At 31.2% G+C, this 72,089-nt stretch overlaps 1 protein-coding gene across 3 annotated transcripts; it reads right to left on the bottom strand.

Moving 5' to 3' along the window:
* Window positions 1–1,070: 1,070 nt before the first annotated feature.
* On the bottom strand, window positions 1,071–46,408 carry LOC139501284 (G-protein coupled receptor dmsr-1-like). 3 transcript variants are annotated; one of them, XM_071290319.1, is made up of 3 exons: window positions 46,287–46,408; window positions 3,648–5,031; window positions 1,071–1,902 (listed from the first exon to the last, which is right to left on the bottom strand). In XM_071290319.1, the coding sequence occupies exon 2, from the start codon at window positions 4,969–4,971 to the stop codon at window positions 3,886–3,888; it is 1,086 nt and encodes a 361-aa protein (XP_071146420.1). In that variant the 5' UTR covers window positions 4,972–5,031; window positions 46,287–46,408; the 3' UTR covers window positions 1,071–1,902; window positions 3,648–3,885. The 3 variants fall into 3 exon arrangements, with proteins under 3 accessions (XP_071146420.1, XP_071146421.1, XP_071146422.1); XM_071290320.1 differs by lacking the exon at window positions 46,287–46,408 and adding an exon at window positions 11,526–11,664; XM_071290321.1 differs by lacking the exon at window positions 46,287–46,408 and adding an exon at window positions 9,923–10,139.
* Between the last annotated feature and the right edge of the window lie 25,681 nt (window positions 46,409–72,089).

Below are 72,089 nucleotides of genomic sequence, written 5' to 3' on the forward strand. Positions count from 1 at the left end.
CCAGATACTGTACATGTGATCATTTGAATCACAATGGAGTTGCGTTGCATTTTCCATTTTATGAATTTGATAATGTATCATGCTGCTATTGCATGAAATATTTGCAACTGGACGTTAAGTTACAAACAATCAATCAATTGTAATGGTTGATTTATTGCAAACTTGTATTTTGATAACTCGGTCGAATAAGAGAGAACTTGTTAGTTTTCTCGTTTTCTCAGATATAAGTTAATAACCGAAAAATTGTATACATTTTTTGAGTAGGTTGGGTATAATTGCTCAATTATTGCATGTCTGTTTTTTTCAATAGCTTTATTATGTTCCTTTCTATTCATTGTCATTATTGTCACTTTACATACTGTGTTGTTTTTCTGTAAGAGGGATTAATATCATTCTACATGACTTTCATACAAATTGACTGTTTCTATCACTGATACAAGTGTGTATTACAAATCAGAACAATGGCAGTTATTGTTCAATCTTGTCTAGTTATTTTATCTCATATTTTAGCATATATTGATATTGATGTTAATGAATACGTTTAATTCAATTGTTCTACATATAGATTAATTCGATTATTATTACCCTTTTTAATACATGTATGTCTTGCTTTTTTCCCACAGTTTTCTGGATTAGTTTTCGACGAGTTTTGTTTTTATTATATGTTAAAACGTTAAATCCCGCTGCAAATGTTTGCACCTGTCTTAAGTCAGGAATCTGATGTACAGTAGTTGTCGTTTGTTTATGTAATTTATACGTGTTTCTCGTTTTCCGTTTTTTTATTTTATATATATAAGACCGTTGGTTTTCGCGTTTGAATGGTTTAACACTAGTAATTTTGGGGCCCTTTATAGCTTGTTGTTCGTTGTGAGCCAAGGCTCCGTGTTGAAGGCCGTAAATTGACCTATAATGGTTTACTTTTTATCAATTGTTATTTGGATGGAGAGTTGTCTCATTGGTACTCACACCACATCTTCCTATATCTAGTATATATCATGAACTTGAATCTGACAAGGAACTGTAGCTATGTGAAAATGAAAAAAATCAATAATGATGAATAATTCGTAAAATGTCTTATAAATTCATTTATTTTTGTACAAATCAAAGTGATTATTTATACAAAAAAATAACAATTTCCGGCATATGCAGTTCAGTAAAACAAAATAGTAACAAGAATTATTGATTCGTTATTTTCAGCAAATATTCTATTGAAAAAATATTAGATTTCTACTTCACATTTTAAGACAATTATGAAGCAACATATACTGACTCTGAATCTCTTTTATAGATCAACATTGCATTTAACATTTTAACAGGTACATAACATTTTATGAAACCTTGATAAAATATATATCTTTGAAAAATTATTAACGCATAACAGCAACAATAAAAAAACGGAAAAGTCTTTAGTACAATGAAAATTTGCACATATATAAATTGATAATAGACTGAATATTACATTTTCATCTGACCCCTCCCCTTTCAACAAAAAAAATAGATAAATACTGAAGTCTGATATCTTTCTGTTACAGTTTTGTTTTGAATATGTATTCGAACACAACACAAATATAATCACTGAAGTACATGATTCTTTAAACAGACTGAAAAAAAAAGAAAATTGGAATAAAAAAATATATAAAGCGCATTAAAAAGACAAAATGATATGATCGTACCAAATCGCCTTAAATTCATATTAATTACAGAATAGTTATGATCTTAAAAATGTAAACCCAAGGACATGTTTTCTGGGTTTGAATGTTTTATCACAATAGCAAAAATTGTCTTCTTGGGCTACGTATATCTCTGACCGGGATCGGAATGGTCATTATTCAATGAACCTGTGTTTCATGTGCAATGTACCAAATGTATTGTCTCTCACTCACTAGTTATTCTTCTTTGCTCCTAAACAAAAATAAAATAAAATAAATAAACAATCAATAATAAAAACAAGCATTTAATTTAACATACAACAGTTGGAAAAACAAACTATAGAGGCTCTAAAGAGCCTGTGTCGCTCACCTTGGTCTATGTGAATACTTAACAAAGGACACAGATGGATTCATAACAAAATTGTGTTTTTGTGATGGTGATATGTTTGTAGATCTTACTTTACTGAACATTCTTGCTGCTTGCAATTATCTCTATAATGAACTTGGCCCAGTAGTTACAGTAGATAATGTTAGTGAAAATTTACAAATTTTAAATTGTTAAAAATTGACTATAAAGGGCAATAACTCCTTAAGGGGTCAATTGACTTTTTTGGTCATGATGACTTATTTAGGTTTTACTTTGCTGTACATTATTACTGTTTATAGTTTATCTCTATCTATAATAATATTCAAGATAATAACCAAAAACAGCGAAATTTCCTTAATATTACCAATTCAGGGGCAGCAACCCAACAATGGGTTGTCCGATTCATTTGAAAATTTTAAGGAAGATAGATTTTGACCTAATAAACCATTTAAACTCGGTCAGATTTGCTCTAAATGCTTTGGTTTTTTGAGTTATAAGCTAAAAACTGCGTTTTACCCCTATGTTCTATTTTTAGCCATGGCGGCCATCTTGGTTAGTTGGTCGGATCACCGGACACAATTTTTAGACTAGATACCCTAATAATGATTTTGGCCATGTTTGGTTAAATTTGGCCCAGTAGTTTCAGAGGAGAAGATTTTTGTAAAAGTTTACAGACGCCGGACGACGGACGACGGACGACGGACGCCAAGTGATGAGAAAAGCTCACTTGGCCTTTAGGGCCATGTGAGCTAAACATGTAAAACCTTTTGATCTTTCAAGCATCTTAAAACAGTGTTTTGCTACAATTCATCATGTTAAAGTTTGCGTGTAACATAGCATTAGAATAACGATATAATCACTGGGTAAACATTGCACTTTTATTCTTTTGAAATTTTTGCCATTCACTAAAAAAAATTATTGTATGGATAATTGTTGAATATTATCTCTCGTAGAATATAAATTAAACACGCAAACTTGTGTAATAGAATTTTCCACTTGAGACATAACTGTGATTTATTTTAATGCTATTATTCAACAATAGTCATGAAATACATTTTATATGAATTTGAAGTTAAAGTACAAATTTCTCATTCAAAATTTAGTTCTGATTCACGACATAAATCATGATAGTTAACTGATTTTTCGTATATTTAATAACATTTGTACTTATATAAAGAGTTAGACGTATGATGTAGTTTCCTTAGACAAAGACAGTACATGCGTTTTTGTTCTATTATTGTGGTTCAAATTGTGCACGTGTTTGCATTAGAGTTAAATGTTACCACGTTTTCATTGCATGATGGTCTGCAACAACGTTATTTCACGTTCCAGATTCTAACCTATAGTACCACATCTCCCTTTAATATAGATGTACATGTGCTATATAAATTGTTAATTGTTAACTTTTGATACATTATTACTTGGATGGAGAATTGTCTCATTGGCACTCATATTACATCTTCCAATTTATAGAAATTATGCAAGTATTAAACAAGTTTGATCCTTGTGAGAAAAAATATACCCGGAACATTGTATTAATCATTTGTGTTTTTTCTGGTAGTTAAAATAAATAAAAACTCGAATTAAATATTCATAATCTAAATTAAATTAAATTAAGATAATAAACATACCGGATATGACGTTTTAATTCCATGTGGTCTGACGACTGCGTATGTTCATGAGGTGAGGATGGTATGGGGTATCCTTGTAGCTAGTTTTAATTACATATCTCGATGGTATATTTCAACTAAAATAACAATAATATTTTTCAGTCATCACAAATAACACCGGTTAAGTTTTATTATTGTTTTACTATATTGTAAAAAATCTAATTAATTGTTTTATGGATAGCTTTCACAATGACTTTTTTCACGAATGTACATCAGTAAATAAAGTTTTCGTAAACGAGTGTGTAAAACTCAATTTTTCAATTTTCTTAAATTTTGACGTACGTCTGAGATACATTTCGAGGAATTTCGATCGAAACTGCTGGCTCATGGAACAATACAGCACAAAATTTATTGCATTGTTCACTAAAGCAATGAAATCCATAAGATCACCAAGAGGCACGTAAACGTTATGGTAAAAATCCTTCATTACAGCACTCATAAATATAAGAACTCCTTGTGGAAATTCTGTAACTAAGAATAATATCATAACAACGAGTAGCATTCTTGTTGTTTTTGTTTGTCGCGTCTCGCGCTTTTGTCCCATTCCATTGGTTGACAATCTTCGCCGTCGACTTTTCCCTTTGATGGCTAAACTATACAAGAGAGAGCCACCAAATACGACCATTAAAGCACAGGGAATCAGTTTGGCCACTATAGAATACACAAGAACATTTACAAGGACGATTGTATCAGTTTGATTGGACGCAAGTTTTAAATCCTTTAGGACATACATTGTTTTATTGTTCATTGTAACCTCCTCAATTTCATTTGTAACATAATTCGGAATAAGGATCAGAGTTGATACTATATAAACAACAACTATCACAGTTTTGGCTTGCTTCATGCTTCGTTTTCTGGCTAAAGGTCCAGTGGCCGTCGTTCTCATTTGGACGAATCTAAAAACAGCTAGTGCCACTCCGAGCCATATAGATATAGTATGCGTTGTAGCTGCTAAGTTTACAAGTATCTGCATGTACGTTGTCCATTGTTTGGTAAACTTTTCTGGAGAAACATCCATAGGATCGTAGACACAATAGAAATGAATAGCAAAAGGTATATACGGTATCATAGTAAGAATATCTGACACAGCAAGCCAGGTCAACATGACATTTGTCGGACTCCTCATGTCCGAACGTGACAATATCGTTATATTGAAAATATTTGTGCATACTCCAAACGTGCAAATAATCAAGCTTACGTATCCATGGACCCCTGTAAACCACGAGGCGAACTGGAACAATGCATTATCCGGGTACGAACTCGGAAAGTCTTCTGATGAATTCATACTGACTGGAATTTTCTCAATCTACCAGCATCTTAACATAGTAATGATCGATGCAATATTCTGCAAAGGCAAAACAGTACATTAATTATGAATTACATAATCACTTCAGTTAATAGAAATAAGTATAAATGTACCCACTTGCAAATCATACAATTGCTTTATTTAAGATATCCATTGGAAAACTTAAATCGACACTCAGAACCTCTGACATTACACTGTGCAAAAGTGGTGCCAGTAAAGTCCTCCAACTCATTGTTAGTAGTAAACCCGTCTTTTATATAATAAATCATTACATAGGAAATTATCGCTCTCATGACATTAGATAATCAACAGATACACAATAAGTCATTAGCAGTTGATAATAATTATCATTAGGTTACAATAGCAATCTTAACGACTTGGCAATGAGTGTCATAGATTTCCGAACAACTGTCAACCTTCATGTTCACTATGACATTGCAAAGTTCCGTAGGTATAGAATATTATTAAGATTGCGAATGAATCATAGAGATAATTGTTTCTGCAATCCTTTTCATATATACTTCCTCACTATGAGAGACGAGTTCCTTTACTTTAACATTGTTAAATTCCAATAAATCTTGAGTTCAAATAGACAGTAATATTGATCGCTATAAGAAAGTTTCATTAAGAAAAATGTCTACCTTATTCATTTCCGCTTCAGTTTTTTCAAGTAACGAGAAAAACAGAATATCGCTGACACTTGTATACTGATAGCTTTTCTCTGCGAATTTTATAAAAATATATTAAGCAGATCAATCATATTTAGTTTCGGATTGGAGAATATAGACAAGTTTCATATTAATTTCATTATTATCAAGTTTAAAGGTATCCGACCTTTTGATTATGTCATCAATATGATGTAGGAAAGAAATGAAAAATGGCTGCAGGAAAATTTAATCGTTTCAATTGACAAAATGATGCATCTTCTGATCTAATTGTGACGTAGAACGCTGACTATTATTGAAAGTTCTGAGATCATTGATTGAATAGACTCCAATTAAACGATAAGATATTTTAGGTCATTTTAGATATAATTTGTATCTGAAGAGTGCACGTGCATCAAAATCAATTGCATCCTGACCTGCACGGTATTAATGTTAATTTGGAATACTTTAAAGCTACTATTGATAACCCTTAAATGAAAACAATGTGCATTAAGCTCTGAAATTATTTGCTATACCTATCCATCCTTTATCATGATTATAAGCAATTGATTAGATTCAGAGTATTTTGTGTTGAATATTTTTCCTATTCTACATTGCAAAAGATTATCAATTACACGGTATTGAGTGACAATTTCCATTCAGACTAAAATTCTTTGGAATAGAATTACTGCGATTGTTCAAAGCATGGAACAATAGACATGTTTCAGGCTCGAACAAGTTCATCATCATTCTATGGAACAATCTGACGGGAGATGTATGTTTTCTGGAGAATAAGAATAAGAAAATCTGGTATGATTTCCAATGAGACATCTATCCATGCAAGTTCAAATGAAGTGGGTGTAAGCAATTATAAGCAACTGTACGACCTTCAACCAAGAGAATAACCCATACCGTATAGTCGGATATAGATAGCATTACATGGGACAGCTAGGCACATACAAATATGATAAAGAATGTGGGGGGTAAAATATGTGAGCGTTTAACCCTCCACCTATCGTTGGACAGTAGTGAAAAGGCACAACGTAAGAACCAACTATAAATTTCAGATGAAAAATGCTTAACTCGTCAGATCGACACAAAGCAGAAAAACACCCAATTAACACACAAACCGGACGTGGCAGGGTAATATAAATCCCTCATCCCTAACAACAAAAAAAGACACTAAGTAAAGATCGGCGAGTAGTCGCATTTACTGACAGCCATTTCAAAGCCAATAACAAATAGTAAAAAAAAATCATGTATCAAAGACTAAAACTATCAATCAGTACACACCAAGCATTTAATTAAAGACGTCATTAAAAACCACAAAAATATGACATTGTCCAACTCCAACATATATAGGTATCGACAGACTGAAGTACCTACTGTGAAAGTGCATATGTGTATAAAAAATATGTGTATGGTTTTAATTTAATAACAAAATCAATATCCAACTTCAATTAAAACAATATTCATAGATTTAATTACAGGGATGATTGTATAATCTTTAGGAATGAGTTTATTTAAAGAATTGATAAGTTTAACCAAATCGTAGCTAAATTTACGGGCTCAGTTAACAACATGACCGTACAATTTTAAAAAAGGTTATTCAGTTTGATATATTTCATGCATATTTAGAATGACATTCAATTTGGAGCTCGTATCAATTTGATTGTTTCAATCTTTCAAATTTGGTGTTATAAAAATGTTTCTATAAGACATTAATTGAACTCCGGTAGTATATATATAACCTTTAGATTTTAAGTTTTCGGCAATGGACAGCAACAGTATGACACTATCATAAAACAAATGACATGAGTTAAACTCTGTTAACACTGTACTTAGAGATATTTCCCGGCGGTTATAATCGGTCATTTAGTCAGAAATAAGCAACGACGTTGTTAGATACGCATGAAACTGAGTTACTGCAAATGTTTTAAAGGTTAAACATATTTTTGAAAATGGTCCTTGTGTGAAAAATTTCTAGGGAAAAAAATCTACTACTTTTTTTCCATTGCATGACGATTTGATGAAACACATTTTATATGTTGATTGCTTAATTAATACGAATGTGTCGATAACAGGTTATATGTATGGCACGCCGTTTTTATATTTATTCAAATTTGAAGATATCTTATTTATTTAACAAGATATCTTATTAAGTATTAAGATATCTTTAATTTTTATAAGATATCTTATTTAATTTGAAAGTAAATAAGATATCTCTATTAGTTTATAAGATATCTCTATTAGTTTATAAGATATCTCTATAAGTTAATAAGATATCTCTATTAATTAATAAGATATCTTACTTTTTTTATAAAGATATCTTTTAAATACATGCTTTATAAGATATCTTATTAATTAATAGAGATATCTTATAAACTAATATAGATATCTTATTAACTTATGGAGATATCTTATTTTCCGGATCAAGTTAGTTAGTCGGATAAAACAACCGTACGATTGACATCGACACGCAATTACGACTACATCGGTTACTGTAGTTTTGTTCCTTTGTGGTTTATAGACATATCGTTGTTATTAATCGGGAAAGAAGACAAAATGGCCGAACGCAGAGAATTGATACTCTAAATTTAAAATCGATGGTGATCGTTTATCTAGCGGAATAAAACTTTAATATCTATGAATTTGAGCATTTTTATACAGAATGAACATAATATCAATTTTTGATTTTTTTGCGAAGTTTCCCTTTAATATATAAGATATCTTATTTAATAAATCAGATATCTCAATTAATATATAAGATATCTCATTTTGTTATTAAGATATCTCAATTAATATATAAGATATCTCATTTTGTAATTAAGATATCTCAATTAGTTTATAAGATATCTTATTTAACTATATATATGTTTCGATTATTAGCAAAATTTTATTCATAACACTTTCTAAGTGTTTGCCAAGTTTGCAAGAACGGTGCTTATCATACCAAAAATCTTCTCCACTCGTTGTATTTCTTGTTTTGAACATGACTGCATAATCTACCACTCATGTCGATACACGATTAGATGTTCCAATATGATACGATTTGGTTAAATATGACTGCCTGTATGATGGCACGATGTGCCTTTCTTAACTGATTACTTTATACCCCTGAGGTGTTGATATTGACAAATGAATACTTTATCGCTGCCGTAATAATCACTCTCCTATGAAGAGGTTGGAAAGTTGACAAATAAATTGTTAAGGTTCATGCTTATTATTGGTATTGAGATTTGTTAAATATCATTGGGGATCACGTTATCATATAACAGAACTGCAATTCAATATATTCATCAATTACTTTGTTTGAAATCTTTAAGAACTATTAATGTATTGTGACTCCAAATGAATTAGTTTGAGGCTATATATTAAAATAAACGCTATATATAAAAAAAATAATTTAATGGTTTGCAATAAAATTATACGCCCACTGAAGACACTGTTCAGTTTTGTCCCAGGAGAGACTAAATTAAAAACTTAAAACGGGGAAAATTACGTGAATGCATTTTCAATAAAAACATAGACGTGCTATTCAAAGTATGACCTAACACCTTGATTTCCAGTCCATAAAAAATTATAGAAAAACACACACAGAATAAACTTAAAAGTTGAAAAAAGAGAAACAAAGTAACTATGCGTATGTTTATTGCAAATCAAATATTGTTAAACGTACAAGTTTTTAAGCAGAGCGAAATTTTGATTTAATAAAATATTTGATCACTTCTATTGATGATGCAAAATGACATTTTATTTAAATGCTTCATAAAAAATGCATACTCACTGTTCCTTTACAGCTATTTCCTATTATATATGTATTGCTAGATGTTTACTTATGACCCATTTTAAATTTTTATTCTTATATCTCATAACGTTTAATATCAGAATATATTCGCGTTCAGTGAACTGTTTTTCCTGTCATTAATCATCATATATGTTTAAAGTCGAATTTAACAGTTATTCAATATTCTTTCATGTTGAAATATAACCTTGAAAATTTATGTATATAAGGCAAAAATATTTTTATGATGGTCAAATCACACAAGTCGATAAAGAAGACTAATTTTTTAAAGGTACATAAAAGGAGTGTCGACAGGGTAAGCGTCTCATGCTATGCATGCATCCCCTGTCATGCGTATTTACACCTTGTTAAAATGTCTCCGTTGGTAATAGGGGACAATTGGTTGAATAACAGATAATACGTCAATTTTGGTAAATAAAGATCAAAGACTGCAAAAATCACCAATTTGTTACAATCAAACTAACAATTCAAATTATTTTACCTTTTGTTTGGTCCTCTTCTTTTAAAAATAAACTTTAGTATTCCAAAGTTTTATGTTTTAAAGTGCAGTTGTCCTTCTGCGCAATAATTTTACCATTCACATATTTGTATTCCATCATGTCCATAGAAACAGAATTATCAAAATATTAAGATACTTACTATGATTTACATATATATTGCACATTATTTTTTAACGTTCATTGTGATCAACACTTTATATTATTTACACTAGGATGAATGAAATTAATAAGCAAACTGTCATTCATAATACAGCATCTCAAATTTCCGGATGAAAAATCAAAACATCCGCATATTAATAATCTCATTAAATTGATACATGTAAACGTCATCGAATGACGATATATCGTAGAAAATAAAACTATTAGTTATGTCATTTTCAAAGTAAAGGAATAGTCAGACTAATGCTAAATCAGCAATAGTATTGAATGATGATGCTGAGCTGTTGATTATAATACTTTTAAAGTTATAGATACTAATTAGCAACCAATCAAGTATACATTGATTAAAACAACAATTAAATAGCCGAGGAACATGTACTTTTGATTAAAATGTAGGGTTTTTATTTATATCAATAAAACCGCGACACCATCAAAGATAATACAAAAAAAGAAATAGACAACCAAAAGACCACCAATCAAGGTCAACAGTTATCGTAGAATGGTACCTTAGATTTGAATTAGGAATATGGATGATCATAAAATGGAATAAAAATAACATCGGTAAGCATCTCTTGCGATCTAGACAGCACTCGTAAAGAGTTTATGGGTCCAATTAAGGTGGTATGGGTGTCTTCCGCCATCTTGGATTGTAAAAAAAACAGAGAACCGAAGGTCCAGATTTTCTATAAAGTTAGCAAAATTTGACACAGGAATGCAGATACTTATTGTGAATTTTCATTTAAAAGAACCAATTTATAAGAATATAACTTATAAATATTAATATTTTTACAAGTGTAGATTATTTTTGGTTGTTTTTAAATTTGGCATTTTAAGGGGAGGTAACTCTAAAACGGTGCATTTTCTGAAGGAAACTCCATGGAACTTTCCTATTTTGTATTTTCGCCGGAAAAAAACGTACGGTGACCTTATCTTTTCTTTTGATATTCTCAAAGCATTGTCTGAAAGCTATCTTTTTCTAATTTATTTTACAATTCTATCATTTTGGTTAGTTTCGAATCACAAAATGGTGTTTTTCCCGTATAATCCATACAATATGTGTCATTTTGTCACAACTTGTAGCTTGGGAAAATGCGCGGTGACCTATCATTTTTATTATACTTTTGAACATACATCAATAGATACTACGTTTTGGCAAAGTATGAACATATTCTATTATTTTTATTTTAGACTCCCATACCACCTTTAATCAAGAATTACGGAAAAAAGTTTTGAGATTACATTTAATAAAGTACGTCGAATGATAACTTTAATTTCTTAAAATATTTTGTTATCTTGTTCTTTACATAAATTGGTGAATACCGGGTGTAATAGTATTGATAAACCTAATATTCAAAGTGTACAGATTAAAATATTTATTAAAAAACACATTATCATGCGTTGTTTATTTAGACTAGTATGACTTACTTTAGTTTAATGTATACGGCTTTTGTATGTATCCATTATTAATCCGTAAGAATGATCAAAAACAGTCATTTATGATATATCCTATTAGTTTCATGATCCAACCTCTGAATATCGCTTCGATCATCTTTTACATTCAAGTTACAATATGCCTTATGATAACACTCATTAAAAATAAACGACACAAAAAACCAAGTTGTTTATATTCATGCTATTGATTTGGTGATAATCCAATCAAACGCAGTAACACAGTATAGCCAACCTATGCTGTAACGTCGAAAGACCAATATTCGCATGACCTTCGCAGATTACAGATGGTATTGCTTATTTAACTTGAGTATTTTGTTTAATTATTTGCCGATTTTACTTTTCTTTTCGTATTTTATTGCTTAAACTCTAAGCAACAAAGTCTGGTATTATCCATTCAATACTATTCATAAACAATCACCAGTACTTTAGTAGCCTACAATTACAGGTAGCTGATAATTAGACGAGAAAGGTTAGCTAATATTGATGCCATAATTCAAAAATATTAATATATGAAACGTTCAATTTCATTTACATCTTCAAAATTCAAAGATTCCTATGACCTCACAATTATCAGATTGTATTGCTCAATTACCTATAAATTTACCTAAACGTATGCAACACTATGAGGTTAAGTGTATATGTATTCAACTGAGAAGGCTTCATAAGTCTGTTATAAAGTTTGCGTTAATGTAAATAAAATATGTTTCCCTAAATTTAAATATATTTTAGAAAGTCCGCGATTCTTGTGAACTCATAAAGGACAGATGGTATTGCTTAATTACCTAACATATTTGCCAGACTGAATTAAGTCTGATGTTTTTACGTCTTCTAAAGTCTGAGATTTCTATAACCCTACTAGTGACAGAGTGTATTGCTATATATACATATAAATGTGCTCGACTGAATGCAATTAATACTAAGAAGTGTTCAGTATTTTTATCTTCAAAAGTCTGATATTCCTTTGACCCTACTAGAGAGACATTTTATTGCTTTAGTAATATACATATTTTCCCGACTGAATGCCATATTTACAACTTCAAAGGCCCGAGATTCCAATGACCCCATGACTATTTACCTGACTGTTTACCGTACTATGGAACTTAGCGTATTGGCCTGTAAACAATGATGTTGTACAATAAATGACAATAACATTCTTCAATCGTTTGATGATTATAAGGGCATATTGACTAAACAGTTTATTTCACAACTTACAGGCTTATACAACTTTGTTTTGTATTGAATACATTGTCATTTATGTACATAATCATGAAAACGGAATTAATATTAAATGATACCAAATATCGCATTTTTGTGTTGTTGTGGACTTTCAACATGGAACAGTGACCTTTTTTGTTTATGTTTCCAGATATATTTTACTGAATACAACACAAGTGTGTTCCTATTACAAAAATTGAAAACAACACGTTTAATAATTTCTTGCGTCCGAAGTTACCTTCATTACGAACGCTCAAATCCAAACATTTGAAATCCAAAGATGTAAAAGTATATTAAACTGTACGTTGTTTTTGTTTCATTGTTTTTTAGAAGGCTTGGTTGGATGTCCCTCATTTCTATATTCTTTAATATGTTAGGCGTATTCTATAAACTTTTGAATATTTTTTTCTATTTTATAAACGCCATTCACACCCTCTTCTATAAGAACTAGGGGTAAAGTTTAAACTATAAATATAAAAATGTATATTCAACTACACTCTTCCGTTGATTAAGATATGTATCCATTCGAGATAGTAAAATTTTTAAACTTAAAAATGCAAGGACTGAACCATCGAGACTGTCTTAAGATTACTATCAACGAGATAAACTGGTCAATAAAATGTAACTCTATGCAACTGTCACAAAAGTGAGAGGTCTGCAGTATTCTTATGGCCCCTACAGATATAATATCTTAGGCGTATTCTAACAATTTAGATTACGACAGTTGTTTTCTTTTCGTTTGTTGTGTTTGCGCTTTTGTTTTTACCATTTGATAAGGGACTTTAATTTTTAATTTTTCTTGGGGTTCAGTAATTTTGTTGTTTTACTTTTTGCTCAAAAAGATGTTATGGAAAATGATGAATTCAATGTTCAGAATACTTTTGGTTGGGAATAAAATAATAAAACGTAAACAATTTGACAAAAAGATCATCAACTAGTCATAACATTTTGAATGCATTTAAAAAAAAACCAACACTTTATATATGAATAATGATCACAACATGTTTTAGTTCATTAAAAAATGTATTAAAAAGATATTAAATAAAGTATATTGTGAATAAATATTTGAAATCCATGAACATTAGAGCGTAGCTCCTTACTTCAATGTGATATTTTATGCAATATCTGACCATTGCAGTAAAACTTCCATGCCATGACTCAGTTACCATCCACAAAAACAACATACGGTCAATTCCTCACCAAATACTGGATATATCAATCATCTTTTGTTCAGACTATGTTCAGTCACATTTAGTAATTACCCTTATTTAGCATTTTGTGACTTACTTTATCAACTTAAATAAAGATAAAAATTGATGGATACTGTATAAACTTATATTCCATACTAGTATTACAACATTAACGGTACTAACGTGGAACATTTCGACATTTAATGTCTCTTCATTGATGCTTCAGGCCAAAATATTTGCAAATCACTTAGAAAACATGTGGTTGAATACAGTATCAGCTTTCATTTAGCCAATATACGGTCTATTCATTACGACAGATGTGATTGTTAAGAATGTCAAATGCAAATAACTGTTTGTTCCAGACCATATGAGTATTTGGACCGTACGCGTACGGTCCGGACCGTATACGTATACTCGTACGGTCCGACCATATGCGTACAGTCGGACCGTATGAGTATACGCGTATGGTCCAGTACGAGCTGACCATACATGTTATAAGATCATATGGGTCAAATTTAAACAAATAAACATTAATCACAATCTTTTCTTTTAGTTTTACCAATTACTATTATTACAATTACACGGATCAAATGAACAAATGAACAATTGAAATTAAATATTTGTTTAATTGTATATCTTAATCCTGATTTTGGTACTCTCAACTAATGTTACACTTGCTACCACAACTAACGTACTACTATTTTTTACATTTACATTTTTGCAGTTCGTGTGTGTTCCTTAGCATTTACATTTTTTTGTAAAGTTGCTAAATATTGTAAAACAATTGTCCTCCCACATTATATTTACTTTCGATATTTTCAATTTTAGTGATCATGATAGTTCAATTATTTTACTGCGTGATCGACATGCTAAATACAAGAGATTAACAGATTCAATTAGCGTGAATTTTTTAAATCATTAAAATATATAGTTGTTTTTTTCAATTACAATTAAACTTTTTTATATCAATTTGAGAGTTAAGTTATATTGATCTGTTATATGCACTTATTAACTTTGCCAACTTCTTAATATTAGTCAGACCGTACGCGTACGGTCCGACCGTATGAGTATTTTGAAAAAGTACGCATACGGTCCAGACCGTACGCGTACGGTTCAAATACTCATACGGTCTGGAACACTGTTTATACATTTTGCTCGTCCGATGTGAATTGATAAATTTTCCTTCATTAGCTCATTAATTTAAAAGTCAAGGATGTATAAACAGCATAACAAGAACAGTCAAAATAAATTTAATGTCATTTAAACGGTCATTTATCAGAACAATTATTATGTCTCTATGCAAGTATATAGTATGCAATCATTATGAGAGCATTCACTCATTATTATGTCATTTTATATTTAGATATAATGCAGTTACTTCTTTTGTCACATTCAATTTGGGCAGCATGCGTTCGTTCATATGCTGTCATAACCAATTTAGACAGCGTTTAAAAGTAACTGCATGACCTCCAGTAACTATTAGGGCGTGATACGGCAACGTGCTCTGACGACGTTCATTTCCACAGCATGCAGTTACTAATTTTGTCACCATCTTATTTGAAGCAGCTTACTATACTGCCGTACATTTTAAAGCCATCATGCAATTACTTTTAACAATTATTGTTTCACCATTTGTGTTTAAACCATATCCATATACTGATTCATTATCTTCGCAAGCTTGTAAACGTTTCTCAAGTTCTTAATCCAGTTCGACCGCATTTTATTATTGAAAATCGGTGCAGGTGCGTTTATTTTTGAAGTTTTATAATATTAAGAGTGTGAAGTTATTAACTGTTTATATTTATCTGTCAATGGTTTGAATTACATATCTATAAAATCATCTATCATTTGATATATGAACTGATACGCAAAGCTCAGACACTTACATAGCAAGCAAGATAAGATAAAAATTAAATTTGAGGTGCAGAAACCACTTTCATTAAAGATTTTCTCCATTACAATTTTCAAAATTTTCAAGTGCAATACAAATTTTCCGATTAAGCTACACAGCAAAATAATTGAGATTGCGCTTAAATGATTTCATGGTAATATGAGATATGTGTCTAGATGCAAAAAATAAATGTGTAAATCATAGAAATAGGAGAGAGAAACTTCCGTTTATTTTACTCGTTAAAATGTCTGATGTAATTTAATTCAGTAAATTATATGTTCTCGTTATACTCTGTATATCTGGTCTTAATCGAAATGTACATAAAAGGGTAATATCATGGTTGCCCTTAATTAGAACGGTACTATCATGGTTGTCCTTAATTAGAAGTTCTACATTGGATTATTAATGACCCACGATAGATAGTTAATTTAAAATAATCCATGATAGTGTTGCTATATTTGGTTTTTGTATATTGAGAGTCTGTGAGATAATGATGTCAAAGCTATGTCAGGACACAGTTATGTGATTATATTACATATGGTGTAGAATTCTGCTCTTTTAATTGGATATTACGATCACGTGATTCAACACAGTTATATGATATTATCGACTTTGACATATAAAATAATGAATTGTCAATTCCGTCGGTGGTACTTTTAATGCCACCTGAAGATATTCAATCAATAATTTAAAATTAGCATTAATCCTACTGACAAGGTTTATCACTGTAATTGAAGGCTGAAGCGAGATAAAATTACAAAACATATAAAATAGCTTTTTTAAATTAACTGTTCGCATTAGTCTGTCTGATCTGATATTGACTCAACAAAATAGAAAATATTTTGACTAAAAGGTTAATGCATTTAGTTAAAAAAAAATCTGAGATTATTTTTCAATCATGACAGATTTTATTTTTCAATGGTCGTTTATTCGTAGTTCAAACTTGATAAAGTCCACTGTTGCTGGTGGATTGTTGTCATAAAGGGTCTATATAAAACAGGACGTTGTTTGAGTGTCAACAAGAAAAATTTCCAATAAAAAAATGCAAGTCACAATGCATAAAAAGTTAGTAGTAATAGGTCGACTATAGCGTTGTCAGTTTATTTGAGACTATTGAGTTTGAATCATCCTTTTGCCTTTCTTTTATCAACCTATGTGAATATGTTACAACTATCAATCCGTGAGAATATGATGTGATTATCAACCTTTATTAATATGACGTAATTAAAAAATCGTTTTTATTTTATTTCGAAGTGCATCTGCTAGAAATAATCTTGTAAATAAATTGCATTTAACCGTCATTGTGAATATGTGGTTTTGTCATGAAGCTCTTATAAATCATTGGCCTTCAAATATTTGGCTTTGAGCGTTCCTGGCGAAGTGCTGATAAATGAAGAAAAAACGCTTCGTTTGCATGAGCGTTATATAACGAGTTGTTTTAATTTTTTATAACTCTGCAAATTCAAAGAAAAATTGTTATGGACAACGTTAATGACAACTTGACTAACAATTATTTTGGTTACTTTAGATTCCCATCGATTTTTACTTTTCTGAAGACGATACATCCAGAAAATAGATTCGGGAGCATGGAATATAAAGTTTTATTTTCATTATATATATATTGGTTATGAAATTACTAGTAGTGAAATCAAAAGTAAAAACACAAAAATACTGAACTCCGAGGAAAATTCAAAAAGGAAAGTCCAAAAGCAAAAGGCAAAATCAAAAGTCCAAACTCATCAAACGAATGGATAACAACTGTCATATTCCTGACTTGGTACAGGCGTTTTCTAATGTAGAAAACAGTGGATTGAACCTGGTTTTAAAGCTAGCCAAACCTCTCACTTCTATGACAGTCGCATCAAATTTTTCTTGTTTTTCGATCCTACCAAAAGATTTGTAGTCTCATTTATTACGGATTCAAACGCTAATTTCAGAATACAGCTTAGCAGCCCACAAGAGACACATGTCATTACACACAACTGACAGAAATATAATCGATTGAACCAAAGATTCTCATTCTTTATACGTTATAACAGCATCACAAAGAATCGTAGGCTAAAAACGTTAGATGTAAGTATTTAGAGAAGAGCACAAGTCTCATGTGACGGAAGGAGAATTGATGTTCACGCACACCACTTTCATTTGGTAGACAAATTATGGACGAACTAATATAGCACCCCTCTCACATTAATGATAAAATAAAAGTGAATTGTTTGTTTATAAGTGGAAAATAAGGCTTAGTAAAAATCAAGTTTTTGTCCTTCTTATTTCAAAAAATCTATTTTCATTCCATGTTCTTTGTTTTCGATGCATCAGTTATAAGAAAATGATCACTGTAGACATGCAAAATAACCCTGTCTTTCCTACCAAAAAAGATTCAATGAAAATCAGCAAACTTCAGCCCGGGACTGGCTTTAGGATACAGGACACGGACTGAAGGTAGCAGAATTGTATCAAGAAATAACTGTTTATAACTATCGCTGGCCATTGATACAGTTAGTAACAAAAATGTGTACATAATTATTGACCGAAAATATTTTGGAAGACTCGAAATTGTTCTGTGTCGGGTGTGGACATTATATTTATCATTATGAAGATTTTTATAATTTGTATTTTAAAACGAGTGACGTTTTTAACTTTATTCGTTCTCTTATTTAGTCAAAGGTCGATATCATGTCGAATTATTCTGCTGTCTCTTATGTAGTGATTCGACTTCGAAGTGATTTTATTCCGCGTTATTACGTAAACAGTCGATCACATTTCGACCTACTTTGTGTTAAACTTAGTTTACATCTCAAATTATTCTGACTCTAATATAGAACCACTGTGTTGATGCTTCTGCTGGTGCAGTTTTTATTCCCCGAGTTTATCACCAGCCTAGTAGAAGGCACTTATGTGTTGACATGAATTATCATTGATATGGTCATAATTACAAGTCAACTGTTTACAAAACTTTGAATTTGGAAATACTAAGTCCCTTCTTCCTCAGGAATAGATTACCTTAGCTGTGTTTTGGTACTAATTTTAGAAATTTTAGGTCTTTAACTTCATACTTTATTTCGCCTTTTTAACTTCTTGTTATCGAGCATCACTGATGACAAAACGCGCGTTTTGTGCAAACAATCTCATTCCTTGTATCTATGATGCCATTGAGTTTAGTTACACAATAAATAGCAGATTACATTTCACTCAATCTGTGTCTTACTGTGCAAACGGTTGGTTACATTCAAATAGCTCAGTCTTTTGTATTGTAAACAGTCGATTACATTTCGAGTTAATCCTCCTCCTATATTGCACACTCGACCTTCCCCATCTCTTACATCATAAACAGTCGATTTTATTTTACTCACCCTGTCTCTGACTGTTAACAATCGATTATATTTCGATTTACTCTATACTTAATATAGTAAAATAAACAGTCGATAACATTTTAACTTATTGATTTTTATGTAGCAAACAGTTGATCTTATTTCGACAAACTTTGTCTTAAACGGAATTATCAATGGATTATATTTCGACATACATACTCTCTCCCGTATACAGTAAATAGCGGATTATACTTAGAACTATTCTGAGTTTTATGTAGTAAATAGTTGATTACATTTTGGCTTACTATAGGACTGTCTTAAACGTACTAAACAAAATATCATATAAACCGAGTTTTTATACATTTAAATGGACATCTCTTAAGTTTTCTACATGCAAGACATGAAATGACCGATCTGAAATATAGATTAGTACAATTAGTCTAAAATCTAGCAATGATTATATGGAAATGAGACAAAAAGTCATATCGCAATGAAGATTCATCATAAGTATATTCAGATTATTCTCAACGTTGTCTCTAAACTAAATATCAGTCTACAACATACGGTTTATTGATGTTTCTGAGCGTTTTATCATCTGATTTATACTGTCTGAAGATATAGGGTTTAGCATTATTGTCATATAAATCGACGCAATGTATGCAAGGAAATTGTATTTGCAATTTCAATTGAAAACTGATCCTTGTCACCTAGATCTTAAACTTGTACTGTAAATGGATTTAATTTGAATTTACAATATAAAGGAATATTCCCAAGACAAATCAGAGTTATAACCAGACAATATTAACAAACAGTGTAGAATTTTAGAAATTATGCAAGACCGTTTTATTTCTTCTTGTTTCCAATTCTATTTGCTGCTTAAGAAAAGATTGTACGAAATAAGGAATATCGGGTAGAGTTGCTAGGAAGTTTAAACGCAAGTTTGCTGTGTTTAATTTCTTCAGAGTTCGGTATTTTTGTTGTTTTACTTCTTGGTATATTTTCGGAATATATTTGCATTGCCATATAAGTTAAAAGATTTATTTTTGTGATTATGTATTAGAAATATCGAAGAAAAATTTGATTACAATTTGAATTTATCCATAAACAGTTCTCATGTTGGAACATCTAAGAATAATTGTAAAATTTCAACCCAATTAAGAACTATGATAATCACTGATCGGTAACAATACTTTTAAATCTTGGAATCAAAAGCTTTAAGTTGAAGTGAAAATTAAAAAGGAAAGCCACCAATTCCACCTTCACTCACCTTAAAAAATACCGAGGAACAACGCATCTACAAATATAACTCAAAACCCAGATGTTTCGGCAGTCCAAGCTATTCATAAACAACAAGATATACATCTACCAATCGTGTTGTTTATGACAAATAAACCCCAAATTCTAAGTCGAAATAAAAAAAAAATAAAGAACACTAACTCCAAACCCTGTCACAGGGCAAATCAAACGGTACTTAATATTTGCTACAATGAAATCGATTGACTTATCAGATGCGAGTTACCTTATTTATTGCAAGTCGTATGGTTATTCAGGTATAAGTTCCACTATATGTAGAAAGATAAGAAGATACAAATTATTCGACCCAATTGAATCAATAAGCCGAGGAACAGACAGCATATAATCTAAGACAAAAAGAGAAAAACAGACAATTAAAACGTATACAATTTCGTTAAAAAACACACAATAGGAGTCAATCACATGCATCTTTAGGTGTACATACGCATTTTACGATACAAATGAAAAAAGTATAACTAACAAAACCAATCAGAATCAACCGAACTGCAAAACATGTCTGATGTAAGCAATGTCATTGGGAGTTATTAAACAAGTAACCATGTATCATTCAAATTATGCCACTACAACACTAGTTACTTAGCTCAATAGTCTCTTGCATTCTAAAAGCTTATCAACAAGGGTACCTATCTCATGCAGTGGTATAAAAAGAAAAAGAAAGTGAATGTCTTTGAGCATTGTATAGGTATAACATAGGTATGCTCGTATGTATGGTTTTCTATAGGTAAAACCACGCACAACCGCTATCTGTTCATTTTTTTTCAATAATTATATCTTTGTTATTTGTATCTACGTCATATGAAGACTTATCAAAATGTAACAATTTACTGCATAACGCACCCAACATGAGGCGTGCTATATGTAAAGTTACAAGATAAATTTCGGAATTATCAAACTAATAATACACATAGTCAAAAATACTTATAACAGTAATTATCTGTCATGCTATTATATACATGTATTATATAATCATCAATTAAATACTTTGGATGAGAATTTGTCTTTTCTTTGATGAAAACTTATGTTTATTGATATGCACTAATTACCATCATGTGAAAATATTCATATTAATTATATAACATGCACGAAATGTAAACAAATATTCCTCAGCAATGACAAAAACTACGTTAGGATTTCTTTACATGCTACATACTTCAAGAAACCTTACTTAAAACGAATTTTTAAGGATATACCAAGTGTGTATATTTTACAGACATGTTTTCTTTATACACAATGAAATGACTATTTTCATTTGATGTCTAAGGTATCTGTTCTAGTAGATTCCTGATCAGGTTCGTTATAAATAAAGGCAACAATAGTATACCGCTGTTCGAAATTCATAAAATAGTTTACTTAATCTTCATAGTATAATCATATTAGAAAATTCATCTTTAGTATCATCATTCATTATTAACAAAATATGTTTTGTTATATGTCATTGAAATCATGCATATATTAACTATTTATAATGATGAACTCGATCAGATAATAAACAAGGAAATAGTTAACCTGCCATTTTTTTTACAATGCAAGTACGTTAATGTTACTACTGCATAATTTGAAATTTTTTAGTAGTCATTTTAATCAGGTTTAAAACTGAACACTGCTTTCTATAGTGACGATTGACTTTAGTACATACTGCATCGGCTGGGACTAACAAAGTTGACTATGACTATTCGTAACTAAAATAAATTATCTATAATTTTAGGTCGAGATGGGATAACTGACAAAAGTTTAGTTATTTATGAGTTAAAAGATGAACATCAATTTCAGCACACATTATACGGAATAGTTCAAATAAGTAATAAAATAGGCGAGAACAGATAATCAAAAAATGTTTTGTCATTTATGAGTAAAAAGATAAACATTATTTGTATTATATGGCATAGTTTTAACAAACTTGTAATAACTGATTATTGATGATTAATGATGATATGCTCGAAAAGATCAAATTAATATTTGAATGTGCAGTTCGTGTAGTTTAGTCGTAGTATTCATTATTGCGAAAGGATTATTAAAGTTTACCTGATTGATTTTTGTGTAAAACCACCCTTGGCCTAATATCAATCTATTGATGACTTCTACATATTATCAAAATCAAAACAACGAACATGATCTCTACAACCATATCATTCAATTGAAATGGAGTGAAATAAAGAATTATGTTTAGATTTGGCAACCTCCTACGTATGAAATATTAAACGACTGTTTTGAAAAGATATAATATTATTTGTAAGGTGAGCCCTCTTGGTGCATAACCAGAGATGCGCATCCTGTCGTCACACCCTGTAACGCCCCCTTTAAGAGATCATATGATTCGTACAGTACTAGATGTCCACATTTGTATAACTGCATTTATGAGATTTGATCATCGATTTAAGAATGTTTCATTTTTTAACACAATTTTATCGTATCATAAAATGCTGTGGATTCATTTATTTTCGTTGCATTCCAATTTTCGTGGATTTCGTTGTTACAGGTTAACCACGAAATTTAAATGCTGAACTAATATCATATTTTCCATTGGCTTGTTTGCAGTCTATGGCAAAACCACGAAATTAAATATCCATCTAAGTGTAAATTTTCCTCAATGCACAAAAATAAACAAATCTACCGTAATTAAAACACGACACGATGACGACAAACTATAAAATACACTTACAGCTGCAATAAACGGGGAATATCTATCGTCAGGAACGCTTAAATAGATTGGATATAATTGCAAGGAATTAAAATCGAAAGACTGTTCCTTTGAACCATTCATTTTGTCATTCCATTCGAGACTTTCCTTTTTGAATTTTCCTCGGAGTTCAGTATGTTTTGTGATTTTATTTTTTGAAAGGTGCGAAAAAAAGTTGTTGACGAAACGAGTACTTATCATACACGTAAAAGGACAAAAATGATAAGTTAAAGTATGGAAGTTGGAAAACATGTGAAGTAAAGTTCAATCCAGTGATATTTGGTTAAACACACCACCGAAAAAATACATAAGACATCTGCCACCAGATTTTTAGAATCCGAAAGTATATGAACCGCTACATGAACACTATATAGATGTAGTAGGTAGAACAGATGTCAGCAGCAAAATTACTTCGTTAAATCTGTCTGTGAAACGGTACATTTTATACGCGTTAATTATGCATATGTCTTGTGCTTGCAATCATATCACATAAAATAAGCACTGCTAAAGACGGCAACCCGCAATTATCACAACTTTAAGTGTCAGTCTTAGATTGTCTTTTTTACGTGCCGTCGTAAAGATCTCGGATTGCTAAGCCTTTAACAACAAACTCTGTTTAGCAGACCTCACCTTATTTGAATATAGCTATAATTACAAGGAAGAGACTCAGTGCAAATGAAACTTGCACGGTAGTTAGGTATATGAAATGTTTCTTCGGCTATGATTAAATTTCGTAATATACAAGTAAATAAAAATCATCGAATATAATAGGCTCGTTGCTTTTATACATATGAAAACTTATCCATCGCACTGGAATGAAAACAGCGGGACTCAAATCAATTAAAAAGATGACGAACATTGAGTCAACAAATTTCAAAAAGTTTTGGCAAGTCTGGCTATTGCCACTAACATTTATAAATACCAGGGATAAGAGTTATCTTAGTATGCACATATTTTACATGTTTATATGAACAATAAATGTACAGAAAGTATTGCATCATTAATATTTCGCGTTATCACAAGAGTACAGAAAACTGAACTGGTAATAAATCAGGGGTCAAACTTCTACCAGCAGGATCATGCGTGCATGCCCCAGTAATGACGAAGTTTAAGCCCATTGAATACAATGAATTCCAAAAATAGTTGTGTAACAAATACTATTATGAGGCAAGTCGCGTATGCTTCGAGAAGAAACTCGTAGTTCCGTATGTGTAAATAAGAACTATTTAATGCTACGTTCCCTTCAAATGAGTGATAAAATATCTTTTATTTCACAATTTTCACCTTATTTATAACCCAATATTTTTCAATCGAACACCATGGTGTGGGTTATATTACGTCTTAGGTTAGAATTCAATGTATTTGTGGTAATTTTTACTGTGTACCGCAAACCTTCGTTTATAACTCAATATTTTTCAATCGTACACCATGGTGTGGGCAATGTTACGTCTTAGGTTAGAATTCAATGTATTTGTGGTAACTTTTACTGTGTACCGCAAACCTTCGTTTATAACTCAATATTTTGCAATCGTACACCATGGTGTGGGCAATATTACGTCTTAGGTTAGCATTCAATGTATTTGTGGTAATTTTTACTGTGTACCGCAAGCTTCGTTTATAACTCAATATTTTTCAATCGTACACAATGGTGTGGGCAATATTACGTCTTAGGTTAGAATTGAATGCCCGATTTTGTATTTGTGGTAATTTTTACTGAGTACCGCAAACCTTCGTTTACAGAAATCTGTATCGAAGTGTACGAGAAAACTAACACTTTGCTTGTGACTTAAAGAAATAAGATGAACACTGTCATAGGGTTAAATTCTGTGTACAACAGTTGATGATAGGATAACACTGCGTTTAATAGAAAAAATAAAAAAATAACTATAAAAAAAGTTTTTGTGTGGCCTTTTTTGTTTTATTTATATGTCATTGCATTGGCGATATCCCCAGTTTTCTTAAAGTGTGGCTATACAATACATTAATAATTAAGCATACCTATCGGCAGAGTATATAAAGGCACCAGTAGTATATCGCTGTTCGAAATTCATTAATCGTTTGAGAAATAAACAAATCCGGGTTACAAACTAAAACGGAGGGAAACACATCAAATATAAGACGAGAACTATGACACAACAGAAACACAACATTATAATGTTACACACACAGAAACGAACTATAATATAACAATGGCTGTTTTCTTGACTTGGTACAGGACATTTTAATGGGAAAAAATGGTGGTTTGAATCTGGTTTTGTGGCATGCCAAACCTTCTGCTTTTATGGCAATGTTAAATATAATATTAAAATGACAACATTACGTGGTAGGATTACAATAAAAATAGATAGAACATATAGGACAGAGAAACACACGTATAATAGCTAGCAAAAAGTGTCGGGTTTAAAATTTAATACACCAGACGCGTGTTTCGTCCACATAATAACCTAAACCAGCATATAAAAATCCACAGCCGCGTTACCCAAATCGATAAACGCACGAATTAAAGTGACGTCGCATTTGAATTTCAAAAAAATAGGATAGCATTAGTATAGAATTCAAGATTAGGTTTGAAATGTTCATATAACATTTATTAATAACAATGAAAATAACAATACTAATTTGAGACTAGCTCTAAAATAACAACATCATAATTTTTTTTTAACAAATTATGTTTACACGGAATGAGCTTTTATGAATTTCTTGCCATATGATCGCAATAAAGACCATGCACGATATAAGTCCATCGGTGAGGTTCGACAATTTTCGCAAACTTCGGATCTACGTTGTATGTAAATAACTTTGGATTCTTTAAAATTAAATAATACAATGATAGTTTTAGAATAATGTTTCATATGTCATAGAGATTTACAAATTATTGCATTTAGCTGCAAAGAGCGTCACAATAAAGTCAACAGCAAAGTTACAAGGGGGAGAAATACAATGGGGTCTTAGGTTATAATTGCATTTAACATAAATCACTAACATATCACTTTAACTATGGGCATTATAGGCTATTGGTATTGTCACCGCTTATACATGAACAAGAAGTTGTTGTGGTATATACATCATAGAGAAAGCAAACCATCGACAGCAGGCAAAAAAAAATCTATCTAGAGATCATCGTAATTTGTTTAGTCAAAGACAGTTCATTGACCTCTAAACATGCATTTGTATCTTTTTAAAGATAACATGCTTTAAATTGATTGTTTTCCTACACATGGGACATTTTACTAATTTATTATGTCTACTCTAATCTTCTGTATTAGAATCAAACAGCGAAATTATATGAAATGCATGTAACTACTGATAGACGAGACTACAAAATTAATATCGATGCATGATATTGCTTAAACCAGACCATATAAATCACTTTCTTGGAAGGTTCTACTAATATCATTAGAAACGACAAACAATTATGTAATGTTAGTCTTCGATGCAATTAGTTTAGAACAGCTTGGCATGATATTTATAGAATAATTGTCAAATTGAAGAGCGTCTTACGTGGTTTTCGGCTTCCTTGAAATTTAATATCCTTAGATGTAAAACTTATTTTCAAGATTCTCTTTCAAGTTTCCGGATACATATAAACGTTTCATTCAGCCAGGAAAATAATTTCAAGGCTTCAAAATCTAATTTTAGCTGCAAAACAGAAGGACAAATAGTCACTAATGATCTATACTTCGAGGACATTGTCTTCGCTAGAGAAAAAAACATCTATTTTGTTGCTTTTAGCTGGATCTAGACATTGCATGGATCTATGACCTTGGCTTGGAAAAAACATTCATCCTTTAATAGGATTGTCAGTTCTATTAATGTTTTAGAATAACAAATTTGTGGTTCATAACTTAGTTGTTTATCCTTTTTATGTCTTTTTGTATTCATAAATATGGGTGATGATAGCATGAATACATAATGTTTTGTCATGTCTGCCCTTCGTTTTTTTAGCGTGCTATACGGTTTGGGTTTTGTTTATTGTTGAAGGTCGTATGGTGACCTATAGTTGCCTTGACCTGTTATGTCTGTTTGGGTTGTTCTATCAATTATTTTTAATTAACAGAGCTGTCATACAAGTGGGATGTTTAGCTAGCTATAAAACCAGGTTAAACCGAACTATATTCCTCGTTCGGAAAATGGCTGCAAAAAGTCAGGACTAACATTTATTTCACACTCGCTCCGTTGGTTGATAGCGTACATTGTATGAATGTGTCAGTGTTTTTTTTTGTATACCTCTCCTTTTTTAATTTACCTTGAAGTTCGGTATTATTGTTATATTTTTTCATGTTAGTATCTGGTTTGATTTTCGAGTTTTCATTCAGCAGGTTTAAGTACAGCTCTTTATAATATAAGAACCAGGTAGAGTGTCATATACATGTGATATATGGGGGGTTCCAGATTTTATCTATAATTGGACTTATAGAAGCAATAAATGAATAAAGCTCAAAAAATAATTTTCCCGTCAACAACTTCTAGAAAATTTATCATGCTATAGTAATAGGAGTAATAGGAGAGGATAATTAGTGGAAAAAAACCCAACAACAATAAGAAGAAAGACATTAATTTTTTTGTTTCAAAAGAATGGCAATCGCTGTAACAGTTAAAGGACAACCGGAAGTATTGTTCGATGTACAGCTGGACTCTCTTAGAATAAATCATTATCTATATAATTAATTATGAGAATAATCACTAAATTTTGTACTATCATAAACAGCACGACAGGTAGGACCATAGGAGCAGGATGTATGTATCTTCCGAAGCACCCGAGATCAGCCCTATAATTTGACTAGGTTCGTGTTGTTCAGATGTGGATGAGTTTGTCCTTTTGTAGACTTTTGTACTTTGATATTGACTTATTTATTTGTCTCGACTGATTAGTTTCAAATGTCCCCTTGTTATCTTCCGACAATCTTAAATAACAATAAATTTCGATGGTCTTCTAATAACATTGATTCATTCAAAGTTAAGCCTAATATTTCAATGTGATAACGTAACCCGTATCTAACCAACAGGACGAAAGTAAATATCATTTTGTCTAGATAAAAAAAATAGCTTAACAATATTAAATTGCTTTGGACAAGTAATAATGAGTGTAGCATAGAAATCGATTGGTACCCATTTTAGTACACATGCGACACTAATAATTTGTAACACTTAATCACAGCATTACAGATTATCAGATAATCTAATATGCCCCCATAACCAAACAGCAGAGATTTTCTGCTAGTGGTTTATGAATCAATTTAACATACCATTGCTAATTAATTTTGTTCAAGGTTTTTGTCGATGAAAACTAGTTTAACGTGTGAGATTAACATGACATAAATATAACCCGCTTCAAGGGAAAAAGTTCATCAAACGTATGTTTAATGTTAAATTTTAATGGTAATTAAACCTTGAAACATGGTAACTGTCTCAAAATGTAATAAATAATTTAGAAAATTCTAGTCTACATCCTGGTTTAGATAGTGAGATGCATACAAATTGTAAAAATGCATCCGACACTGTATCCGTGCACATGACACGTAATTACGTCATAATCCATATTAGGTTGACTAGAGATCCAACAGTTTAGAGCCAATAAATATGTCTGATGGTTTAAAACAAAAAGTGCATAACTAAAACCACCAAAATCGTCTTAATTTAACTTTGCATTTCATTTGGTCTTTTAACTCTTTTGATTTGAGTGTCATTTATGGGTTTTTGTGAGAAGAAACACGCACCTGACATACATATTTCTAAGCGTGGTATATTTGGTGAGTTTATTTGCAAACTTATTTTAAACTAAGCTTAAAGAATATAAAAAATGTTACAATTGAAACAAACAGCACCTACATTTATACATGTATATGCATTTAGGTGCTTATAAAAAGATATAAGGTAAAATGTCTATAAAAACGAACATATCTCCCTCAAAAAAATGAATTATAAAAAAAAAAAAAAAAAAAAAAAAAAAAAAAATAACAAAAAACAAAACAAATATACACATAAAAAAACAAACAAATAAAAAACAAAAGTAAATATGTTAACATAATATATGTTATACGTTACAAATCAACAAAAGACTACCTTGGTCTTAAAATTAATATAAAAACCAATTTTGATGATTAAAAAATAAGAATCCCTAGGCTTATAAAATCTAATGGCATGCGTGAAGAATCGTTGTGAAGTTTTATATTCATTTTATATATTTGCACCAAAAACAATCAAGTTATGTCATATGATGATGCTATCAAGCCTACACTATTAATCATTTTAAAATTATAATTTCGGTATGAATAAAAAAAAAGTACCATTTATTTGACCTAAGGACAGAAAGTTGAACTGTTCAATCGAATCTGAACGGCTAACACTATATAACTATCATCGTTTTATATAAATTAAAAATCTATTTCCGTGTTTTTATATCTTGTTCAAAATCTCAGGGGTAGTATAAATGAATTATTCAGAAGTATCATGCACTTAAAAATTTCTGCTAATGTGCAAATTATATATATGAACAGTATTTTTCCCCATTTCACACCATTTGACGAGGCAGTTTGTAAATCATGAAAAAGAAATAACAACAAGAAATGAAATTGTATTGTCACATTTTTATAGAAATATTTAAAATATTGATTACATTTAATAAAGTGCATGAAATGCCCATCTCTTTCACAAAGCATACAGTTCCTCCAAGTCATATCAAAAATTAATCTAAAGAGAAGCTAAAAGGAGCTTATTTTAATAGATAAGAACAATTAATCAAAGCATTTTTTAGTTATTATCCGACATGTTGACGACAAACGGAATGAAACGGTTTACCACAACTACGTCCCATAAACGTACGTATAAAAAGAGAAGTTAATCGTTAGCCTTAAACTTGTTCTTTTGTTGACACTTAGAATGTGTTTATTATGGAAGAAAAATTATGAAGACTTTGATTTATTTACAGATATGTATTTAGTTTAGACATTGGAACCTTAAAAAGGTTTTCTGGTTATTTTTTAGCACTAAGTTGCTGTCTCATTGACATACAATGTTCAATAACGTGTTCTTCTTTTAAAACACGAATGTCAAAATCCTATTATATGTAGAAATTCTTGGCATATGCAAAATAAGAATACTTCAAGAGTTGATGTCTTAATCTCCAGTCCTTTATCTCATTTTACCCATTTATATTTTTGCTGAATCGATCTAATGTACTATTTTTTTTACTTGTTTTCGACCGGAAATGCATGAACTGTATGCCACTTGAATTTAAATATTCATCAACCAATCAATTAATGGATCAGATTCCGCCTGAAGTTCACATATCGATACATTCATGTCGTCTGCCTTTAAGAAATAATTACGTCTGATTTACGACACGATGACATTAACCTCAATAGCTCAATTTAAGGTATATAATTTGCTCATTGTCGAAGACAGTACGATGACCTAAGGTTGTTTACATCTTAGACCATTGGTCTCGTGATGGATAGTGGTCACATTGACAATCCTATCACATCTCCTTAATTTATATTATGAAAAGAACTGCAATTATGAAACAATGCGTGAATATGTTTGAAGAATATTAAACACATTATATTAACGATTTGAATTGGGGTGATGATTTGTAATAGACATTTTGTCATTGTTCTAGCTGCTGTCAATTCTAAAATTATGCAAGAATGCGTAGAATATATTCCTATGCTAAAATGAAACGTTGCTTCGAGATCTGTGGTAACTTTCCCAAAACGTCACAATAACATAATTTCGATGCTTATTTATTGTGCCAAATTCAACGACCAGTTAGCGCATCCATTTCCTCAAAAGGGTAAACGGAATAAAGTCACAGGAAAAGAAGTCACAGAAAAAAAAAGGTTGTGACCTTCTGCTGTTGTCTGCTCTAAGGTCGGGTTGTTGTCTCTTTGACACATTCTCCATTTCCATTCTCAATTTTAATTCCTTTCATAAATGTTTTCGAATTTTAAAGGCTTTCAAATTTGAATTATCTTATCATAGAGAAAATCGAAAAAGTTCATTTTATTTCTTGTAGCTTCATATTGAGACGCGTATTTCAAGGGACCTAGGGATAAGTTACCTTTTTGTGTATTGATGGACTAAAAGTACATCATGTACCCGAGTAAAGTAACAAAACAAGTGCGTTTTAAGAAAAGAAATATATTGTTAAATTACAACTTTCCCTACGGACAGAATTACATCCGTTTTAAGCCGTTAACTAGACTTTAAATGTCACTTGCATGTCTAGGGAAATTAAAAAAGCATTTTGGATTATTTTATGAAAACGAAATTGTGTGTTAAATTTGGAATTGAACTATTTCAAGACACTGCGTGGTTTCATAAAGTGGTAAAACGCGTAGATATTATAATAGTCTTTGTTGACAGGATACAAATAATTCTTCAAGTAAACACAATAATTTTTACGTGTTATTTACATTTCCAGGAGAATATAAAAACTTACGTAAAAACTATATGTTTACTCGTTTTATGGATGTGAAATGTAGGTAAACTATAATTAAGTATTGAGGAGACAGCTGTGGATTTGAATAAAGACCCATTAATGTCTTCGTGTTTACATCTTGTTTCTGTTTAACATCATTACTATCTAAAACAAAATGTCTATCTAATATGGTTAAAATTATCTTTTAGAAATATCGAATTCATAAAGATTGGAAATTAAGATTGTAACAAGATGACACCATCACTATAAATATTAAGGATCCCATTATCTTTATGTTTGCGTGAAATGGATATACAATGTACAAGAAATAAAAAAGAAGCCGGCTTCTTTATGTTAGTCGTAAATGTTTTCCGCCTATATATTATTTCCCTTTACGGGCTGTCGATTGCATGCGTTGTCTGTTATAAAAGCGCTGATTAATTATGTCTCGGTAAAATTAGTATTGGAAAACAAAAGTTTTATATAATATTGGATACAATTTGGCACAAAGTTAAAGCGTTGTAATAGAGGTTTATTTTGAAGTATCATACTACCTTTACCTTACATTTAACATGTTGGATCATACCCAGCCCCAACCACACCCCCGCCAAATATGACCAAAGACGTCTGTGATTTTCCAATGAGGAAATCCTTTGGTAATTTCAATAGAGATACATGGCGTATAAATATAAACAAACATTAATAACTTCGTGACATTACTGACGAAGGTCTAGTGACTTGGGACCAACATGTACCGAGAAATAAACTAATTTTTTTTTCAATCTTAACCGTTGGAAGTATAAAAGTTACATAAAAGAACGTTTGCAGTAAGACCAAGTTCACACTATTAAAACAGTAATATAGTCAAACTTTAAGCACTACACTATTATAATCAAAACAATACTAACATAGAAACTAATTATGCTCGCAGTTACTTAGAGCAAGCTCAATACTCTGAGTGTATATAGTTCATTTAAGGTAGCACAATACAAAGATTTTTCATCCCCAATCGGACATCTTTAAACTGATGTAATTCCACTCATCTTTCTTTAAATTTTATAAATGAGGTACCAAAAGAAAGAAGAAGGATTAATCTTTCAAATTGTGATAATTTCATTATGACATAATTATTACATAATAAATTGTTATGTAATTAGTTGCCATATTGTGATGTCCATACTTGAATGAATTTAGCTTCTATGTTCTTCTTAGCATCCTAAAAAAATTTATAGATTCTTGCACAACACAGTTTGACCTCCAAAACTGTGTCTCAGATTTTTCCTATTGTATTTCATTCTCTCATAAATCTTCAATGAAGTTTGCAACATCAATTCATTAGAGACCACTAAGTTCAATTGGGTATAAAATTTGTTCTATTGATGTTTTTGGAAATCTGAGACACAGTTTTGGAGGTCAAGCTGTGTTGTACAAGAATCTATAAAATATTTTGGGATGCTATGAAAAACAAAGACGCTAAATTCATTCAAGTGTGGACATCACAATATAGCGACTAATAACATGATAATTAATTATGTAATAATTATGTCATAATGAAATTATCACAATTTGAAAGATTAATCTTTCTTCTTTCTTTTGGTACCTCATTTATAAAATATAAAGAAGGATGAAATGAATTACATCAGTTTAAAGTTGTCTGATTGGGAGTGAAAAAATCTTTGTATTGTGCTACCTTAAAGTTAACACATGTATTATATAGCCTTGGTTCGGTCTATGACCACAGTTGTAAACCACGAGTCTAAACTCGGCTTGTCTCACAAGACATTGTCCTGAATATGCATGAACTATTTTTCAGGGTTTCAGTGTTTCGTGATTTAAGTTGTTTTTAAGGATGTGTACTGTTGGATAGTTAGAAAGGGAATACAATTAAATACCGTATCATTTTATTTTTCCTATAGTAAATCATTGGACATCTTCCGTTGTATCTGTCTAGCAAATAAACATTATTTTTACTATTTAATTAAGAGTAATTATAAAATCGTGACCAAAACAATAACACATTTAATTGTCTGTTGAAGTCTAACCGTTCTTTATAGATAAGATGCCCAACAAATTGTTTCACAAATTTTTATTACGCTATGAAACTTGCAATTATTCTTAACATCCTACAATGAAGCAGTATTAGCCTTGATTTCTTTTTAATGGCTGATATTTATTAATTGGTTGACTGTGCATTGAGATAGGAACACACAGTAAAGTATAATATCCATAAAATTGAGAATGGAAATGTGGAATGTGCCAAAGAGACAACAACCCGACCATAGAAAAAAACAACGACAGAAGGTCACCAACAGGTCTTCAATGTAGCGAGAAATTCCCGCACCCGGAGGCGTCCTTCAACTGGCCCCTAAACAAATATATACTAGTTCAGTGATAATGAACGCCATACTAATTTCCAAATTGTACACAAGAAACTAAAATTAAAATAATACAAGACTAACAAAGGCCAGAGGCTCCTGACTTGGGACAGGCGTTAAACATGTTTGTGAGATCTCAACCCTCCCTCTATACCTCTAGTCAATGTAGAAAAGTAAACGCATAACAATACGCACATTAAAATTCAGTTCAAGAGAAGTCCGAGTCTGATGTCAGAAGATGTAACCAAAGAAAATAAACAAAATGACAATAATACATAAATAACAACAGACTACTAGCAGTTAACTGACATGCCAGCTCCAGACTTCAATTTAACTGACTGAAATATTATGATTTCATCATATGAACATCAGGAAAATCCTTCCCGTTAGGGGTTTCGTATCATACCATCATGATAACATATATGAGAAGAACATAACCCGTGTCATGCCAACAACTGGTTTTTGAATAAATGTGTTTAGTTCCGATGCAAAGACCCTATAAGTGAATCAATATTAACGCCAAAATATGCAATCTTTAATGACCTGACAACAGTATCGTAACTATTTCCCTTCTTAAGTCTATTCAAAGGTTTTGTTAGTTTTTGAGGTGAATACTGACACCTTTGTGCTTTATAAAGAATATTTCCATAAAAAATTGGATGTGAAATACCTGAACGTATAAGAAGTCTGCATGTTGAGCTATATTTACGAATGATGTCCTTATACCGATGATAAAATTTAGTAAATGTTTTGACTAGTTTGTGATATCGAAAACCCTGGTGTAATAATTTTTCAGTAATACATAAATTTCTCTCGTTAAAATCTAAACATTGTTACATACACGAACGAATCGTACAAGTTGAGATATATAAACACCGTAAGATGGTGACAAGGGAACGTCACCATCTAAAAATGGATAATTAACGATAGGAAATGAAAAATCATCTCTTTTATCATAAATTTTAGTATTCAGCTTTCCGTTAGTGATATAGATATCAAGATCCATAACCTATCAACATCCATAACCTATCTAAATGTATTCTTAAATCGACTCCAATTCTATTCGACAAGGATTGTCAATTTTCATGCCGAAGGTCGGTTGCTTTTGTTCTCTTCGGGTACTCGGGTTTCCTCCACCAATAACTGACCGACACAAAATAGCCTATTGTACTGAAGTTAAGTCTTAGATGCATGATTTTTTTTATTAGTTGTTAGTGGCTTTGAACTAGCTGTCAGATAACTGCGAGTACTCTCAGATCTGTTCCTAAAGTATTTTTGTTGTCGGGATGTACAAGTACCCGGCCACGTCCATTGTATTTTTGTCCATCTGATGAGTTAATAGATATAGGAAGATGTGGTGTGAGTGCTAATGAGACAACTCTCCATCCAAATAACAATTTATAAACGTAATCATTATAGGTCAATGTAAGCCTTTTTCAACTGATTTTTATAGTTCGTTCTTATGTTGTACTGTTATACCACTGTCCCAGGTTAGGGGGAGGGTTGGGATCCCGCTAACATGTTTAACCCCGCCAAATTATTTATGTATGTGCCTGTCCCAAGTCACAGGAGCCTGTAATTCAGTGGTTGTCGTTTGTTTATGTGTTACATATTTGTTTTTTCGTTTCTCGTTTGAATTGTTTTACATTGTCATATCGGGGTCTTTTCTAGCTGACTATGTGGTATGGGCTTTGCTCATTGTTGAAGGCCGTACGGTGACCTGTAGTTGTTAATGTCTGTGTCATGTTGGTCTCTTGTGGACAGTTGTCTCATTGGCAATCATACCACATCTTCTTTTTTATATTCAGTTGTTGTGTCTTGAACAACATTACACGCTACATACAATTTATTTGAAAAACAAAAACAAGTTACATATTAAGCATTACAGGCATTCAAGCAACACGATCAAGGATAATTTTAGAAGATTTATTTTGAGATCTTCAAATCTAAATCTGCTTTTGTTTTGGTTATCGACGCTGTCATTTTGCCTAACGTCCAGTTGCAAATATTTCACCAATGGTCAGTATCTTAATTATATTAACCTTCAAATGCTTTATCATCAAATTAATTACAAAAACACAATCATTGAGAAGCCTTTTTAAAATTTTATGCACTACAATGTATATATTTTACAATGTAATGAGGGCATCATTTGTAAATTTTATCTAATTATGTATCTAAATTACAAATAGTTCGTACTACTAATATCGCAGTTCTCTATATGGTTAATAGTGCACGTCTACAGAAACTCATTTAGGAGAATTCTAATAGTAACATTTACCTTATTGTGTTAATAAAATGGTGAAGATAATGAATGCAAATTAAAAATTAAAAAGAAACAAGATTAAAAAGGGAAACATGATAGTAATATATACATGTAAGTCACGGATAATCTAAGACATAGATGTACATTGTATGTAGCAAACTAAAGTAAACAATTGCTTCTACATGGAACAATAATTCTTTCGTTCGAAGTAGTGTAAACATGTAGAATATACAGCTAGATTTTTTTTTCGGACAAATATGAAATTGTATTCTCTATTTTTGGAGAAAATATAAGCCTCAATCTCTACCAACATCAAGTGCACCATAGAAACAGAAATACAGGAAATGTTTGAAAAAGTAAATAAAACCATGTAAAAACTTTTCAATTTTCAATGAGACACAACCCAACAACAAAAATAACCAAACAATACAATGTATATCAATAACAGGTCAGCATACAGTATATTCAATAATACACATGGTCCTATATACAACTTGGCAGGCCGAAAATTGACCAGCGTCTAAAAATATGTTTTCAAAATAACACAAACATTTTCAAAAAGACAGAAGAGAACAAGTTCACATTATGCATAGAGAGACATATCAAGGTCAGCTTACTATGGTATTATATTTGTAATGCAGGTCTACATGTTCTTTATGAATTTAAGAGCTCCAAAGTTTGAACTACGAGTGTAGTAAGTGAAATTTCATAAAGACACTTTAATATGCACCATGCATTCCCACGGTTAATTCTGAATATGAAGAATACTTGTATAGTGAAGTTTTATTCATACTTTGTTATACTACAAATATGTGTCTTAATTTTAATTGAAATTAGCGACAATAAACTGCATGGTCCGTTACACACATGAAAACTTTGCAACATGGTCTTATTATATGGAAGGTAAAAAAAGAGAAGATAACAATTGAGCAATATTAGACTATAAGTGAAAGATAATAAACATACAAAAACATGTCATCAAAAACAAACTTTGGAAAGACAACCAACTGTCTGCAAAACTCAGAAACTTACGCACTGAGCAATACGAACCTCGTGATCAGGATGATCATTTAAGAGCAGAGCAACACGTATTACTGTAACGCCTTACTTTTCATTTTATTGAGAACCAATGAAAACAAGCGATTATACCTAATATTACTTTGTCGTTAGTCTTAGAAATGAATTGAAAAGTTTCGATTATTTGTTTTAGAAATAGAACCTAATTAAATATTTTTAAATACGTTTTAATCGACTGCAGTTTCCAGTTTTTAAGATTTCTGCCATAATTATTGTTTATTCATGCCTGTTAAACTATGATAAACTGCATTATTAAAACTATGTTGATTAAAGATAATATTTATTTACCAAATTACATAACAAAATTTTCGTTTTTAATTATTTAATTTTATCGAAAGCGTATATTAGTTCAATATGCGTTGCGCGGTATATATCCAAACACCTTTTTGTACTAACAATCATCAATTGATTTCGCATATCATCTTCTCTAAAGCCAGTTATCCTTCAGCCGCACTCTACATTATGAAAACTAATATTTGTTAGTAAGATTGATTAGAGATGAAATGTTTTCTTTTTCTTGAATAGCACAACATAAACGTTGACGACAGCTTAAATGCAGTACCACACTTTGTCATGGCGAGAAAAAAAAACTAAAGTTATTTCGTAAGTGAAATTATTAAAACGCTTCAAATTATCACGAGTAAGTGCCATGATTTACACATTTCAAAATGCCACATTTTATTTTTGACTTAAGACAGAAGGACGAAATGCATTATCTTAAAATGGAAAAGATTTATTGGTGTTAATATGAAAGAAATTATAATTGAACAGTGGCAAGGTGCATACATATAAAACGAAACGCTCGAAGGCATGGTGCTGAATCGGTTTCTATGATACTTATAGAATGAGTTGGAAAATAGTAATAATAATTAAAACAAATATTTGCAAAGAATTTCAGAAAAATATTTTTTGCAAAAAATATCCATAAAAAAGATAAAAATTACACTGCAAAGGATTTCCTTACTATAATTGGTGCACTTATATATTTGGGCCTTACTTAATACAGAAATAATTTTTTTGCAGTTTTTTTTAACATTTAATAGTATGAATAAAGAGCTGATCCCTTTTGCATAAAAGCTTTGTATTATGAAGTGGTCATGGGACAAATATCATTTGAATTTGACGTTGAAAGCTGCAAATAATGTAAACAGTCTGTTGGTTCTTCAAATCGTCCGTCTTATACTTTGTACCATCTTTCTATCGAAATTCGTTGAACGCCACCCTTGAAATATATAAATGTGTGCGTGGTGTTGATGGAACAAATTTTATATGTACGACAATTTTTTTATCCAATCATCGCGAAAAAAGTATCTAAATCAGGGCTGAAATTAGGCCATTAGTTTTTTCGTTTGAATAGTTTTACATTTGTCATTTCGGTGCCTTTTATATCAGACTATGCTCATTATTGAAGGCCATACGGTGACCTATAATGGTTAATTTCTGTGTCATTTGGTCTCTTGTAGAGAGTTGTCTCATTGGCAATCATACCACATATTCTTTTTTATATCTAGCATAACATGCATAGATAACTTAAAGAAGAACCTAACTTGTATTGCTTAATTCCACATAATTTGGACTCTGTTGGAAAGATGTCTCATTGGCAACGATACCACATCTATTTATGTAATACTAATAAGATTTCCATTAAAATTGAATTAAAAAGAAAAAGATGGTAAGAATTAGGTTAATAATTGATAAAATTAAAGTTTTATGGGCCATTAATATTCTTTATTAGAATTTTTAATGAGGATGTAAGTTAATACAAGGAAGCTTTTAAATTTGCGCAGGGTATATAATTGCATGGATTTAGAGTAAGCAAGTTGTATCAATTTACGGAAAATATGTTCAATAGCACCAGCAAGGAGGTCTATTTGATTGAAAATTCTTGCTGTTAGTAACTTTTTAAATAAGTAAGCCATATGCTTCAAAAAAAAATGCTAAAAAGATAATTGAAACATGTGTATCTGTTTATATAAATCACTGGTCAAATTCCAATATAATTATACAGTACACATGTCAATCACCCACAATAATTATACTGTGGATTTAAGAGAACACAAATAAATCATAATAAAGTCATTGAAAATATACAATGTCACGTAGGATATTGATACAACAATGAATAAGAACCCAAGATCAACTTAAGGTTACTGAAATATGATCACCAAAACTTCTGACATTCTGCTATTAACGGCTCACTAAAAGCGGCGTCTGTGTAAAATATTCACTAAAGTATACAAAGTTACGTCCGTCCCGAAAAGTACAACTATCTCTGTCCACGAAAGAACACTTGTAACAATTAATCCGTTGTCTGTTGGAAAGCAAAATGTAGCCCCTATCTAACATAAAATGTAGTATTTAGACATTTGATAAGGGATATTGCGATTAACATTTTTCTTGTAGTTCGGTATTTCTGGCATTATACTTTTTCTATCTTTTCCCCGTTGGGTCTAAATTTCTCGCCCGTTATCCCGATCGATTCAATTTCAGAACCTACCTATTGAAATTATACAAGTAGTTAATGTGTTCTCGTCCTAAATATATTGGACATATTTATTACAGAATGTCATTCAAACAACACTTATCAAACCTTACTAGTTTTGAACTCATTTGAAATGAACTAGTGGTTAGGATAACAACAAAAAATATCACGTGAAACAACTATCAAGTTGAGTGGCGAAGCCAGGATATGATGAAAGGGATACGCATCCCCTTTAATCGCCATTTTTTAAAAATCACATAATTTCTGACTATTTTTTTGAAATTTTATCATAAAACAAGCCTAAAATTTGTTTTGATGAGCTCCATTTGACGGTCCATTTCCACCCCACTGGATGTATGTCCCCTTTCAAAAACTCTGAATCTGCACCAACAAAATTGTAAGCCGTAGGTTGATTTTGATTTTGTGACTTTAAAAATAAACTTGTTATTGCAATGACATAAATATATAAGATATCGAAGAAATCTTGTTGTCTCATTCTCCGACGTTATTTAACGTTAATTTCCGTTGATTCACAGTTTTATCTCCAATTCCGAGTATTACTTGGCCATTGACAATACCCAATCTTATTACATGATACAAAAACAGTGTTTTAACACAGGAAATTCATTTAATGGTCAATGCTAGATATATCATGAAGATAAAGGTTCGGCTAATTATCTTTTATTTTCCTCAAAGGCGGTTAGTTATACAAGGAACGTCCGTGCAATAACCTCACTTTCCTAGTACACAGTACTGTTTTCAAAACATGAATACCATCCAGTTACTGAGTACATGTATATTAGGGAAAACAATCGGAGATATTGAATTGTCGTTTAAATCTTGAATCAAATAGGGAAAAACTAGGCAATATTTTTCGTACCCCCAACAGTGTATTTTTTTACCATTGTCTTTTTTTATCATAAAAATTATATGTTTCAAACATAATTATGTATTTTTTTTTGTACTTCCTTAATCATGCACGGAAAAAATAAAATGGGTGTGATGCGAATATTTCAAAAATACTTGAATTTCTACAATTTTCATGTTCATAGGTTAGTTGCATAACAGATAATTATAAAAACGAAATCGTCATTATATTTTGACTGTCCAAGAGGCAGAAAGACTGACAGAAAATTTCACGCCACGCAGACGGTTTGGCATTACCTATGTCAAGGTCAATACAAGATAAGCTACTAAGTATCATTCTTAGGTTTGTTACCAGTCTTTTTAGAGTTTCCACAAACAATGTTACTTGTAAAAGTATGGATATTACTCTTACATTGCAAGGAAAGAGAATGTGATTAACTCGGGAACAAAACTACCATCAGTAGTAACACGAACCCAGGGTGTGTTAAAACGCATCATGGATATTAAGGTTATAATTTATAACGCCATACGTGCGTTTCGTCTACACGAGACTCTTAGGTGATATTCTGATTAAAACAGACGGAAGGCAATATAAAATAAGAGGTGAAAAAGCATTGAAACCATAAAGTCCTGAAAAGTTCTACAAAATACGGCCAAAGTAATTTATGTCTGTGATAGAAACACCTTAAGACCGTAAACGAGGATATAAATCATTATATGGATATGTTGTCTGAATGCATTCCTTTCCAATAGATATAGGAAGATGTTGTATGAGTGCCAATGAGACAACTCTCCGTCCAAGTCACAATTTATAAAAGTAAACCATTATTATAGGTCAATTTAAGATCTTCAACAGTTACACGGAGCCTAGTCTCACACCGAACAACAAGCTATAAAGGGCCCCAAAAAATACAAGTGCAAAACCATTTAACGTGAAAACCAACGGTCTAATTTATATAAAAAACGAGAAACGAGAAACACTTTTGCATCACATAAACAGACGACAACCACTGAATATCAGATGCCTGACATAGGGCAGGTGCATGTTCATTTTTAAGATAAAATTGTTTCAGGTGGTACCTAACACTACAGGGAGATAACTCTGTAAAATCAGCTAAACGTTTTAAGTACGTTGGTTGGTAAGGGAAAATGAAGCTTCTCAATGATCAAAATTAGTGTTTGTCAAACTGCTATATAACCAGTGTAATTTTTCTGATAAAATGGTTGGTTCAAATGTTTTGAAATTTCTATATTCTTGTCAATGGGTCAAAGTAAATACTTTGTCAAAATTTTATAAAAATTAAACGAGCCAAATTAATTTTAGGGAAGGTGTTGGGTACCACCTTAATTTTATTTTCTCATAAAAAGCCATTTATGATTAGAAAACCTAAAGCTTGCAGATATTGTTATATGTTAAACGGCGATGTTTACTAGTTTTAATTCTCAGCGATATACTGAAAACAAAGAACATTTACTTCTTACCTCTACTCGCAATCTTCATACATCGATCGAGATTGTAACGGGATTTGTAAAATTTTAAAGATTATCTCACATTGTATTCATGCAGTGGATCAATAACCTTTTATACAAGCCATCCTTTTATCTACGCAAACATGTTACATGTATATCTATATTTTATATTTATAAATATTACATATATAAATGGAAAAGGTCACAAAAACCTCGCCATGTTTACTTCCTTTACTTCCTGCGCTTTTATTTAATTTGAAAATGACGGCATGTAATAAAACGCAATAATTATTTATAACTTGCCAGTAGCTGTAATCGTTAATATATATACAATCTGAAATACATCTCGTTTGAGCTAGAAAATGTAAGGTTTTGTAACTGTTAATGACATCTACCGCTAATAACCCGGATCATTGTATATTGGTGATAACAGAACAATAATTTACTATAGACTATATAATCTACTTTCTGCTTAATAATCAATCAAAGTAGGGTTTATTGTTCAGCTGAGGGAATGCAGCCTATGTGTTCTAATAAATAATGAACTTAAGAACATTCGCCGATTAGCGAATGAAAAGAATATACAGATTCCTAATTCACAAAGCTAATAGGCTATGACATATAAAACATTTTCAAGATTTCTTTTAAAGATGGGAATTCACATTTGGTCGTAAATTTATTATAGCTTGTAGCTTGATCAACATTTTCCTAGCTAGCTACATAAGCGATCTGGTTTTATAATGATACTCTTAAAGTTAGGTTCACACTGCCGATCAGATCAACTCGATCAAGCCCGATCAAGACAAATTACGTGATCGGGAGACTGGTCTGACTAAATCGACAAGCATGCTCGGGATAGTCTACCTTGCTCTTTATCGATCGGACTTTCTAACCGAGAGTTTTTCACATGTCAAAAACATTCGAGAAAGGATCGAGAAGCAATTCAGTTGAGAAGAGATCGAGAATTCGTCGAGTAACGGTCGGATTGATCGCGAAAGGATCGGGTAGAGATCGTGTTTGGTCGAAATACAAAAATTTTACCGATCAGTACTGATCATTTCGACCTTTGCTCGACTAATGTCCGATCATTTCCAGATTAACTCGACCAATGCCCGATCGCTTCCAGATCACTGCGACTTCTATATTTATTTTATCCCAGACCAATTCGACCAATACCCGATCCCTTCGCGACCACATTCGACCACTCTTAGATCTCTACTCGGCCATACACGAGAACACATGACTGCTATACTATTCTCGAAAAGTGTGTGCAGATCTGATTTACTCTCATAACTCTGCTTCCGAAAAATATATTGGCAACATTGTTTTAACTGTAAAAAAATTCCTTCATGTACAGTACATGTCTAAACTTTTGCACGTAGAGGTAACATTTTAAAAGAGAGGCAAAAGACACCAAAGGACCAAGCAAACTCAAAAGTCTAGTTTCTGTTTTGTCTGTCCGTATTTTCCGTTTGTCCAGAAACTGTTGTAGTATAAATAAAAAAGGAGACTAGTGTGGTATAATTGCCAATGAGACAGCTCGTCACAGAACACCAAAATAACACAGAAATTATTCATAACAACGATAGGTCACATTGCAGTCATTTTTTTTCTTTATTCGAACTTTTTGACGTAATTTCACACAAAAATGAGACGACAGAAAACCATACACTCGCTGCAAATGCGTGTACAGTTTGTCGTTCGTCGTTTGTTAGTTGAAACGATGCATGGTCGGGTGGTTGTCGCTTTGACATATTCACCATTTCCTTTCTCAATTTTATTTCTTTCTAACTTTAACATTAAATCAATTATCTAATTATCTAAACGTGTTCTCGCTTGTAAAAATTCAAAACAATGTATAAAATTACTCAAATTTAGGTATCACCCTCCTTTTTTTTCATCTCTTGATAGATATATATTAAAAGTTGTAAACAGTTTCAGAAAATGTATCACTACAGGGGATTGAAATTCTAATATTGGTAAAATTTTGGGAAAATATGTGACATCTTTGCCCTCTTTTTCAATATTGTTTAGCAAATACATGCAGATTGTTGCCATAAAAAAAGAAAAATAAATATCTTTAACCCTTTAAATACTGGATATCGAATCTATGAAAAATACTGATAACAAACTTATGCACAATATATGACACAAACGGTACGCTTTATTTGTAAGATAGCAAGGACAAGGGGGTGGTAAAGTTTATGTAAAATGTATATTGGTGTCTATCATTAGGACTAATCCAGAGACAAATCTCATTTTGTGGTGTCATTTAAGAAAAAAAGAGCAATAAAACTACCAATACATATCAGTGTCCACTATGAGGAAGTTTTTATTAGCGTTGGGTTCCTCTTTGTTGAGTTAATGCAAGTCTCGCATACTGCCCACATGTAGTGGTCATCGTGTCAGCCACTGCCTCACCTAGATTTTTCGGCGCCCGTTGCTGTATACACCATCTTCTATGCACTCTTCAATCTCCGTCATTACTATTAACCTGTCTCTTTGAGTTCTTACCAATTTGCCCAAAAATCCAACTGCTTTATTTCTATGTAGATATTTTAAATGTATGATTTTACTCGGACCTTCTACTAAATATAACCAAATAAACGGAGAATGTGTCGCGCTAGCATACATACCATTTTAAAGGGTCATTACGCAAGAACGGCCACCCAAATTTTCATTTGATCTCTATTTTATGGTAATAAGCATTGTGTATACGGCGTTTCATAAAATTTGTTTGAGGCAAAATAAAGTTACAGAACGGAAACTATATTGTTGGGACGTACATTTTGTGTACGTACGGACAAGGGTTACACTTAATGCTTACTCTGAAGCGGAAGGGTATAAAAATTTCGGACGTTTTTATACTAAAATTGTGCATACCCGACCAATTCCCGATTATTCCTACGAACCATATACGATCTGGTCGATCTGGTCTGGTCGAGATCAGACTGAGATCGTGAATAGTTGATTTGGTATAGATAGTCGAGTAAAGATCGTGTAAAGATCGTGAATTGATCGGAATTGTCGAATAAGTATTTATATTGTTGTCGGGATGAAGTCGTGATGGAGTCATTAAGGAGTCGTGAATGGTCGATTTAAGATCGTGTACAGTCAAACGGAAGTCGGGTAGAAGTCGTAACCAGGCCCGACCAAGAATTTGGTTGAGCTTGATCGTTGAAATTTGGACAATCGGGATCATCGAGTTGATCTGATCGGCAGTGTGAATCCAGCTTAAGCGAGATTTGAGGGAACAAGACTCGAGTATATAATAATCTAAAATTTTCACTACGTCTTATTTATTGGATTTTGGTGCTAAAGTGTAAAGGAGGTCTTTGCTATCATGTATAAATCGGAATAAAACAAAAATCTATTTACCATTTATTTTCAGTTTAGTACATAGAAATACATGTTTTGCTGATATTAAGATTATTGAGAAACGATAAGTGGATTATGGAAAACGATGCAGGTTCGTGAATACATGTGTTCGTGGTGTGGTCAAAGTATGATTAGCCTGCCTCCGGGTGCGGGATTTTCTCAGTGTGATTGAGACTCATTGGTGGCCCTGGGCTATCCTCCCTTTGGTCGGGTTGTTGTCTCTTTGACACATTTTCCATTTCCATTCTCAATTTTATAATTTTATAAATTACAAATTTGGGAAGTAACCAATACGACATTTAGTATTTATTTCTGTGTAGCTTGCCAACTGTGTTAAGTGACTGAATACTGGAAATTTTTAAATACTATTGTCTAGTGTCCAACTTCATTTTTTTGTTTAAAAAAACGAGGGTATACTACGTTTTGTGTTATTCTTAGAGAAACAGTACATGCGTCATTTTGTTACAGATAAATACGGGTACCATGGAGCATGATTGTCAAAGTTTAATAAACTTGACGTAAATCATCAATTATATCCTAAAGTTCTAACTTGTATTTATTTTAAACGCCACAGCAAATAGTTGAAAAGATGCATTTATTTCAAGAATCTAAAAATTGTATGTTAAATTTCAAATGGTTTCAGTTTCATTTCCATTTGTCTGTACAATGCAAGACTTTGTTGTTCCAAAAATTCTTATTCTAAGTACCAAAATAATCTTAAGCAATGTAACGCAAAATCTAAAGAAAACAGGCCACATTATCTTCCCAATAAATGATAATAAAATAAAAAATAATTCTTTACCTGCACTGTAAGGAAAGTCCAGTATACACAATTATTCCGTAATTTAATTACTGCTAATTACTGTTAATTACTATTTAGCACTGTTCACTGCTAACGCTTTGTTAATTCTATCAATCACTGTTACCGATGCTATGTTATATATCTCCTGTGATAGAACCAAAACGATATGTTGAATAAAATCTATTGATTACGTATAATTTGTTCACCGTCAGACCGGTAAGATTCAATATTTTAATATTTCCAATGACAATGAAAACATTAATTGTCATTCACGTTAGGATAGTCAAACTAATTTGAACAAATAACAAAAAAAACTAAATTCGATTTGAAAATAAAATATTGAAAAATTACATAAAGTAAACGTCTAAATTAAATAAAAAAATCAATTTTCACGCCTTTTATGACGGAAAGCATTTCTTATATTGTTGTTCATTAATAATGGAAAGTGTGACATCAATATTCATTAGTGTACAATCGTCTATGCATTTTATATTGCAAAGATAATCTTATTTATATGCATTTATTAATTTCTTAAGTAATGAGATGAACCTATTTGTTTACTAATTAATGACTGGCATTTATACTGGCGGTTATTAGCTCTGAGTTTTTCTGATAACCGATAAATAATAATGTGTTATTGACTCACAAACTCGAGGACATAATTATAAATTAAGCTGTTCTTTTGAAATATAGTTGCAATGCATCAGTAGTACAGATATTAGTTATCTTAATCATGTTGAAAAATGCTTGCATTTGTAACGGGTATTTCTAGTTCAAACACACAATGGTAAAGGGTTCGTTCATTTAATACATAAATAGTATATTGAACTATGGTTCATAGGTTAGTGAGCTGGGTTGAGAATATTAATGCTGTGAAAACAAATCTGTTCACCACTCGATATATCAAATATCCAGAATATTAGAATATTGAAAATCACAAAATTTAAGATTAAATGAACATAATGTTTGCACCTGTCCTAAGTCAGGAATCTGATGTACAGTAGTTGTCGTTTGTTTATGTAATATATACGTGTTTCTCGTTTCTCGTTTTGTTTATATAGATTAGACCGTTGGTTTTCCCGTTTGAATGGTTTTACACTAGTAATTTTGGGGCCCTTTATAGCTTGTTGTTCGGTGTGAGCCAATTAAGGCTCCGTGTTGAAGGCCGTACTTTAACCTATAATGGTTTACTTGTTAAATTGTTATTTGTATGGAGAGTTGTCTCATTGGCACTCACACCACATCTTCCTATATCTAATAACTTATAAAAAAGATTATCAAACAGACAATTTTTCTCTACTGCATTCCAATATGTCTCTGGTAAAATCTACCAGATGAAAACAAAATCGTACCATAACAATAGTACTAGAAACAGAAACAAGAACTTACTAAGATATCAAACACAACAATAAAGTAAGTTAGTTAGTTATGTCGACCACTAACAACCCTACCGACACTGATGTTGTGAGTTTGACTGTTCCTAAGTGCTGAAACTTCGAATTATATCGTTATTTGATTTAGAATGCCAGTTTTCTCTCTATTGTCGATGGTTTTATCTTGGTATTCAGACTTTCTCTACCAAAACAACTGGTCGTCGCGATATCACCAAGCAAGCTGAAATTAGTATGTTCTTATACCGTGACTGTGTACTTTAAAAGATCCCGTCAGTATGGTATTGTTCTATTATATGTCATTATGATATATTTCTATTATGAATTACAATATACGTTGAACCACAAACGTCAAAATCATTCAATCGCGGCGTAGTGGAATTAACTATTTTTGGATTCTTATAAATTCTATATATAACTTTTGGACTAGTTTAAATCTCGGTCTATTTCTGAAATTAATTCTTACATACTTTTGATTTTTTAACCCTGTATGCTAACATTCCTATGTAAATTTTATAATTGTTTGTATGCACATTGAACGACAAATTTATGTGACGTATAAAATTTTCTGATATCAGACACTCAAATCAATGAATTTGTTCGTAGATAGTAGATGTTTTGTGTTCTGTTAAATTGTTCCTTTTAAAATTGATATACGATGATGACTGATGTACCCATATTTTGACTATTTTATTTATTGTGTCTGTTTATTTAACGCATCAATGTAAATATATCGGAAATTGATGAGACTGTCATTAAAGTGAGAGGGTTAGCGCTATAGAACCAGGTTTAATCCACCATTTTCTACATTTGAAAATGCCTGTACCAAGTCAGGAATATGACAGTTCTTGTCCATTCGTTTTTGATGCGTTTTGTTATTTGATTTTGCCATGTTATTATGGACTTTCCGAATCGATTTTCCTCTAAGTTCAGTATTTTTGTGATTTACTTTTCACCATCAATCAATATATTAATAGGTAATGTTATTCTACTTAACCACAATAGAAAATCAACAATGAGGGTCGGTTGAAAACAAAACTTTATAACAAAAGATTGATGATTTTTGTTTCCCAATTGTGAACTTTCAATTTCTATGAAGCAACATTCTAGCAGCACCTGTATTTGGAGTATATATCTCCTAGTTGATACGATATTTTCTAAGGGTTGTATTTTCTATCATGATTTCCTTGATCGAGGGTTGCTCCACATAAGGAAGCTAAGAACCCATGAGGTCAAAGTAATGGAGTTGAAATCATTCCTTCGTAAGTTTTACGGACGCCATCACGAGTTGGTTGACCGTCATGGAGTATCCATTTGATAGATTATAGCGGATAAGTTCAAAAGAGGGACGAAAGATACCAAAGGGACAGTCAAACTCATAAATCTAAAACAAACTGACAACGCCATGGCTAAAAATGAAAAAGACAAACAGAAAAACAATTATAGTACACATGACACAACATAGAAAACTAAAGAATAAACAACACGAACCCCACCAAAATGTCGTAACTACAATCCTGTCCACATTTCCCAGAATATGACCTACCGAACAAGACTAAGGTTAAAACCAACAAGAGTATCATGACGGTTGTCACATGTAGAGCAGGATCTTCTTACCCTTCCGAAACACCTGAGAAACCCCAAGTTTTTGGTTGGGTTTGTGTTGCTCAGTCTTTAGCTATCTATGTTGTGTTTTATGTACTATTGTTTGACGTAATGTCAGTTATTTTCCACTTATGAATTTGAATGTCCTTTCGGTATCTTTCGCCTCTCTTTTTCTGTAATTGACAATATTTGACATATCATTATAGAAGTATGTCATTAATGAATATGAAAAGGAAAAACTTACCTAGGCGTATATGGTAAAAAGATTCTGATGTTTATTCCCTAGATGGTCTTCAACATCGTTCTCGAATTTACCATTTAATTTTATAGATTCAGGCGTCATTGATGAGTTTTTGTTAAGTCTTGTTTGGGATATCTGGCCCATTCTCACATATACAATAATAAGCCGGGAAAGTGTTTTTATCTTACCTCCTATACATTTCCAGGAATATGATTGGTTATAAGCGTCCGCGTGCAAACTGTGTATATTTGATATTAGGTTAGTAGGGAGGCGGGGATTATCTCATACACGGATAGTAGTGGAGTTACGTCCCTTTATATTCCATATTAGGTAAGAAGAGGGCGAGGCTTATTTCATACACGGTTAGTAATGGTGTTATGTCCCTTTATAAAAACAAAACGGTGCTGAGAAAAAAATCTTAAAAGTTCAAACAGACGAAGAAATTGATGATTAAGATTGAAATAAATTCATAAAACACATTTAAACCTTACAAGTCGTTATTGCTGGCATCTGTTTTTGTAGGATCAATGGAAGTATTTTCTTTTTAATGCTAACAGTATTGAAGACTTGCTCATTTTGAGAATTACTAGTCTTAATATCACACGTTCAGATAGTCGGTAAGATAAATTCGTTACATAGTGTGCTAGTGGCGTAATACAGTATATATGGGGTCAGTAAATTCCATATGGGGATTCGAGCTTCGCTCTCATCCAATATGGAATTTACTGACCCCATATATACCGTATTAGGTCACTAGCACACTATGTAACTTATAGTATCAATAGTAGAAGATTTAGCAAAAAGTAAAATCACAAAAATACTGAACTTACAGGAAGATCAATTGGGAAAGTCCATAATCACATGATATAGTTTCAACCGAATAATCGTCAACATGATTGTCCTAACCATAAGATAATTATTTATTGACAAATTAACATGCTATCCACTTATTAAGTAAGTAAGTAAGTAATGACTTTATTTACAGAGGGTCACTCAATTAGCTTTCGCTAATCTACCTTGAGGCCCTCACAAAGAACAAACAGTACAAATATTACAAAGCTTACAGTTTCTAACATATTATGTAAATGCACTATTCATACTAACTTTAAACTGTCTGTAGAACAAGAGAAAAATAAATTCATTGATATATACATTGTATATACATAACATTCAAATCATTAGAATATTTGAGTAAGTTGTTATAAATCATTTATAGACAAGAAATCAACACATTTTTGTTTAAAAGTGTCCAGGTTTTCACAACATTTTATTTCATTTGGTAGTTTATTCCAAAGTATAGATGAGCTATATGAAAAAGATTTCTTCATTGAATTTGTGTTCGGTCGTACAACAGCTAAATTATTATTTGCAGATGACCTTAGATTTCTACTATGTAGGTTAACAATTGGACAACAGAGTTCCTTTAAGTAATCAGGTGCTTTATCGTTTAGAATTTTATGTACAAGAATAAGTTTATGATATGAAATTCGAGATTTGAAATTCAACCACTTTAGCTCTTTAAATAAATTTATACTAGGTGTTAGTATTGGTGCATCAAGTATAATCCTTGCAGCTCTTTTCTGCATTTTAAGGATTTTTTTATATCCATCCTCATAGCAATTTCCCCATATTGAGCAACAAAAATCAAATATGGGCAGAATATAAGCATTATAAAACAGCTTTCTACTACTTATATCCAAAAATTTCTTAATTCTAGATAGCAGTGCGATACGAGAACTTAAGTTTTTACATACATAGTCAATTTGAAATTTCCAGTCCAAATTTTTGTCAATATATACACCCAAAAGTTTCTGTATTTCAACGGGTGTGATTAAAGATATTCCAAATCATTCCCTTCCTCCCATCAAAAACACTTATCTTTTACCTAGAGTTAAACAACTGTCAAAATATGTCAATTTCGAAACCTTGTATTAATCGATTTAGATATGAGCCAATGCTTTACCAAAACATCGTAATACAGGTTGTTTATAAAAACATGATTATGTAGGTGAAAGATCTTCTGACTTAAATATTTTTGACAAAACCTAATATATGTAAAATGTCAATAAAAGGTTAAATATCAACTGTTTCAGGAGATCACAATCGACATTTTTGCATTAAAGTGTCCATCATATGTCATCCCTTCTCAAATAGAGGGGAAATTAATATAATTTGAAAAAGCTTGAACATTTCTTAAATGTTTGCAATTTCATAAGCCAGATAATAAAGCTCTTATCACACCTCAACCGTTACTTCTAAAACGGCTGATACATCATGATAACAAAAAAAAGTGTTTAGTTATACATTTTTTTTGTGCTATATTTTATGTGACGTTGTAAGATGAAAATGGATCGACCGGTTAGAAATAAGTATCTCCTTATTTTATGTTTTTGGAAAATCATTGAATATCCAATCATGAACCCTGTAAAGAAGAAATCGTGATAATAGTACAATAAAGAGAGACGAAGGTAGTCAATAGTGTAACGTTTTCTACGAATAATTTGATATGGTTAATCATATTCTTTTAATTGCAGAAAAAAGCAAAGTTGCAAATAAAAATATACCCTAGGCAAAGGTGATCATTGACAGAAAACAGAGGCGAATGATAGCGAGGAAATATTTAAACTCATTAGTAAAAAATATGGCCATGGTTCCCAATAATAATTGGAGGAAATTTAGGGTTTAACGGAAGAGTACGACCTTTTAAAAAAATACATGTACATAATTGACTACTAAAAGAAGACTGTGGTCACATTAAATACGCACTGTAATTTGATATATTGCTGTTGATCGATATATATCTTTTTAAAAACAACATTCCACATCTTCTTTTTTATATCCATTCCATTTTGTTTTCTCTTATGCTGTAGGTAGTCACTATTTTTCAACATATCATATTGTAATATCAGTAAAATATAGTGAAATCTGTCAAACTTGTAAAAAATACAAATTTATCAATAAAAATATCTATTACATTATAATTCATATGCCGAAGGATTGATAAGATAGGATAACTTTATCATGATTTTATATTTTCTATAGATTGAAAAATTACGAGTGTAAAAGTCAATGTTAAAAAGTTGTTCTTAAAATACTTTTTTTTCTTTTATCATTGGTAAATCAGATGGTAAAGTGATAAACCAAACAGCGTTCAATTTTCATTCATTGAGGTTTTCTCCCAGTCTGTCTTTGTCAGTTCAAGTGTTTGGCAAAACTATTTTAAGAAAAAAATACGTGATTTCATCAATCGCTGAGCAAAAAAGAAAGCTCATATCAATCAGTTTTATTTGTTTTGTTAACACAATTGTTGTTGTTTTTTTCGCACGAAATGACATTGTAGAAAATCTTTTTTTATATTATGACGTTGTTAGGGTTGCAAATGTACTTGATTTATGAATGATTGAAAAAACGAACAAACGATCACATTGGCATAAAAAGTACATGTCAATTTCTGCATAACAATGCAAATAAATTACAAAATAATCAGAAGATCAAACAAAGCTTACAACAAATTGATAAAAACAAAATACAATTTAGATTTCTTTTTATCATGATGTTTAGCTCTCTTTTCACTTGTTTAATGACTGGATTTGAATATGTTTATTTGAGGTGTGACACGTTGGCAAATTCAGAATTTCAGATGAGGTTCTGATGTATGGATTAGCACTTTAAGTAGAAATTCTTCAACATTAATTTTAACTTCATGATGTCATTGCAATTTTAGTTTTATGCAGACGGAACGAGTGTCTGGCGGCGTACAAATTTGAATTCTGGTATCTATGATGAGTTTATTCAAACAGTAAGTGAAATACGGAAGTTGTTAGATCATCTTCATAGTAGATATTTGTATCGGCATCATATATCAGGATGTCTACTTTCTTTATGTTTTTGGCTTAAAAAAATTTAAATTGCTCAACATACGTAGGTTACCGAAATATATAAATCGCCTTAGCCATATTTAGCACAAAGTTTAGGTAGTTTGTCTTGCAATACTATTCAACTTTGTACTTGATATTTCAATTTTGTTCATTCGAGCGCCACTGTTAAGTCTAATGTAGATGAAGCAATACTGAGCCTGATATCTTTGATGACCTCCGCCATTTTTTTCCAATTCAAATATGATTTTTGTAAAAAGATTCGTATTTGCAATATCTTATATAGCAAGTACCAAATAACGGTTGTAAAAAATGCAAAATTAGGAAAATTAAATGTTGAAAGCATTTTATTTCATATCTTTTCATGTCCCTTGTAGATTTACGGCAAACTGATTTTGTCTTAATAACAAGAGCATTTTACAGAGAATTGACAAAATTGAAACAAAATGTCAATTTCGGATATTTAAGAACCAATAAGAACGGTTTTAAATACAATAGGTGAGGCCCATCATATCTTGATTAATTCATATCTGTTTCTGCAATCTGTTGAATATCAATAAGCTTTTTGACAATAACAAAAAAATAAAAAAAATATTATATTGCGTAACTACTTTGAATGTTTTTTTTTATTTCATGTCCAATGTTCTCTCAATTTTGTCTTTAAATTTTTGTTTGTTTGATTGTTAGTCAAATATGTTTGTTATTGCATAAGTAAACTTTATATTTAATTTGCCAACAGATATAAAAATCGGAAATAAATCATTACGTAATTACATATTATTTGAAAATTAATTTATTTGCGAACTTGCGGCTAACAAAACATGTCAATTCTGCTGTGTATGTTTCTAATTTTGTATCAATACGCTGAATAACAATCGGACACGTCAAATACAGGCTGATATTTTTTTATATTAATTTTAGGTGTTTACGGAAGCTTGATGAATACAGTGATGAGGTTAACCACGAGGAAAACGATGTCAAATACAAATGTATTCATAGTAACACAAATGTCGTTTTACAGTTTTTCATTAGCCCCAAGGTTACATTTGTAGAATGCATTTTTATTTATATACAATATAATTGTTTGTTTTACTGAGTTTTCCTAGGTCGCTGTTTTTCCTTATCTTTTATCATAAAAAAACCCAATTACAATTTTATTTTGATATGCTGCTGTATATGTTAGAAATCAGTAGAACATATACATAACCGTGATGATCTCCATATATGCTAAATGACGATATTCCAGAAGAGAGGCGAAATATACCAGAGATACATTTAAACGAACTGCATCGCCATGGCTAAAAAAAAGAAAGACTAACAGACAAACACTAGTACACAGAACACAACACAGGAAATTAAAGCCAAGCAACACAAACCCCACGAAACACTGCGGTGATCTCAGGTGCTCCGGAAGGGTATGCAGATCCTGATCCAAATGTGGGACCCGTCGTGTTTGTCATGTTAGTAACAAGTCTTATCGAAGGTCGCATTTGTAAAAAAGGGACGGAATTGTAGTTCCGACACAAAGAAAATGTCGGTATTCACCTTTGAAAGATGCACAAATAACAAATCAGTAGTATTAATTTGATTCAATGAAATTTACAAAAAAAAAAGAAGATACAATTGTACAATTGCAACGGCGATTGCTAGATTTTAATCACGATATGAAACTGAAATAATAGTGTCTGGTGTTTCCTTTATGAATTTAATTTGATGCTTTCAACATATTCATCAAACTTTGAACTATTTAGTGAGAGGACATAATATTTAAGACAGAACGTGACAATAAAAGATAAGCTAAATTCGTTTAATTCTTCCTAAAAATGGTTTCTTTAGTTTATTAACAACATCACAGTACCAATACAGGAACACAACAAAACAAGAGGGGCACTTTTGAAAACTGTCAATTCAACTTAACATATGTTTATTTTTTCTTGTTTTGTTTCTGTTAAATAAGAAAAAAATGGTGGTTTTTTAAGTAGTGGACACTAAAATTCGTTTAAAGGAATCAAATATATAGCTTAGCTTTGACAGATCTTGCACGTATTCAAGCACTAAAAAACATAAAAAAAACTACTGTTAAATAAACATAATCATCATGCGTTTCCCTAATAAGACAATGACAATGTCTGACAGAAACATTATGTATTCTAATATGTTTTCTTGAGTTCATTCTACATGTGTTTGTTATCCAAATTATCTTTAAGTTATCTGCAAATTCGATGCAAATATTTAAATTGTGGTAACTCTCTAATGAACTGCCGGTGTCAATGTCCTATCTTTATAAGTGACAATATTACCTTATTTCATTATCAAAGTCGTCTTTATATTCTTCCCTTTGATCTGCTTCCTGGTACAATGTTTATCAAAACTTAATTCATATTCAAAGCTTTCATCAACGATGATGCTTATAAATTATTCATGTTTCCTTTGGTATCAAGTCTATAATACCATCCGTGAAACACGTTTAAAACATAGTTTTCCCTTATTCTATTTGACAATGGACCACAGATAATTTTGAATTTTCAAAATATACAATCAATTAGACGAACCCTAGCCTAATTGACTTTGAATGTCCTTTAGTGATTATGTTGTGTTTGCCGTTTTCGATGGTTCATTATGGAAATGCCGTCTCTGTCAATTTACGTCAAGAGAACTACATTTATTTTACATTAGGCTTTCTTTCTTATGCCTAATATGCTGGTTTATTATGCTAAAGCTGTCTGCCTTATGTACTTGTCTTTTACCAATTTATCATTTCGTGCAATAAAAATCGGGAATGAAGAATATGTCATAAATTACATTATAAATGACATTGGAAAAGGTAAATGCAATACTAAAGTACGTTACGAAAGTCAAAAATAATTGTAGGCGATGCATGCAATGCGATTTAATTACATAGTGCATAGATAAAAGACATTGCTTAGTGTCAACATCCTACATGTACCTATTGACATTACAATTAGAAATGAAAGTTTCTCTTTAGACTTGTATACTTTCAAATCTTTCTTGCAGAAATGTATTTCAGTGAAAAAACTCGAAATTTTATGATACAATTTTTGATCTTGAAAGTGTTACTACTAATATGGCAAATAACAAACTCCGAGAAAAATTCCTTAATTAAATGGCAAAAAGTCAAATAACAAAATATACCAAAAAGAAAAATCCCTCATCAATTGGCAATTTATAACACATCAAATGAATAGTTGTCATATTCTTGACTTTGTGCAGGATTTTATTCTGCAGAAAATGGTGGATTAAACCTTCTTTTAAAGCTAGATAAACCTATAAATTGTATGACAGTAGTTTAAGTAAATTTAATGTTATTAAAATTATTTAAGCAAAATGTGATAATATACTCAACTAAGTCCTATGTGCATATTTGTTTTAAATTATTGATTACAAACCCATAACGTATAATCGACAAACATATTTCATTCGGTTAATAATTTTGATTAAAAATAAACTCTAGACTAAAATACCTTATTATCAAAGACTAATGACCTCCAAACATCGAAGTACATAAACCTGTATGAACATTTTTTGCGTTTAATCTTTGTGATATTTTATTATCGAACTAGAGATAAAGGATACTACAGATACAGTTAAGTCGGCCTCATATCTTGACTCACATCTAGAAATTGACAAGAGGGTCGGTTGAAAACAAAATTTTACGACACAAGAGATGATTTCAGCTTTCCAATTGCGAACTTTCATTTTTAAGTAGCAACATTCTAGCAGCACCTACATACGGGGTATATGTCTCCGAATTTATACGATATTCCCGTGCTTGCATTTCCTATCATGATTTTCTTGAAAGAGGGTTGCTGCTCACAAGGAAGCTATTAAACCAATAGTTCCAAATGGTGAGGTTGAAATCATCATGTCATTGGATGCGCATGTCACTGTCGTGTCACTGTCGTGTCACTGTCGTGTCACTGTCGTGTCACTGTCGTGTCACTGTCGTGTCACTGTCGTGCCACTGTTGTGCCACTGCCGTACGATTGTCGTACGACTGTCGCACAACAGTCGCGGGTCACTCGCGCGTTTGACTCCAAACTACTTGTATATATATATATATATATATATAAAGAAGGCCCGATTTATTGCGTGCCATTTGCCTTTTGCTTTCATTATTCTTCAATGTCATTTTAAGATCGGTCCAGGTAAACGACATTTTTCATATTAGTTTATATTATAATTCTTCAGCAAATTTGAACCGTTCGATTGATGACCAAACCCCCCAACGTCGGGCGTATCGCTGGTTCCTATACTATTCACTGTCTTGAATCAACGTCAACAAGACCATATTTTGCTCTTGTTGGAGTCCGGCAAGGCGCATATTCAGCAGGACCAAGCGTAATCGTTCTGATAGAATAGCAATCCTCTTCTTCCGCCGAATTGTCTTCTTCTAAATAAAACGAAAATATGTTGCACGACGAACGTACCACTGTCGTACGACAGACAATCAATCTTGTGCCACCATCATACGAAATTTGCTATGCGTGAGACAATCGTGCGACTGTATCACGAGTATCTTGCGACAGGCGTGAGATTGTCGTACGACAGTCGTAATACAGTCGTACGATTGTTTTTATTAAAATTGTTTATGTTGGTACCCACGACAATGTGTTTAATCACACATCAGTCGCAGGACTGTTGTAAGACGCTTTCACGACAGCCACAAGACAGTAACATGACAAAAAATCGTAGAGCAAAAAAGGTGCATGTTTAATTTTCGTCACACGACACACGACAACGCCACGATGCATAATTCCAATTGTATTATTGCGAGCGCAACTGATATATCTTGTGTCGACAAAACGCGTATATGGCGTTTACAAGTACAAGACTAGTGTCATTGTTGATTTCTTTTAATCTTTGTAGTAATTCTTTTCTGAATTGTATTCATAATAAAGTTCATTTATGCTGAGAGAGCTTATCAAATATTCCAATTGATTTATATCTAGACTACATATTAAAGAAATTGAAAAAAATCATGGAAAGAAATTAAGATACATATTTATAATCCTACATATAAATAGTCTCAATATTCCAACAGTTTGGTCAGGAAGCGATTATGACGGACACATTGTTTAAATTTGGATATACATTTTCAAAAAAATATATCTGCACGTTTAATGTGTTAGAGCTTTCGGTTTTACCATATGCTTAAGGACTTTCCGCTTAGAATCTTCCTCGGAATTTTTTGTTATCTTTGATAGTAGATACAAAATCAAAAGTAAAAACAAAAGAGCTGTTTACAACCAGCCGTTTAGATTTCCTGCACCCATCTTCAAGTCAAAATCTCCGTCTTTCGACTCGGACATTGACCTTGCTTCAGACAGAAACGTACCAAAACGGTGGATGCCAGCCTGTTGTTTGGTTACCTTTGTTATGTATCTAATACATAACCGGTAAATAACCAGCCTATACAGTACACTTAATTGACTTTACGTGTTGTAAAATCAAATCACTTAAATACTATGGTCTTCTGGTTTGTTTATTATTTGAATATACTTTGCATCATAAATGTAGTTAACAGCCGATAAACAACATGTATTTTACATTAACCTTTTTTTGCAAGTTTGCATAAACTGTCAAAAAATACAAGAAGACAAAAAAAAGAAAACATAAAAATAATATCTGTATAGTGTTTTAAGTACTTACTTACCCAATGATTTTTATTCATTGATTATGATGGTATTAAAGTTTTTCGAACCGCACACTCCCTTCATCAAATCTGAGAATATTTATACAAAAAAAAATAGTTTTGCTTTTTATTGTGATCAAAGCAAACGAAATGAAATTTGGCATGCTCTTACCTAAGGTGTTTGAAATACATCAACAATTGATTTAAGTTTGAGTTGAATTTGTTTTTGAATATAAAGAGAGGTAGATAAACCTACAAGCACGAAGATCAATGCATGGACGAAAATATTTTCATAAAACAAACAAACAAACAAACAAACAAATAATTTATTAGAGTCTCACCTCTTTAAAACATTTGATATACAACACAATATAATATTAACAATTTATAAAAAAGAGCCACTCTGAAAAGAGTTATGAGAGACTGTAAAAACACAGATTAAAATACATTTATATTACACATCTATTACATATATCAATATATCTTAGCATAAAACACCATACTATTAAAAACACTTATACAAAAAAAAAACAAACAACATTATAGAAACTTATTACGAGTATAAAATACACTTTCTCTTAAAAAGTACTTCATGGCAGATTTTGGCTGTAAAATAACAAACTCTATCATCATGAAACATAAATAAAAACTTTTCTTCATTACTTAAATTACTAAAACTACTTTCTATATTACATACACTGTTAAAAAATATCGTTCGCAGATCTGCATATTCTGGGCATTCTAATAAAACATGTTTTTCATCTTCAATTATATTCAAATCATTTTTTCTACAATTAAAACAGAACCTTTCATTTACATCTATACCTTCATATCATATTTTTATATTTTATATTTTTATAAACATATCAGACATATCGTATAAAACTTCTCGTGAAAAGGAAAAGAACCGTTATACATTTTCTGCAGAATTGTAAATTCTACGCCATTAAATTTAAGATTTCATGCAAGTTGATTAAAACGATTCGGAAATAAAGCTTATAATTAGGCACCGCATAAAATGTCGTATACCCTGAGACATTGATGGAAAGTGTTCAGGAGTTTCTTTCGTGTATATTTCAACACGAATGCCAATAATATAACGGTACTTTAAAATGTGTTCGTTTAAAAAAAAATATGTGAAGCTATATTTCAATTTAAAGTTGAACATTTTAAATCAATATCATAATTTAAAAAGTGAGGCATCTTTATTTTTTATAGATTATGTCGATTTGTACCCTTGTTTATGTAGACATATTTGTGGGGTTTCAAGACTGAAAGCTCTTCAACATTACGTTATTGCACTTGATCTATATTTCCAATTGTATTAATTCGAGCGCCACTGATATATCTTGTGTTGTCAAAACGCGTATATGTCTGAAATGTATATGTCGTGTACAAGTTTCGATTTTGTACAGGTTATAACATGTACAAAATTGTTGTACATGTTTTAATTTGTACAATGCAAAAATACAAGTTATAACATGTACAAAAGAACCTCATACATGTTATAACATGTACAAAATATTGCTTTAAAATGGTTTTAACTTGTACAAAATTTAAAAATAAAGAAATATTTCTATAATTACAACACATGCCACTAACCTCAATGATATTTTAATCATTATTTTGTTATTGTTCATTTATGTTAGTGTGATACCTTTTTGATACAGTTAGTTATTGACCAGATAAATAGTTTTTTATGATTACATAATACCTTAAAGACTTTTTAAATTCACATGTAGTTAATTAAGATTATTCAGTATTCTTACCTAGTATACAAACAGAAGAAGACTTAGAAGCAATATTTGAAGCAAGTTCTGTATCTAGTAACACTGACAGTGAAAACCCTTTTTTACCGAGACAGAAAATAATACAGACACTGAAATCGAAACTGAAAACAATTTCAGAGGCGGACGACACAAACATTGAAACTGATGATTAATTGACTGGTCATGATTCAGCAGACACCAAAAAACGAACAAATGAGTTAGAAACAGAATCAATGGTAATGAAGTGATGCGAACATGGTTAGTGAGGAAGTATCAGAATGACATCTACTGGTATACTTCCTCGAAAGAGGTGCTTCCTGGTGGTGATGTTCCTGCTGTTAATACCAATGAGGGTTTATCTGAAATTGCATATACTGACATCAAGCGTGCAAGAAAGGTGACCCTTTCTGGCCGGCAGGTACAAGCCCATGCCTTGACGAAAAACTCAAAAACTAGATAAGCTGTTCTCTCCTACTTAAGGCGATAACGTTATCATTCACATTCAGTCCATTGATATGGGCTCTACATATGCAAAAAACATAATAGGCTTGGTGATGAATGTGAATGAACATATGGCGGCTACAAAATTGGAACTGAAGACTTAGTTGGACAAATAAAGATAAAGGGATACTTGAGTATAGACCCGGTTCAATTTCTTGCAAATGCAACTTTAAATGTGTCTGAAGTTCCAATGAGTGATATGAGTGTTAGAGAGATGGTCCGTAAGATATCCTTAAGTGAGGGGGGGGCAAAGATTTGTGCATTGTTAGTGTATAAATACAGTTGTAGGTCTGGTAGGTGTAAATGTAGAAGAGTGAAAGTGATATGCAAGTCAAAGGTGTCACATGGATATCTCTGTCTTGTAGCAAAAAGTAATAATAAACTTGTTTCTAAAATGTATGAAAATGAAGTATTTTATGCATGCTATAAATAATGCACTTTCTTTTGCATTTGATTATTGTTCTTTATTACTTGATAAATTTCAATCGTGAATGTATATTCTGTTTTATTATTATTTTAAAATTTTGTACAAGTTAAACCCGTTCTTAAGCAATATTTTGTACATGTTATAACATGTACGAGGTACTTTTGTACATGTTATAACTTGTATTTTGGTATTGTACAAATTATAACATTACAATATTTTTGTACATGTTATAACCTGTACAAAATTGCAACTTGTACACGACATATACATACTGAACTTCATTTATGCTGAGAAATTTTTTCGAATATTCCAACTGAATTATATGTACACTACACAAAGGAATTTACAAAAAACTCATGGAAAGATATTAAGATACATATTTATAATCATATATATAAATAGTCTCAAAATTCATCATAGTTTGGATAGAAAGCAAATATGACGGACACATTGTTCAAAATTGGATATATATTTTCAAAGGAACATATCTATACGTTTAATGTGTTTGAGCTTTGGTTTTGCTATTTGCTTAGGGACTAGAATTTTCCTCGGAGTTATTTTTTTTTACTTTATGCATATCAGTGATAATATGCTAACCAGAACTATCATTGCATTACCGTTCATGTTATATGTTTAATTTTTAAGTTTAGCTTAGAGTCGTATTATTTTGTTCTTACATATTTACTTGCCTCTATACATCATACAAGGTGGCGTTATACAATAATCAATTAATGATTTATTTTTTGTTTTAACAGGTTATCAAAAGTTATAGTTTTTCTATTATGTTTTGTTCTACACATTAAAAAATTTCCGTAATGTAGTTTTATTCATTTTGTAATTAAAATAAAAATTAAAAAATCATCATAAATACTAAGATGAACATTTGTAACTTTAGATGTAAATTAGAATTAGCCCCTTGATGATTATAGTTTTGCATAATTTATCATCTCTTCCTTATAAAGTAATATCAAATAGAAAAATATGACTGAAAACGAACTGATACTCACAACCACATAACTATCATATTTACCGATTGCTTGCCATAAATCAGTATGTTTACTGTTTTTTCTGTATCTAAGGATGTACTTATTTACAACTTACATTTATTGTGACTACACATTGTTGTATTTTCATATTATTATCACACACATATAAGTATTGTGAAGATAATTGTCATGATCTCCTAGTAGCAATTCATTGCAATTTGATCCGTTGGAAATGAATGTTAAGAACACAGGATCCAAGTGGAACATCTCTAGGTGCGCCCTTGACGAAACTATTTAAAAGCCATATAAATATACGTAAGGACATATAAGAAAAAAATATATGGTTAGAACATCGAAAACAAAATCTATACAAAAATAAAAAAATAAAAAATAAGAAGGAAATAAATTGAGAGTGACGACATGCTTGTAAATCATCAAATCATTATCAAATAAAATTGGGGATTCTAGTGATAATAAGTACTATGCTTTAACTTAATGTTATGTCTTATTCACGATTTTCTCTATAATAAACAATTTGCGCTAAATCAAATTTAGAACTATACGAGACTGTCAAACAATTGCGCGTTTGAGGTAGCTACAAACAGGTTTCATCCAACACCTTCCACTTGTCAGAGACTTTCTGTTTTTGAATTTCCATGGCGTTTGTTTATTTTTGTTATTTTACTTTTTGCAGAGCTTTACTAATTAAAATTTCCGAAACGTTAAACAAACCTGAGGGTAGATTTTCTTCCTGACACCATGCGATTCTAAAAGAACCATCATTGGATTTTCTCATGATAAAAAGGTACTGAAAGATAAAATATTAAAAAAGACAACGTATTGAAACCACAAGGACATTAACAGAATAGCCAAACTAATAAATATTAATTGATTTATACCTATTTATTGATTCTTTTAAGTTGCTCTTAAAATACTTACATACATTGACTATTCAATATGACGCTGATCTTTCAATAAACTTTACATTATTTATTATCGTCTTACTAATTAGGAAATATCAAGTGTCAAAGAACAGCTAATAATAGTCAGTTGACCTTTAATATTTAGGAAATAATTTCATTCTGATTAGAAAATTCATTCTAACATCAAATATTAAAGGGAAGAAAAACTCCAATTAATTTGAATAAACCAATATTTGTATAGGGTAAGCATTTAAATCATGCTAGATGAAAAAATAATTTTAGTAATTCATATTCCCCTTTTTGTAATATATATTTAATGTTCTGGCATTATACATATCTTCATGTTAAATATTCATCTTATCTTAAAAAAGGCGTTTATGCGTTTGATATTTGAACATTAACTATATAAACATTATTTATTATTTTGTTTTGAATAAAAATATCAAGTGGCAACGAAAAGCTAGTTTTAGTCAATTGACATTACGTTTGGAGGAAATGGTAGTTTTCGTATAACCACTTTTCTTAATTCTATAACATGTTTAAATAATTAAATAATTTAAGGCGCCAATTAATCTTTTACTCATCAGATATGAGAAAAGGTTAAGCAAAGCAATAATTAAACATATTGAGGTTTCACTGTGTGGACTTAGAAAAACATATATTTGATGATACTTCCATTTTGAAAAAAATGCTCTTGAGAGTAAGAAAAGGAAAGAACTAAATTTGAAATCAAAAAATATATTTGTGGTATGTATTCTTTTTTTCTTTTTCCTTTAACTTACAACAAACTAAAGTAGCGTTTTGCATCACAACCATATTACTATCTTTTGTATTGTTATAAAAATTTAAAAAAAAAAACCAACCGCAAAATGAACAGCCTGCTTAGTTTCAACTTTATACAAAGACCAATATCTACCTGATCAGAAACGTCTTTTTTCGTTGATGCTTTCTGTTTGATACTTGGTACTTTTTTTAAGAGTAGCAAGTATTGAAATTTGTGTTGTAAGTTTAAGGGCAAGTTAGAAAAACATAGAGATTACCAAAAATGACATAAATGTTAACGTCATGCAATACTTATGGATAATGTTACATAAAATAATTTGATAGTTGATTGGTGATAGCGTTGTTTTAGTAATATACGTGTAGCGTGATGGTTTGTAGTGTTTATCCCCAATAATGTTTTTTGAATGGATTGGGTTGGTTTGGATGGATCTCAAAATTTCACACAGTTTTCGGGCTTTACATCCGGATTTTAAATACAAATATTCTAGGATAACTACTAAGCAATTATTAGATTCAAATGCTATGTACTTTAAGTATGAAGACAGTTTTTAAATACAGAAGTATTAACCTTTTTGAAGGCATCTAACTTAATAATTCTGAACATAGAAATGCAGTAAAAATCTTTTGATGAGTTAAGTTTCTGTAAATTCCTCTCTCTCTTCGAATTCTATGTTATTATAAAAATGAATTAACTCTTTTGTAAGGTTGATATACAATAGGAAAATGTCGCTAATACAGCAACGTGTCAGGATTCTGCTGGCAATGAGGAAAATAAGATAGACATATCGTTAGATTATATGTATCAATAAATTTGCAATAGATAAGTAAGGTATATTTGGTTTAATGACATTAAGAGTATTGGTTGGAAGGTTTTTATTCAAAGTAAAATGAAGGAACACCTTTTAAACGAATCAAATGAATAATCTTCGTTGATTTGTGTTTGTGGTTTTGTTCTTTCATTCTTTCAAATATTACATAAATAAGATTACTCATTATTTTTTTCAATAATGAAGACCTGCAGAACAGTTTTTCTCCAGATCAAATGTACATTAATATCGGTAGCATAGCCTTAACATTAAATAAATCCAAAGGGCAAAACTAACACAGGAATAAAGCAGCTTATAGACATAGCATTTAATTCAATAAAACTTTCATTGTAGTTATCTTTACAAGCATCAACAGTGAAGTTTTGGTTTTGTTGAATACAAATGTTCAACATAACTATACAACATCCGTGGGGTTAAAAATAAGAAATGTCATAAAGGGAATAATGATTAAGCATTACTTTTGTTGTTCATTATAGATGTGAAGTGATGATGGGATGATTCTCAAACACACAGAACAAACAAAGAAAGTGGTAGATTGCTATAGTTTCGCGTGTTAAGACTGAGTTTACCCATTTTCATGTTTTTATTTAAACATTCCAAACAGCTAGATACGATGGTACTAGAGAAGACAAATTTATTCAATCTTCATATCGTTTTTAGACAAACAGACATACTTAAAGGATTATCGTCACTATTATCCTATAATTCATTTAAATCAGTTCAATGCACGTGTCGAAGAACTTCTGTTCCATAAATACAAATTTCGATAGCTCATCTGCAATAAAATAGGGGAAAAAGATCCCAGAGGGACAGTCAAACTCATAGATCGAACTGACAACTCCATGGCTAAACAATAAAAAGACTAAAAGATAAAAAGAAAAATAAATATAGTACACAAGACATTACATAGAAAACTAAAGACTCAGAGGAACATATCAGAAATAATCTGTGAAACGGTTATTCTATAACAGTCAACCAACTCGTGATTGCGTCTGTTAGATTTACGAAGGGATGATTTCAACTTCAACATTTGGAACTCTTGGTTTAATAGCTTCCTTATGCGCAGCAACCATCTATCAAGGAAATCATGATAGGAAACAGAAGTGCGGGAATGTCGTATCAATTGGGAGTTATATACTCCGTATGCAGGCGCTGCTGGAATGTTGCTACATAGAAATTGAAAGTTCACAATTGGGAAGCTGAATTCATCTCTTTAGTCATAAAGTTTTGTTTCTAGATATGAGGCAGACTTATCTGTGGTATCCTTTATCTCTAGGTCTATGTGATAGATGCATTTAACATAGTCACCAAATTTTGAATTATTTTGTGAGAGAATATCATCTATATAGCGGAAAGTAAAGTTGAAGGATATTGCTAACTTCTTATCTTTCTTCCTAAGAAGTTTCTGTATGAAGTCAGCCTCATAATAATAAAGAAATAAGTCGTCAAGAAGAGGGGCACAATTAGTTCCCATTGAAATGACGACAGTCTGTTGAAAAACACGTCCTCCAAACGTCACACATATGTTGTCAATCAAGAAATCAAAATCTTGATAATGTCAGTTTCAGAGAATTTTTTGTTTGAAACAACGTGATTCATTCCAAAGTAGGAATACTTGTTTCTACGTTCGTCGTCCTTTTTTATGAAACAATACCAACTCTTTCAAATTGTCTTTAGTTTGTAATGGGAAATAACATTCTTGAAACATTTCATGACTAAAAGTTTGGATAGCCAGGAATGAAAAAATAAAGTTTCGAGTAAAATACCCAACAGGGCTCTAACAGAAATGTATAGCTTAAATAGAAGAGAAAAAACGTCCGTCGTTCGTTAGTCTATTCGTTGGACCTTTTTACCAAGCGTGCCATACACGGTACATGGTTTTTCACGTTAACTCATTCCTCAATGTTTTTTTTTTTTAAATATATTACACAGATTAAATACTGAAGGAAAGGTGTGAATACTTTCATTATAAAGTTTTAACTAAATTTGCAAAAAAGACAAGATGCTGTAATTTTTCAATGTGAATTAATGGAAGTAAGGTACTTGAAATTTTTAACCAACTCTCTTTTTTCGTATTTTAGCTAGAATGTTTATATTGTATTGCTTGCGTTAATACATACTATGGGTTAAGAATAAAGATTTTATTCAATTTTTTTTAACAATTGACAGGATGTTTAACTTGGTACTCTCTGCTTTGTCCATGTGGGGAAAAAATCAGTATAATTGTTATTATTTCACGATGGAATAATACATGCATTCATCTGATAAATAGAAATATCAGTTCGACTTTTCACGTAAGTCTTACATGATAACTGTACACGTGTGCAATTAGTATCTTGAACTACAATATTATCACCATCTTTATTTTCCTAAGTCTGCAATACTTGATTTATGATGTTTGAAAAGGAAAACAACAATTAATTGTTTTACATTATTACACATGTCATAGCCATCTAGGAATCAAATATAACCGCTTCAAGTTGTGCTTCAACATCACTGTTTACTAAATCTAAAATAAATGAAATATATTGATGCATACAAAGTCTGCACCTCTTATATGTTCTTAAATTGGTGCATTTAGGGAGATGTTTTTTCTTTTTACAATATCAGTTTCATTTCCAGGATGTTTAGGCTATTTCTTTCAGAACCTAAATTAATCCGGTCTTTTCCAATTAACTTTTTGTTCGCATTTTTTTATTCTCATTACTGGCAAAATATTGTCACATCAGACGCATATGTATCATCAAATGAAGTCGTTATTATTGTTGTGAATGTTTGCAGACTGTGATTGGACCATGTAAATCTCATATTTAAAAAAAAAGGAAAACATACACTATTCACAAGGAAAATAAACTTTTCACCTTTGATTGAGCTTCTTTATTCAAATTCTACTCCCTTCCAACATTCCAGCAACACCTGCATACGGGGTATGTATCACCCAATTGATACGATGTTCCCGTGCTTGCATTTCCTATCATGATTATCTTGATAAAGGGTTGCTAGCTCACAAGGAAGTTATTAAACCAAGAGTTCCAAATGGTGAAGTTGAAATCACCCCTTCGTAAATTTTACGGACGCCATCACAAATGGGTTGACCGTTATGGAATAATCGTTTCACAAATGATATCGGATATGTATTTAACGTCGTTACTACAATCCGCTTCCATTTCATGAATGTGACCTACCGAATTAGACTGTTTACCGGATTTGTTACAACATAAGCAACACGACGGGTGCCACATGTGGAGCAGGTTCGTGTTGCTTATTCTTTAGTTTTCTATGTTGTGTCTGCCTGTTTGTCTTCTTTCCTTTTTAGTCAGGCGTTGTCAGATTATTTTCGATTTATGTGTTTGACTTTCCCTTTGGTATCTTTCGTCCCTCTTTTTCTTCCATAATTTCAGTTCTTATATATCATTTTAATGTCATTTGTTTTATCATGTATATGATATAATCTGCTGACTCCAATGCTTTATCATAATTTATTTTACTCCATGTTGACAACATATGTTTCGGGAAGCCTTTGTCATGTACTCTCGATGACAAAAGACTAAAAAGAAGGGAAAAAAATAAGGTTAATAGGAATATTAAAAACCTCGTGCGTATTTGTTTTAAATTTCGGTCACATTTGATTTAACAATTAACAATTAGATGTGCACTGATCAATACTATTTTACATTATTCATTATATTCTTCGTAATTAAGTAATATCAAATGGTAACAAACAGCTAGTAATTGTCAATTGACATTTAATTTCCAAGAAAATATTACAATTCTGATTATAAAATGTTCTATCACATGAAATATTAAAGGGAAGGAAGACATCAATTATATTTGATTAAGTTAATATGTTGTAAAAAAATGGACATTTAAATGCAGCTTTAACTTAGTCCCAAGAAAACAGGGATTGCTGGAGCATTAGTTAAGCAAGCCGACACAAATAGTTTAAATATTTTACAACTTGTTCATATTATACCAAAAAAAAGGTTTTGTAGAGTAAAAATGTTAAAGCTCAGTATTTTTCCTTATTGATGACGATATCACCCCGAAACCATCAAACAAAACCTGAAATTACTGTTTTAATTACAACACTACCTCAAATCTAAGTTGAATGAATATAGGTTTCCTATACTATATCGACTAAGATATGTCGTGTCTCATATTCTACTGGTTTTACACGTGTTACATGTAGTTGGTGTGAAGAGTTGTAACAATTATTTGTAAAAAACTGATGTGTTGCAATTTTCATTTAAATTAGGAAGTTCTACTAGTTCGATCAATTAAAATAGCATAACCAACAGCTATGGAACAAAATTGATAAATCAACAATGTTCTCTCAGGTTATTGAATTGATTTGGTTTTTAATTATAGTTTTTAACTTTCATAGATACATTTTCAAATTGAAATGGTTACTTTTATTGATGTAGCGTTCATCAAATATATGCCTCTTTATGTGGCAAACAGTATTTTCCGGCTGACAGGGATAGTTGTACTTATTTTCCTTTCATTTTACTACTTTCATATTGTTTCAGAACTCACAATCCTGAATTTTTTCAAGTTACCTAAAGTTAAATCATTATAGCATTAAATTTATATGAATATGCAAATTGACCGTTTCCCCAGATGCCTATATGAATCGAGTTAATGCTACTTGTTCATAGCGGCTGTGATCTTCAGCAAATTCCACTTTAAACAAAATCTTCATAATTTCATTTATTTTCACTCGTGTTTATAGTATACAAGAGAGCACGCTATTTAACGTTATCTTTATCATGTTAATTTTTTTATTGAAAATTCACCATTGTTTTAGAAAACGTATGGTATACATGACCTTTGTTTACACAACATGTGTTTAAGAAATATGTTTTATCTGTATGGTATTCTAGATCTCGTGACCAAAAGTGATGCATATAAAAAAGTCCAGGAACATAAATATTCTTGTGGGAATTGGCATTTGTTGCAATACGATTTATTCCGTTACAACTAGTATAGCATTAGACCAATAAGACCTTAAAAATATACCAAAAACCAATAATATTTTCTGTCAAAGCAGTAAATATTCATGTTCATTGGTTATTTTATTTTTCATAAAAACAATCTCACAAATGTTGTATTTTATAATAAACTGTGCTTTTATCAATTTTGCTATATATCATTTACTATTCTCTTCTAATTACGGAATTCTAAAGGATCACAAATACTTGTTATAGTCAATTGACATTGTAATTATAAGGAAATATCAACTTTCAGATTAGAAAGTTCTTGATAATGTTAAATTATTAAAATAAAAAGTCGCCAATTATTACAATGTAATTGATACGTTTTGCACTCGGTTCTAGCCAGCCAAATCTAACAAGAAAACATATGATGGTCTACTTTTAAGAACTCGAAATGCGTTTTGCTGTCGAGCAAGATGTTTTCTTTTGGTTAAGTGCAGATGAGAAAGTAATTGAAAAAAAAGTAATTAAAAAAGACTTAATTGAATTCCCGTCACTGCATGTTCTCTTTTAAAATTCTTTAACTTGTATATATTAACAAGAAAGTGGTCAAGTAACAAAAAACAATCTTTTGTAAATAGATCCCTTAACTTTTAGGAATTTTGGTCCTCAATGCTGTTCAACTTCTAACTTTATTTGGCCTTTTAATCTTTTTTGGATGCGTGCGCCACATTTGTAGACAAAATTTAATCCTGGTATATATGATGAGTTTATTGTACTTAAATGAGACATTCGTGTATATCTTTATAATCTGTACTTTTGCAAATACGGTTGGTATTTGTTCTAAATATTATATTTATGTCTGAAAAATTTGTTTCCGAAGCTTTGAAGAAAAAAAAATAACACAGAGAATCATTTTTACAGCAGATACAATGCTGTTTAATGTAACAATCGAATATTCTGTGTTGTTTATGGATAACATATGTGATTTCTAAATAACATTATATAAGGCTAAGGTTGCTTTGGCCCTTCATTTTGAAAACATTTTAAATCAATAACAGACAACGAGCAAATTACAGGAAGGATAAATTAATGATATACAAATATTTTTTTCTTCTCTTAAACACACCTACAAAATTGGAAAACAGGCTGCGACTGACGCAAAAATTTTTAACAAGCTACAACGCAGCACTATTAATTATAAAAATCCCTAATATAAATTAAAGAAAACTTTGCCAAACACGTTCCATTTAAGGTCTTTCAGGCAGATTGACGGACTGATTGCCTGAATGATTAACAGAAGGACGACAGTATTCGAATCTTGCTTTCGCCATAATCGGCTCAGATAAAAATAAACCAATTAGTTATTTTAAAAAAAAAATGACGAAAGGCGGATGTTTGTCTGAAACTTGTAACTACAAAGATCATTGTACGAGTAGATAATAGGATGTTCTCCAAGCTCATTACATCTGATTATAAGTCAATATTTTTACTTTTATTAAAATTGAGAATGGAAGTGGGGAATGTGCCAAAGAGACAACAACCCGACCATTGAAAAAAACAACAGCAGAAGGTCACCAACAGGTCTTCAATGTAGCGAGAAATTCCCGCACCCGGAGGTGTCCTTCAACTGGCCCCTAAACAAATATATACTAGTTCAGTGATAATGAACGCCATACTAATTTCCAAATTGTACACAAGAAACTAAAATTAAAATAATACAAGACTAACAAAGGCAAGAGGCTCCTGACTTGGGACAGGCGCAAAAATACGGCGGGGTTAAACATGTTTGTGAGATCTCAACCCTCCCCCTATACCTCTAGCCAATGTAGAAAAGTAAACGCATAACAATACGCACATTAAATTTCAGTTCAAGAGAAGTCCGAGT

Source organism: Mytilus edulis, chromosome 13 (genome assembly GCF_963676685.1).
Source record: "Mytilus edulis chromosome 13, xbMytEdul2.2, whole genome shotgun sequence".
Classification (NCBI taxonomy): Eukaryota; Metazoa; Mollusca; class Bivalvia; order Mytilida; family Mytilidae; genus Mytilus; species Mytilus edulis.

Coding starts and splice junctions, on each gene's coding strand:
- LOC139501284 (XM_071290319.1), bottom strand. CDS start 4,971: ATGAATTCATCAGAAGACTTTCCGAGTTCGTACCCGGATAATGCATTG.